Source organism: Mytilus galloprovincialis, chromosome 7 (assembly GCF_965363235.1).
Source record: "Mytilus galloprovincialis chromosome 7, xbMytGall1.hap1.1, whole genome shotgun sequence".
NCBI lineage: Eukaryota > Metazoa > Mollusca > Bivalvia > Mytilida > Mytilidae > Mytilus > Mytilus galloprovincialis.
In genome coordinates, this window is record NC_134844.1 from 61,048,220 (window position 1) to 61,120,308 (window position 72,089).

The 72,089-nt window shown below is 31.8% G+C and overlaps 3 long non-coding RNA genes across 4 annotated transcripts in view; 2 read left to right on the forward strand and 1 right to left on the reverse strand.

Moving 5' to 3' along the window:
* The first annotated feature begins 7,226 nt into the window (after window positions 1–7,226).
* LOC143081845 (uncharacterized) lies at window positions 7,227–15,429 on the forward strand. The gene is made up of 2 exons (XR_012980118.1): window positions 7,227–7,499; window positions 14,930–15,429. It is a non-coding gene; the product is annotated as an uncharacterized LOC143081845 (long non-coding RNA).
* On the reverse strand, window positions 9,563–13,358 carry LOC143083412 (uncharacterized). The gene is made up of 3 exons (XR_012980689.1): window positions 11,695–13,358; window positions 10,879–10,947; window positions 9,563–10,115 (listed from the first exon to the last, which is right to left on the reverse strand). It is a non-coding gene; the product is annotated as an uncharacterized LOC143083412 (long non-coding RNA).
* Window positions 15,430–70,892: 55,463 nt separating the features above from the next.
* LOC143083413 (uncharacterized) overlaps window positions 70,893–72,089 on the forward strand; it is a 6,560-nt gene continuing 5,363 nt past the window's right edge. Inside the window, exon 1 of one of the 2 annotated variants that reach the window (XR_012980691.1) lies at window positions 70,893–71,111. This is a non-coding gene — a long non-coding RNA (uncharacterized LOC143083413). The remainder of the gene's footprint in view (window positions 71,112–72,089) is intronic. The other variant, XR_012980690.1, reaches the window with a different exon arrangement.

The following is a 72,089-nucleotide window of genomic DNA, read 5'->3' on the forward strand; positions in this document are numbered from 1 at the left end:
TCCGGCAGTTAATTTGGTTCGATATATAATACAGTCGTTTATTCATTGTAGAAGACTATATGTTGAGTCATAAATGTTTATTTTCCTAACTAGGAGTAGGCTCATTAGCATGTAACGGGTTACAATAGTTTTTGTTTTATTTTTCAATCTTCCTTTGTAGTGTGTTTTTTTTAATATCTAATTGTATACAGAATAATATAATATAAAGATCCCAAGAAAAAGAGACAGATAATGCAAATGAGAAAATTCAATGAATCAGAATAGATTAATAAATATAAATAGATTATACCACAATACAATGTTGTTCGTGATTTTCTACCCCGAAAAAAATCCAGCTTTAAAAATGTGAGCGTGAGTCTTGTACAGCATTTCATAAACAAACATTTATTATCAGAAATGGACGACCAAGATGTGGGTAAATTTCGCTTTAAACTTTAACAGTAATCATTAGCAAATGATAACAGGAAAATAAATGCAACAGTTGGATCAATGTGTGATTTATAATAAAGACCCAATGCAACTGATGAAAGCCAGTGTACATGCACTTACAATAAGAGAAATCTGGTGCTAGTTGGCGATGATTGAAATAATTTAGTTAAAAGCATGCACGATTGTTTCGTTATGTCATGAAGTTGACAGAAATGGAAAAGCAAACAAATTAGATTTTTATTAGTATACAATGTAACATAAATGACTGTAATATAAAAAAAACTCATAATAATTTTGTTACATTTTCATAACATCTTATTTTTAATATATTTTTAATTCCTTGAATTGTTTCAAAATCATACGGCATTTAGTCATTCAGTTTTTGATAAATATGGAAATCGAAAATAAAAATTATGTATTGTTAAACTGCATTTATGCAAACAAAGTTGAAATTTAATAAAACATTTTCAATTTGAAAAACATTACATATATATTGAAAACAAATTACTATGACCGAACAGAAGCTTAAAGCACTAAAATTAGTTAAGTGTATAAATGTCAATTAGATAGAAAAGTCTGGAAAACTGTAAAATTATTGTTATTTCAATACTAATTATCATAGGGTATTCGATATACGGTATCTTTGAACCATCCTAAGTAAGAAAACCTAGCAGTGTTTTGTTATATCTGTACAAGTCATGTGTTTATATATGTTAGTTTTTGTGTCTTTCAAAACACAAACAATAAACAGAACTAATTGCAGGATAAAGACAATAACTGTTTAGTGTCTTTAAATATCAGCTGTATTTGTACTCGGCTCGAAACAGATGTAGTAGCTCGCTAAAAGCTCGCATACACCTTGTTTCCTAGCCTCGTACAAATACAGCTGATATTCAAAGACACTAAACAGTTATTGTCTATTTAAATGTTGTTGATGTGCATTTGTTTAAATACAGTTATATTTGTTGGTTTCTTTTCATTGCGGTTGTTGTCTCATTTGCCATGTTAGCATAATATCAACATCTTTGTTTTGATCTTATATCTTCTATTTTCATTTTAAAGTGGCAACTTGTTGAAGTATTATGAATATCATCAATGAAGATTTACCCATACATGTTTCAAGTTGTTTTTATTTACTGATATAATGCAATACGTTTACCAAAACAGTTGTTTCCTTTGTTTAACTAGTCGTTTAGATTTGACAGTGGTATTGACATTTTGTTATATTGATTCCTAAAATTGACATTTAAGGGTATTCGTTTTCGAAATTAATTTAATTTATAATTTTATGACTAAAATATGCCTAGTATATGTCAATGAGAGAGCAGCCCAATGAAATCACCTCTTAAAAAAAGGAAAGCAATACGTGAACATAAGTTCGCTGACTGCTCACCAAAAGACTGTTTCAACTTTCATGAATGTTTGATATATATTTCAAGGCTAGAAGCACACAAGATTCATTTGAACTCCTATATAGAGACTTATGTTGGTCTCATAAAACATCTCAAATTTAAGGATTTCCGGATTTTCTTAAATCAATCTAAATATTCTACAGGGAAACTATGTTTTAAAAATATCTTATTTTCAGAAGTTTTATGAATACATAAACATCCTCTAAAACCCCCCATTTTATATCAAAAGACATGTAGGTATGGAAAGATACCAGGATTAACATGTTGTACACCAGACACGAGTTAAGTCTACAAGGAATCATTAGTGACGTTTAATGAAAATAGTTAATAAAATGCAAATAAAGTACGAAGTTAAGTTATCTATTCCCATGGTAGAAAATCCTTGGCATTTCGAAAATGTCAAAAGTTATAAACGAACAGTTACTTAAAAAAAAAAAAAAAAATGATTGTGCTTGCAAATGACATGTCAAGATTTTACTACCGCGTCCTAAATTTAGATCAGAAAAGCGTAAATTCGCATTCGCGAGTGAAATTAATATTTATGCCTGAACGTGGTATTTTTGCGCAAGAAGTAGTAAATAGAAAGCATATGCACTGATACTCTGGATAAGAATACGCATTTGCGCCATACCACATATTAATCTAATAGTTGAATTCGGATGTCAAACTACATACAAAGTGTTTTAACTCTTGATTCACTGACATTTTATCCAGGTTTTTTTTTTTGTGAACGCAAACTGATAGTGTGTTAAATTTGTTATGCTTTATGGCACCGAAATTCCTCTAAGGTCCACAACACCGCTAAATTCCACAAACTTGTCCATGACGTTGTCAGTTTGTTTTAGATTTATGAGTTTGACTGTCCCTTTGGTATCTTTCGTCCCTCTTTTACGCTAAAGTCCACAAAATGTCCTCCACTAAAGTTCACAAGAAAACGCCGTTAAAGTCCACAATAAGAAGTTCCGCAAATATTTTTCGCTACAGTCAACAACGCCGCTTAAGTCCACAAACTTTACGCTAAAGTCCACAAAATGTCCTCCACCAAAGTCTACAAGAAAACGCCGTTAAAGTCGTTAAAGTCCACAATAAGAAGTTCCGCTAAAGTCCACAAAAAAGCACCGTTAAAGTCCAAAGATTTTTTTTTATTATAAAAAAATCAATTCGCTTTTTATACTCGTACGGTCTAGGTACGAGATCGACCATACACGTGTATTTGGACCACATGGGTTAATTTGTAAAATTTATCAGTAGTTAAAAAATGAAATAACATTTTCAAATGAATACAAAAGTAACGCTACATTGTAACTTTATCAGTTAATCTCCTGTATTAGTCATGTTGAATATGAAATTTGTATTCAAATGCTCACTGGAATTGAAGTTATTGGAAGTACATACATGTATAATGTTGGAAGATACGTATACGTTTTTAGAATATTCAGAACTTTAATAGAAAAAAAAACGTCAAGCCAGTAAACGGTCAGAAAGATGTGTCAACTACATGTACAATTTGTTGTTACATATATGAGCATTGTATCATGCAAATCTACGTTATGTTAAGGGACTATTTCATGCAGGACTTTAATCAAAATTGGTACCAATTGAAGCAGAGTTCTCATTAGTTTATTTGTTTGTTTGGTAATTAATAACACAAGGTGTATAATTTATCTCAAAATTTGATTTGCATCAGGAGAAAAACAAAAATAACCGAAAAAAATTATGACCAAATAAACAAATATCTATTCTGCGTCTTTCAACAAATGGTTAGTGAAAATACAACTGTAAATACCGTCATATGTAGTTTTGAATAATTTTTTTATGATTTTTACATTTTTTCACTGACCGATTTATTTATGCTTTGAGAAATTCAGAACTAATAAAAAATATATTGTTACGGTTCGGGTCTGTAGACCTCAAACTGTTTTATGTTACACTATACATTTTAAGTCAACCTTGGTAGTAGGTTACTTCGCTGGTTTTCAACCATTGGTAGCATGGCTTGTAAAGGCACTGGTTTGTATATATAATAAAACACTTAAAAATAATAACAGAGTCAAAATCAACTCCTAATCAATTTAATACACAGTTAATAGAAATATTTCACACAAATATAATAATCCCCAGAGAATCAAACGATTCAGAGACCCCCAGTGGAACGTCAAGCGTCAATCATAATGTTTCGGTTGTAAATTCCGTAGTAGTAGTGAAACGATCTAGTCAGAAGCCAGTCTATCATTAAATGGGGAAACCAACTCAATATAATCAGGTAGCAATGTTTGAACAGTTGCTGATGGTAATTTCTCAGGTATAATTTACAGTGTATAATATTGAAAGGTCCCTGGTATCGGGTTGCAACGTTAGAACCAGAGCCCATACAAGATGCCCTTTATATACTTAGCGCCCACAACCCACATCCCCATGGTTTTCGTGGGCAATTCTACGGCACTTCATTGGTTGGTTGCCCGAGGGGTTATAGGTCCCGCGGCAAGCACATGCACAATCAAGGTAAATAAATGGCTGCCTCCAGTAAACGTAGGAGAAATATAGAACAATATATGAAAAGGGAACGATGGAAGCTTAGCATTAACAAATGATATGCCCAGTTACAATATATAAACCGTATATAAATATACGATAAAGGTGAGAAAGCGTAACATTGATAACCCGGGGAAAAATAAGGCTGGTAACATTTCGGGACCCCCCTTTGGACAAACAGTGAGACGAACTCTATATCCTATCATTCCCAGTTGATATATCAATAAATACATACATTAATAATATTATTCGGACACGGTACCTGAAATAGAAAAGTGTTCGTACATATAATCTCAGTCACAGAATTATCCAGACTTAAACGGCAGCGACCGCAAACGAAGTAAAACAGAGAAAGTGCAGTCTGGGTAATAATAAAAAAAAATAATCATAGCTTTACATAAAGCTTTACATAAATATACTTATTATACTCAACCGTTATCCCTATTTTGTAACAATATGTATATGAGCATCGGAGGATAAAACCAATAGGAACACCAACAATTGTGGAACTATCATATTATAATCATATAGAGACAGAACTAGCGAAATTGTCTGCAGTCTATTATTATAACCACTGGTAAATAGTAGTAAATAATACCACGTTTCTGAAATGTGAAGCTAGTGTCTGGGCTCGGGCGAAAAATGAAAATGTGTTATCGCCGTAATTGCGTTAATCAATAAAAACAGAAGTATGTACAAAGGGAGATAAATAGAATTAGCCTCGAGCTTTCGTTAATTGACTTTTATTTTTAACAACAAATACGTTCAAGAGAATTTCAACCGATGGATTTTACAGCAGTTACATGTTGCGTGCTCATCAAACAGTTATTATATGAACATTATGACAGACTATTTCTCATTCTTGTCATGTTGCACTTCAATTCGTCCTCTCAGTTCTACATTCTTTTATGTTTTATGATACGCCCAAGAATTTAGTTAAATCACAGAACAAAAGTAATCAAATAACATAATAATGTTATAGTTATAATAATATATCCATTACATTTACAAAGTCGATATATTCAAAACAACCGAATTAACCGTTGACGGAAAAAAAAATTGCCAAATTTTTGACAAAAGCATATGACCCCTACATAGAATAGAAAGATATTTAAAAACAGGTAAAATGTTGATTATAGATGATCACCAAATATACCTTATTATATATTTTCATATTTACCTAATACTATTTAAAAATAACAGTAGTTTACCAATATTTTAACATCGTAAATGTTATCAAAAATAAATCAAACTTAAAAACAAAAAAAGCAATACCAGATGAGCCTATCTGTATGCATGTATCACTAGTCTTGCTAATCATATCAGTAAATTTTGCTGCGTCAATATGTGTTTTAACGTAATAAAATGTCAATGATATTAGAATTTCGAAAGTTTTTTTTTTCAAACCGTGATTCTAGTTCGTAAACCATAATTTAATATTTAACGAATCCATTAATACACCTAACCCTAACCTTAACCTTACCCTTTCCCTATTTATCTAAGAATGCACTCTCTAAATAGCTGCAACATGAAATAAATGAAACATATAGTTTTACAAATTACAAGTACCAATTTGACGATAAATCAGAAACTTGACATTAAAATTAATATTGTATTGATACATAAAGTTCCGTTTACGTGATATACAATAATAATTTGATAAATAATTATGATGTTAGTGTTTTAACCAATATGTTCCTCATTTGTAGTAACATACGTACGTATAGACGTTCTTCGGCTAATACAAGTGATGGCACTACGTTTTTTGACGTTTTATAGTATGTTGTCACCTAGAACACCACTTTGAATGATGATTATGGTAAAAACGAAGTCGATGACTGGATTTGTTTTTCAATATTATTTAAAAGAAGATTAATGTATACCAAACATCATATGTAGAGGAAATAAATATGGATTGTTACATGTTACAGTAGATTTGATCATTTTAAGAAAAAAATTGACTGATTATAAAAGCTGTTTATACAAATATGACAAACGAATACCTGTTCTGAAAGACTTAATTCAGTTGATTTTCAAACTTTTAAAGGGGTTAAAGCCCTATGTTATCGAGGTTCAGTTAAAGTTTAACGAGCCCAAATTGAATACAGAATATATCAACAATATGTGACATAACCCAATTACTGAATCGATTTTGTCCTTACTGAACAGGATACATATATCGTTAACCACTCTATGGTATAAATCAAAACAAAGTGAGATTAGTTATGTTGATTACGTTGTTCAAAGTAATTTACAAAGATTACGGACCTATTCATAAACATGATGATTTTGAAATGTACCGTTTACCGGTATAACATGTTTACTGTGATAAATATAAGAAAGAACATATCAATGAAGCTAGAGACGACAAAACCGTGGTTGATGATATCATTTGATTTTCAAAACGGTATATAAGCTATACATTTAAAGTCTATATTCTCAACTTTTAAAAGAAGCCATGATTTTAATCAGTTATTTTGTTTCGTTCGTTTGTTTTGCAAATGGATTTTTGCTTGAAGGGAAAACGCTCCAACCTCCAACAACAAGCTCTCTGATAACTGACGTTCATTTTGATGTGCTGATGAAGTTGTTGCTAGAACAAAGAGACAATCAGAGGAAACAAAATCAGATCATTGCGCAGTTGCAGAGAGATCTGCTTACCACACAACAGGAAGTCACGAATAAATATTTGGATCTTAACAACTCTTCTCTCAATGGAACAGTAGAAAAACAGTATAACCATCTGCTTAATAGAACAGATACACTGCAAAATCGCGTTTATATCCTCGAACAACAATATACAGCTTTACAGAATGAATATCTTCAACAACAAAAAATGCATACTCATGCATCAAAACGTCTCGAAGTTAGATGTTATTACTAAGGATTTGGGAAATGAATTATCGTCATTAAAACATTAAAAGACTGTTTCTAATTTGCAAAGGGTAAACGATATTCTTAATGAAACAAAACATTTAGAGAATGAAATACAGAAAACCAATGGCAAAGTTAACATTCTTGAAAATAACCTAGAAGCAAGAAAGAATGATGTTCTTGCACTTTTTAACAAGGCCGATCTTACAGAAAGAAAACTAGCAAAACGATTGAATGAATTAGATAATAGAGGTAAGTTAACATATATTTACTATCAACTCATTTGACCAAATTTTTATAAAACTTGATTATTAGTCCAGCAGATAGGTGCAATATATGAAGGAATTTTGCACTTCGTGTTTACAGCACCAAATTTTGCTCAAACATACTTTTATCTATACTCTTTAATTTAAGATATGGAGGCAAGCTGGAAATATAGTTAACTTCCGGTAAAATCCAAAATGGCGGATGCATGTTAAAATTTCAACTTTTCTTAATTCTCTCTTAATTTTTTTAGTTTTAACTACAAGACCTGATGTTTTAATTGATCTGAATCACATTAATTGGTTTTCAGTATTGTTCAAGCAGCAATTAGATGACGTTTGGTCAACTTCCGGTCAATATTTCATGTTAAAATGCAAAAAAAATGTCGACTTTTAATTTGCAAAAAGTGAAAAAAAGGATGTAATAGAATCATGTATTTATTTATTTATTTGGAGACCATTAAAATTCAATTCATATGGTGAACAATATTGCTTCATTATTATATTTGAATGCAGATAGACATACACTTTATAAATCAAGAGTCTAAATAACAATTCAAAAATGAGCTCTCAAAGATTTAAACTTATTGAGACATCAGATGATCAAAGCCCAGGTAACTCTTCCTCAAATGTTGTAGAGGTTGGCTGGACTTTATTTTAAGGTCATTTATATGTTTTGGAGTTTAGTGTGACATCCATTTTCACTGAACTAGTACACAATTTTGTATGGTGACCAGATGAGGACCACCTCCAGGTGCGGGAATTTCTCGCTTCATTGAACAACCATTGGTGCAATCAGCTGTTGTCTGCTCTTTGGTCAGTTTGTTGTCTCTTTGACATCTTACCCATTTCCATTCTCAATGTAAAATGTGTAATTTGTCAAAATATGACAGACCAATAGCTGCAATGCACTACATCCCCAAAGTGTATCAATATTGGTGCCGGATATGTTACTTTGGCGGGAAATCTTGTTAACCGTCTATGACCAATCTGTATACACAATATGATGGCAGTGGTCTTCCATGTACCATGCAAAAAAAAAAAAAAAAAACCAATGCCACATGGCATAAGGCCAGCCATCTGAACACAAAACTAAAATAAGACATCAAAAGGATACAGATGATATGTAAAAAAAAAAACCCAGGCAATTGCAGCTGCAATCCAGCTTATCCTGAACATTAGCAATGAAAGAATGTGTATGTTACTTTTGTTGTTCAGAAAAAAACCGGTGAAAACCTCCACGAAGAAACAACAAGTAATGTTGATATCCCTTTTCGTTGATGTGTACTAAAGCTTCAGTACACAACTTTATTAGAGAAGCTCAGTGCTTGGGACCTTATTGTACAAGAAACGAAATATCATGTTCAATGACTTGCTAATCTTTATCGGCAGGCATCAAAAGTCTCTAGTGAAGATGATACTGAATAAGGAAGAGACATAGGAATAAGCCATGGAATCGCATATGCTGAATTCATCAGCTACATTGAAGATTCCATAACCGAAGAAGATTTAGCACCATTATTCAAGATGCCTAGGCGAATAAGGAATCTAGATATTGACATTGAAGACAGAGTTCATAGTACATTTATGGGTTGTTTGCCTGTGAGAGATCTTTCACATGCTTTCAAAGATGATATAGGACCCTCGTTTCAGAAAGGAGGTGACGATGACTTTGACTCAAACTAAATGCAGATTTATAAAGCAGTAACAATTTTTCGCAGCGACATGTTTATTGTTACATTTAGGTTTGACGGTAGTTAACTCTTGTTAGTTTGTTGTTGTATGGACAAGCTATAACAACCGGGTACTTATTAGCAAGAAACACTAACGATTGCTTAGATGTTAATATTCAACAGCTACAAACGAATCCTGAAGGTTACTCTCCAATGATCCATCATCATGCATATACAGAAACCTCTTCCATATGCACCTAGGAATAATGATTGACTATCAGACAAACAACATGAAATAAACCTGTTGTTAAGTCAGATTGAGGCACTTTTAACAGAAAACCAATAAGCCCTGCGAAGATGGATGATAGCTTGACAAGTAATTGGGTATACATTTACAATTAATTCTCCATAGGCGGTAATGGTAACGTTTTCCTCCGTTGCTCAGTCCATATCGTTTACTTGAACATGTATGATGGCTCATATCGAAGCTGATACATTTATACATGTCTAGTTAAATTTTCGGGGTGGCAAGTGAGATGACTTTTTTCGCAAATTGATGGACCCCGGAAGATGGTGAAAAATGTCACTCTCCTCATGAAATAATCCCAAAATTCTGATCATAAAATTCAATAAAAAAATTGTCCTTTTCTAATAATTTATTTCAGCTCAAATCTACATCTTTCTTTTCTCATCACACCAGCTCTATAAAACAGTTCTTATTGTTCATTTATGTCCATTTTTAAAATCACAGCATCCACAATTGTATGGCGGACTAATATTTTTTTTTAATTACGTCATCTGAGTTCCTCATCTCAAGGTCTATTAGGGATCCTGACCCATATTGAAATTCATACTTCTGATTTTTCCAAATATTTTTATGTGATCTTCATCGGTATAACATTCTGAATAAATCTGTGTATTTTTGTCCATTTCTGAAAAAAAATAAAGTTGTTTTAGCACTATAAGGCAATGACACTTTCCTCGCTATATTCATTTATTTTGAATACAATGTGTTTGTATAATTAATTTCTTCCAGAATACCTTCACTAGTCAAAACAAGGACAAAACTTCTGATTATAACCTTTAATTACAATACACAGACCCTGTTAAAGCATTCTATAAAATTTTCTTGTGCCTTAAAGTGCATTTTGACAGAGAAATTATGCAAAATTGAAGATTTTATAAAAAAACCAACACCAAAATAATTATTCTTACTAGTGGAAATCTGGTATTTAAAACTGTGGAAAGCACTCTTAACTACTGGGAAAGTCATCCTTATCATATTATTAGAGTGCAATATAGTGCAAATTTTCAAAACTTTTCCTTTCACATAATTCTATTTGAGAAAAAAATGTTTTTAACATGTATTTCAGTGAAAACCTTTAATTAGTGAGAAATCCACATGAGGTTTTAAAGGAAACATTGTGACATCACATGTATTATGGCGTCATTAAATAACGACAGATCAAAATAGAGCTAAATATAGTTTGTAGTGTTACTTGAGAAACAGTTGCCGCAAGATTTAACTCGAAATATTGAGTCGAAACGATCTGTAACTAAGCCTTTTCATTTAATACCAAGACCATAGCAACAGTTTTCATATTTGCATATTTTTAACATACCGACTGTAATTTCAATTGCATAAATACCATAAATAAACAATTTAGAGCTTGCCTAATAAAGCAAAATGCTTACCAGTTATTCAGGACTTTTTAAAACCTCTAGTTTGCCATCTCAGGTTAAAAAGTAATGATATGTCTGGAACTGAAATAAGACAAAAAAATTACTCAGGCTGTGTTATCATTTGATTTAAATACATAAGTACTATTGAGAGAGAAAAATCTAATTCTTGAAAGTTTAATCACAAAGAAAGACAAATGCTTCTCCCTTGTGGCTTAGTCACCTTCATTTAAACCTTTTATTTTAGAAGCAATGGGTAGTAGCTAACTAGCTTAATAGTTGAATAGGTGCAGAAATATTGTTTTCAAAAAGGTTTGACCCTCCCCCTTTTTCACTGAGAAATGACAATATCTATTGTTTTGCTCAAGTGCATTAAAAATATTAGTTCATGATTTTCTTAAAACATGTACATGTTTTTTCTGTTTTTTTTTTGCATATGATATCTACTGACCAGGGGTCAAATCATTGGATAAAAGCACATGCGATGATGTATCTCACTTTACTCGTATGGAAGTGTGTTATCTCCCTTGATTATCAGGTATTCCTGTAGACCGAAGTGATAATTACATAACAAAGACTATATTGTGTCATGTTTACTTACAATTTAATAATATTTAAAAGTTGTTTCTTGTCTTTTTCAATATAGGTAACAAATTCCTTTCGGATCTCTCGGAAGTAAACAAAGTTATGATTGTGCCTAAAAAAAGTGTTCAGCCCCGTGCCAGTAATGCATTTTAAAAGCAAAGTTTCATTGAGTTTTTGCTGATCTTTATCAATAATATTTATCTTAAACCATTTGTAATAACTAGGTATAAATAAAAAACTACTAACCATCATTTTCGGTGGTGTACAAGGTGAAATCATCCATAAATCAGCCTGAAAACTTCTGGAATTAAGCTTCTAAATTGGGTATACATTTACAATTAATTCTCCATAGGCGGTAATGGTAACGTTTTCCTCCGTTGCTCAGTCCATATCGTTTACTTGAACATGTATGATGGCTCATATCGAAGCTGATACATTTATACATGTCTGGTTAAATTTTCGGGGTGGCAAGTGAGATTACTTTTTTCGCAAATTGATGGACCCCGGAAGATGGTGAAAAACGTCACTCTCCTCATGAAATAATCCCAAAATTCTGATCATAAAATTCAATAAAAAAATTGCCCTTTTCTAATAATTTATTTCAGGTCAAATCTACATCTTTCTTTTCTCATCACACCAGCTCTATAAAACAGTTCTTATTGTTCATTTATGTCCATTTTTAAAATCACAGCATCCACAATTGTATGGCGGACTAATATTTTTTTTTTAATTACGTCATCTGAGTTCCTCATCTCAAGGTCTATTAGGGATCCTGACCCAATTGCAAGACTTGCTAAAGAGTTTGAGAAGAGGGGCGAAAGATACCAGAGGGACAGTCATATATCGATTTCTTGATGAAGAGGACACAACTGACCATGAACAAAAACTAAGTGCTCAAAACTGTTTATCCATAATGTAGCTTCTGTGATAGAGAAGAGTTAGGAAATCAATTTCTTGAAGACAGCAACGAACTGCTTGTTCTGTATACCAATTAAATATATAGCTCCCTCAGCAGTTGTTGATACTATTCGTCGTTCGTTGAATAGAAATAGATGGACAGTACCAGTATGAAAAGTTTATCTAAGAGGAAACTTAGACGAGTCCTTTAAACAAGAAAATCACACCCATCCACCAGCATTTAGTCTCATTTAGTTTAATACAAAGTCTTTCGAAACATTGACAAGATGTAACTATTGTAGACAATATAACGATTGACGGTACAAAGAGACGTTATCAAAGGCAAACATGCTAATCACAAAACTGATAGAGTTTCTCACGTGTAGATAAAAACAAAACAGAGTTTATTCTATTTCTGTCAAATTATAAACTGATGGATGAACACATTTTCGGGAAGAGAATTATTGCTACAGTTGATACCGATGTAGTAGTACTTGTTGTGTCCTGCTTTCATGTCACAAATGCAGCTGATATTTATGGGTTTAAGGACTGGAAAACACTTTGGATGCATTTCATTTCATGAGCTTGCTAACTTTGTAGGACAAGAAAACGCATATATGCATTGCCTCTTTTCCATGTCTTCACTGAATTCGACACTGGCATCGATCGCTGGTTAAGGAAAAAAAACAGCATGGGATACATGGATATCATTTAATGGTGTCACAAGAGCATTCTTCTTTATAAGAGACCAGGATTGCGTTCAATATCGTAGCAGCTAGCCTACGTAGTGCTACGTACATGTTTGTCCACAGAACTAGTAGTGTGCTAGCTGCTATCAATATCTATGTAGCAGCTAGGATAGCTTCACGTTCAATAGTCATAATCTACGTAGCCCTATGTAGCCACTACGATATTAATCACAGCCCTGGCGAGTACTCTGAATGTCGAAACCACTATTACACAATTAATCGAACGATTCGTTATTCTGATGTATGATCGAACAATATCAGAGAAGGTCAATGATATTAAACCTTTTTTTTTTGACAACATTGCTTATTTTTATTAATAAATAAAATAAAATTGAGAATGGAAATGGGGAATGTGTCAAAGAGACAAAAACCCGACCATAGAACAGACAACAGCAGAAGGTCACCAACAGGTCTTATTAAACATGTATTTCGTCTCTAAATTACGTTTTCGTGTGATATTTTTTACCGGAAGTGACAAAATTCTGAATAAAACACCCTGAGGGTTTCAAAGAAATGATACAATATTTCAAACCATGAATACACAATAATATTATAGTCTACACAGCAAACTTTGAGTACCAGTTGTGAGAATTAAATAACCATTAATCAGTTATCAAATGCATGACCGCCATTTTGATGATAAAACCGGAAGTGAACAAAATCAAGCTTGCCTCCATATCTAATTTTTTTTAGAACGGTTCAAACTATGTTTCTACCAAATTTTATGCTTTTAACACAAAGTGCACAATTATTTACCTATCTGCTGGACTATATGGGCCTTTCAGTTAAATCATGACTGTGATTGAACAATCCACTAGGTAAGAAATTTTGACGTTTGTTTGAAACCTGTTTTAACACATAAGAGATAATTTTCCAAAAATGCATGCATCTAAAACCTATTTATAGCCTGAAGGCTTTGTAATTCATAATAGACATTAAGGATGTGATGGATGTTGGTCATTATTTGATTTGGGTTGGTGTTTTTTCCCCGACATTATCACACCAATATAAATACTTTCAAATCATATACATTTACAATATTGACACAACACATAAATTACAGGGACCTCGTTGATCGAGTGGTCTAGGTATTTAATATGGTAATCACTAGCCAGTAAACACTGAGGTTGTGAGTTCGAACCCCGCTCGTGCAGGTGCACACGACTCCAATCTTAATTCACTAGGAACGTCAGTTTTCCTATCGAAGGTCGTTTTCTGCGGTCAGTCCGACCTCCTCCACCAATAAAAGTTGGCCGCCACGAAGTAGCCTAAATGGGGTGCTTAAAAGTGGCATTAAAACATCAAAAATATAAATCAAATCATAAATTACAATTTAAAATGCTGATCATTATCCATTGTTGATCGTAAAAATTACTTCCATGCTGCTAAAAATGAATACTATATTACATTCACATACACTCCGAAACATTTAATTGTACTTGCATATCCAAAAGCCGGCTATATTGTTAAAACATTTGCAAAGAAGCAACGCGGTGGAAAACGTATTTTCATTCTGTCTATTATTCTGCCCCGATGTCGTTAAATGTGCCTATACTGAAAAATCTCAAATTTATGATAATGCCTTTTACAACTGACATTTTTGTTAGCTAAATATTGTAGGCACAATAAAGATATGCCATAACAGAACAGCTGACTCATTGACAATTATACCACTATTTTTTTTTATATTTGTACAAGCTTTGTTTTACTAATTGTTTTACTACTCCTAAAAGTGATGTTTTGTAACTTCAGTTGAATTATGCATTGATCATTAGATCATCACAATGAGATAACTGAATTTCTGTTTTATCTGTATATCTTTTGTTATATTTCAGTTATCCTGGTGGCAGGGGCAACCAGAGGAAATTATACAAATGGACAAAACATACTTTTTAGTGACATTATCATTGCAAATGGTGTAGGAAATTTTACCTCTTTTAAATCTTCAGGGATTTTTACATGTGAAAGAAGTGGCATTTACCAAATCGCTGCATATATATCATCCAATGCACACCATTGTGCATTTAGTGTTCGCAAAAACAAGACTTTTATTGGCGACGCATTTGGATCAGTCAGCGATTATGTTTATGATTTTGAAACCATGACTTTCGTTTCTGTTGTACAACTTAACGTAAATGATACCCTTGAAATGTATTCCGATAGCACTGACGACCAGCTGATATATGGGAATAGAGAATCTGGGATGTCAATTGTACAGATTTTATAAATTTGATTAAATATGATCTTCCAGAGATAATTCGTATATCATTTATTGAATATTTTAAAATGTTAAATAAGACAAATAGTAAACCAAATTATTTTCATGAATACCTCATTTTGCGTTTAGTCGTTTCTGGCCAACTTCGCGCATATTTAATTTTACGATATCAAACACATCAAACGAATGGATAACAATTGTCATATTACTGTTGGTACAGGCATTTTTTTACGATGAAAATGGTGAATTAAAACTGGTTTTAAAGCATTATTCTCTCACTTGTATGACATTTGCATCCCATTTCATTATATTGACACAAATGTGTGAACAAAACAAAAAGACACAATATATTATAATGTCACAATTAGGGGTACAACTAGTCCAGCAAAATAAGTTTGAACTTCGAATTAATTGCAACAGAAAATGTTTTAGTTCTTATTTAGCCCCAAACATACACAGAAAAAGTCCCATAACATCTAACTTGAGGAACACTCAAATTTTGCATTTTTAAATTCTTATGGAAATTACCATTGTAAAGGGAGATTGCTCCGCAAAAAAATAGTCCTTTTTTGTCAGTTTTTGGTTGATTTTTCTTAAAATTCATGTAAAATATGATACTTTGGTGAGGTTATAAATACTTAAATTTACTACATTATATAATCTTCTGCTCATTTGAAAAAATGATGTGAATATTTGGTATTGTTTATATCATTCTGTAAATTATATTTGTTCAGCATCTACCTTGTTTAAAGAAACTTTAAACCACAGAAAAAAGTTTTATTCAATTTGAGATTCTTTACCTTGACATGCTGAAAAATGTAATAAATGGTCAACTAAGGGACGACATCAAAAGTTCAATGTAGGATAAAAAAACTTAATTCACATAGTTTTTCCACTGATCCCCCCCCCCCACCCCCTCTTAACTTAATTTGGGAAAAATTGATTTACCAATAGGGATATATGTAAAAATCAATTTTAGATATACAAAACTTGCAGAATTTTAACCCACCCCCACCCCCAAACTATTAGATTTAAGTTTTTTATCCTACATAGATCTTTTGATGTCGTCCCTAATGAATTATTAAATCTATGTTGTAGCATGATAAAAGATTTAAAAACACCTTTAGAGTTGTTTGTTATACTTTAAAGACGGCTAAAATATAAAGACTTAATACATGCTGCTGAATAGAAGCGGTAAAGTTATAATTTGGTATAATTTTTTATGGATATTTCTGCCTTTTTATGCAGAGTTATCTCCCATATCAATGCAAATCTCTATAGGAATTTTTGAATAATTATTTTTTAGTTTTCCTCAAGTAAGATTTTACGGGACTTTTTTTCTGTGTATATCTTGTGTATAATGCTAAATATTAATTTTTTAAAATCTTCTGTTGCAATAACTTCAAGGTTAGGGTCAAATTTATGCTTGATTGACTGGACTAAACAGCAACACTAATCCTACGAAGAACCGGGGTCGATCTTGAAGGGCAAGCAGATCCTGCTCTACATCTGGCACCCGTCATGTTACTCGTGCCCTTACAAAGCCGGTAAAAAGTCTAATTTGGTAGGTCACATTCATGAAAAGGGAACGGAAATGTAGTTACGACATAAGGAATAAACCCGATATCATCTGTGAAACGAATATTCCACAACAGTCAACCAACTCGTGAAGGAGTAAAATCTACGAAGCGATGAGTTCAACTTTACTAAGATAACTAATGATAATTGTTATTATTTACTCGGATGAATTTTCTAAATAATGATCAGCCCTATCATAATGGTGAATTAAATATAAACGAAGTTCTAAGAATGGTTCTTCATACACAAGAAGGTATTCAGTGATTCATGTGGTTGCTGGGCTGATATACCAATTATAAAAAATAAGAGAATGCGGTACAATATACAATGGGGCAACTGTTCACCAATATTCAAATGAAGTGGATTATTGGCAACCGTGAGTACTTCAACAGGCTTTACAGACTCCGACTTGAAAAATATAAAACAAAATAACTAAGAAAAATAACGAACTCGCCTATGACAATACAAATTATAAAAAATAATATAACAGACATAGAAAAACGACAAACACTGAACTACAGTCTTCTGATTTGATACTGACAGAAAGAGAATGAGGCGGGGTATTATACATTTTGGCAACCTTGTTGCCTTGTCCGTTTGCTTTCATACAACTAATAGGTCGTATAATGGGAAACTAGATGCATACGATATTCCGAGAGAGAGTAAAATAATATGGCTGTATGTATTTATCATCAATTCAAACATTATATTAATGTTCCTAAGCTGATCTTTTCTCTATTCTATAAAACAAAGCTATATTCAACTCGATAATCAAACCTTCACAAAGAAAAAAAAAAGATAAAAATAATAATGATAATGATAATAAGAAAAAAAGTTAAATACAGAGCTTCTATGATTTAATTCTAGTAATCGATTAAGAATGTTTGCAAGTCAAACCAATGTAAAAATCATTCCTTTCTGCTTATGATTTGCAACAAGTAACTGATTTGTATTTCTATTATAATGAAGACCTGTTGCATCTTGAAGACCATCTCTGGCATAAAGTATTTTCTTATATTCCTGTCCATTAGCGGCTAAAACAATCACATTCTTAAAAGTTTTACCAATTGCATACACGTTACCCTCATTATCTACAGCAATACCACTTGGAATCTTCAGGACGCTTTCATTTTTAAATGACCATTGTACTATACATGTACCTCGTAGATCATAACATGTCACAGAATTTGATTTGTTATTTGTATGGTACATTGTGTACCCAAATATTGCAACGTAACAAAAACGAGGCATTTCCTGTCGAACTAAATAACCTATTGAATTATTGTACGGAAAAAAACAAGCGTATTCCTTTTGGAGATGTTGAACAAACAAATCTAGTGCCTTTTACCGCTTTTCCGTAATAATAAGTATCAACATGAATCTTAATTTCAACGATGCATGTAACATGTGTAACAATAACTACACTAGCGGACCAGCGTCAAATAGTTATCAAAAGTACCAGGATTATAATTTAGTACGCCAGACGCGCGTTTCGTCTACATAAGACTCATCAGTGACGCTCATATCAAAATATTTATAAAGCCAAACAAGTACAAAGTTGAAGAGCATTGAGGATCCAAAATTCCAAAAAGTTTTTCCAAATACATCTAAGGTAATCTATGCCTGGGATATGACAAACTAATTAGATAAAAATATCGTGTTTGTTTAACGTTCAGCAGAAATTATTTGAATATAGATTTTCGATGGTAATAAAAACTACAGATACAAGTTACATTTTTATTTTCTTCTGGGGATTTTTTTAAGAACCCACCGGATGCGTCTTAGTTGATTATTATTACTATTTCTTGATTTTTATTACTTTGTTTTGTTAAGCCCAAGTGAACTGTTCACAAGGTGGCAACTGAGCAACAGATGAACATTTGAAATTACAAAAAATGACTTCCGTAAAATATTCAGTATGCCTTCGGAATATACAAATATTAAGCTTGTAAACAACGACCATATACGAGTCTAGAAATAAATTGTTCTTGTTCATGTTATGTAAAACATGACAACATTCTAATAGTATGTTCGGAAACACACCTGTTGATATTTTATCTTCCTATATTCATCCACGACATGTGGACAGTATTTTTCAGATCACGATTCTTACCTTTCTTAAGGGAAGTTTAAGTTTAATCTTCTATGATGAGCCTCCTCATGGGGTTTTTGATTATTCGATTACTTTGCCATTTTTATAGTTATCATTTTATTACCAGACTAAATATTTTATGATCATTTGATAATCTAGGTCTGTATTTTTGACTATTTGTTTATCTTGTTAAAAAATAACTAATTATAATGTAATTATATTGGCAAAACATTTGTGCTTATTTGATAACTTGGACATCCCCATGTGGGGCCTCTATAATTTATTAATCAAACATCACGCAATCGTGACAGTGAACATTTACTTCTGGCAGTTTTACAATATTCTGTCAGACAGAATGTCTAGAAATAAATATCATAAGGAAGTTAGAATATTTTTCAATAATATAATTTGTTGGGTTTTCAATAAATTGTTGCCTTACTTCATGTTCATATTCATAATTCTTGAAATTTTAGCCTAATATTATTTACATTTTTAGTAATATTACTGGTATTCACAAACATGGTTTTGATAACTTGATAAGCTTACAGATGTAAATTCACTTACACTTTCGGTAAACTAAGATTTACATAATTTGACGTCTATATTGCACGTTAAGACAACAATACTATGTATTTATATTTATGAATAAAATTGACTAGTAGCTACATACAACTGTACTATAAAAATAAGCATTTTCAGTGGTTAAACAATTCACCTTTTTATAACCTAAATGACTACGGGTAATCTCATTGTTCGTACACCAAATGAAAATAACATTAAGTCATTGGGTGAATTTCTATTGTTTATCACTTTTCAAACCAATCACAACGTTTTGGTGTACGCTTATGGAAATAATTTGTTGAATCAAATGTTGTTCTATTCTTGTAGTTATTATTATAATAAGTATTTTACTTCAGCACTACTTAACATATACACACTTATTGAACATTTTGTGGATCACCCTTTTAACAAATTCAAGGGGATTGATGATCAGAGTTTTTAAATTGTTGTCAGACTTTCTGAAATGTCTTTGATGATTGATAAGCATTGGTCACATAGTTGATTAACTTGCTAAATTAAAGGTAGTTTAGATGCATGTTATATATGAGTCTGCAGCAATCCCCCTTCTACAAGCATCTGACTACATGTGTACATTCAATATATTGCCAAACATAAGTTCATGGATCAATTATAATTTCTATAACGACTTTTACAAGATGTTACGTTTTATTGTAGAAAGAATCAAAATACATTTTTAAAGCTTTCAACTTTTTTGTCCATGATAAAACACTTGACCTAAAACATATAAACTAACTGTTTTGAACACAATTAAGATTATTTAAAAAAAAGGTAATGTAATTTTTTTGTATTCTCACTGTTACTTGCATTAATGAAGGTAAAATATTAGTATTCTAATGGTATTTCAAACATCATACATAAGCTTTACGCGTTTTTGAAATATTTAAGGACATACAGTTTGTAACGACATTTTATCATCAAGGTAACACGTAGCACTGCATAGTTGTGATTTACTTTTAAACACTTTGCAGTTCAATATGTCTCAATCTGTCAAAATATGAACAAATTAATGTTCGAAATAATTCCCAAAGCTCTCAAATGAGGCATATGAAAAATTAAGGGCTGACACTTGTAATATACAGTGAATATGTACCAACTTAACATCTTTGAACACTTAAAGAATATTTGTAAGGCAAAGTTTTATGCTAATACAGTCAAAGTGGTCAATTGTAATTTTATAACAGCTACTATGGCGACGACATTATACTGCAAAAACGTAGTTCATCATTGCAAGCTGAAGTGTTGTTTTACCGATGCAGTCCTGAACTGCACAACACACTTTGAGCAGACTCGTTGACCGCTTTCCAAGTTAACTTAAGACATTTAAATGAGTCAAGGTTTTTTTAGGACTGCAGGAGGTCATCTTTGGTTCAGACATGTGAACACGTCTGTTATGAACCAGTCCCGTGGACATGTCTACTTCTAAAAAGACATTTGGACAGGGCTTCTCCAGACCAGACCAGACCTTAAGACAGGTCTGTTCTTGACCAGACCTAAATACAGACACATCTGACGCCATCTTGGATTATCTTGATAGCATGTTTTTCTTACTATATCGGTATACTTAACGGTTTGACAGACTAAATTTACTTAGATTAACAAATGACTGTAATATGGCGCGTAGCAATGGTTTATATCTACTGTGATACATTTTGTACTATGTTAATAAATCGTTTGTTTTGTAATGTCAATTTTAATAAACTGATTTGTTTTATGATTATTTGAAATTAATTGAAATGATTGGAGAATAATCACATGCTAGTAATTTGGCTATTTTAATCTATATTGTTCACTACCTCAATGTGCGGTTCTCTTTAAAATTACATTGACCTATGACTGCAAATCATTCAAAAAATGTATAGTCAGGTCATTCATAAGTATGCAATATATCCAAAGAGTGTTTGCATGATTAGTTTTCATCGATTGAATTATATTGGGTCTTTGACCTGTCATTACATTTTCTTAATACTACTGAAAAGATAATACTGCATTCTATAAAAACATATGAATGAAAATTATTGAGGGAGAATATCTTTTTTTTGCACGTAACATTATATATTTTTAATTTTCATGCTTTTTATTCAAACACCAATTCCTTTCTTGAGTTTAAAACGAGAAGAATACAAGGTGTGACAAATAGAAATTTTTAACGACCTTGACTGGCTATATAGCCCTTGCACAGTCGGTCCCTCAATTAACGATGTGTGTTTAATAATCCAAGATGTGTCGCTCTATTTCAAATGCATGTCTATAATTCCATGGTTTTAAGTATCTTAAAGTTGTCAATCATATGCCATTGTTGATCAAATCTTTCCTTAAATTGCGATAAAATATGTTGAAGTTACGTCATGTTCAAATTAAACTAATAAGCCTTTATTCTTTTCTATATCAATTAACTCAATCCAAAGAATCAATTTAAGAGTTAAGTATGTAGCCTTGACCATGTCCATGAAATATTGATGGGTTTCTGGTCCCGATGAAAATGAAAATATAAACATCAGCAGACTGTAAAATATAATAAAAAAGAACAGTTTTACCTGCTTTTTCATTCTTCACTGCGACGATCCTTGCGCATCATGTATAAGTCATGTTAGATATATGCTAAGTATTAATCATTTCACATTTTATTTTAGAGTAAAAAAAAAATCAGTTTGTATCAGTATGGATTATAAAAAAACACATGTTTACTGAAAAAAGCTTAACCTTGATTAATAAGTACTAAGTAACATAAATGTTACGCAAGTATACTTTTGTCCATCAATATCATACTAAAGGTACCGGCATGAGATATTATGACATGAATTTGGTAACACAAATTTTAACATAAAAAAACTACAGACATTTATAAATAAGCTTTCAATTTTAATGTACGTTTTAAATTAAAAGATTTCAATTGTGTGTTCGCAACGATGGTTAAAGAATTCATATTTGCTAACATCTGAGTCTGCACTCCCGTGTTGATATGAATTTAATTATCATATTTCGGATCATTGATGCTCTTCAACTTAACTTTAATTTGCCTCTTTTGTGTTGATTTGGGCGTCACTAAATTGTTTTATGGACAATACACAGGCCTTGCAAAAACGAATTTCATATCTAGTTTTTTTCTTGCGTTGATTCATAAATATTTTTCAAAGGTGCAAGGATTATAATCTAATACTCCAGGCGCGTAAATCATTGACGCATTAGAAAAAATTGATCAGCGACAGGATAGTTTAAACATATTTATTGATAGTGGATTGGGAAACAAGTTTTGAAACTTATCATTACTCCATTTCCACTTTGTGGGTGCAACTGCTGCCTTGTAGCGGCATTAGCCTGCTCTTTTACGAAATCTACATGGGTGTCTTTAACGTGCAAGAGATATGGCTCTCTCTCAACACGGGTCAGCCATTTATCATTCCTTCCAACGCACTATCATCGTTTCCTCAAGACCATACTCGCAAAGGACAAGAGCCACAGTAAATTAATTTGCTTGAGTTTGAAGTGCAATACCTGATTCTCATATTGAGAAGCTTAATTTTTCCATAACAATAGAACGAGATAAAACGTTCAGCTTTGTGTTTACAGAGTTATCTCCAAGAAATGTTATGAACACCTTAACTCGGTGTTGCTGTTGTATTTTTAATATCTAACTCTAATCTAACACCATGTGTTCCTACCAGATATTGTTCTGTAGGATATATGTCATTGGATGACCAAACGGCTAGTTCTAATTGTTACTTTGACAGTACACAGTAACTCGGAACACTGAAAGTGATAGGCTAGTAAACCATATGCCGTTTGGTTGAAAATTCGTTCGACCTTTTAAACATTTCTTGTAAAAATCAACGTTCGGAGAGACCACAATAGAGTGAGCAGGATGGCTCAACATTACCAGGTAGATATTATGTTTTTTTTTTTAATATATATTTTTCAACTTTTCCCCTTAATTATTGTGCAATGTCGTCATGTTAAGTTTTATTATGTTGCTCAATAAACGTTAAACATATAATGCTTAACGATATCTTATAGCTTATAAGACACTACACAATTTTAACAAATTATTTTGCTTTGTAATTTACAAAACCATCAACACCCGAAAGCCATTCAACTCAGTTTCTTTGTAAATTTATGCTAGTGTTGAAAATCAATGAATTTACATGAGTACAAGTACATACAGGTGCAGATGGTTCGTTTGAATCATCTTGATTATCGAACTGATAAGTTTTTGTCGCAAAAATGTAGCTTGAAATCAGTTCAAACATGTTTTTGATCATCTTCCCATATAATGTCTTTTATAACTATTTCAAATGATTTGCTTGATCTTAATCTTAAATGTATGAGCTATCAATAGCAGATCAATGAATGTGGTAGTTGTTTCAAAGTGTGGTAAGTGTTAGTATGAGAAGCACATTTTCTCTTTCTAAAAAATAAATACCACTAATGTGTAGGAAACCCAGTGATTAGTACCAAACATTTTTCATAAAACTTTCGCTGTAAAAATTATATGGATATCCGATTTAAACGTATCAAAAGCATTTCAATATGATAGTCACCGACAATTGTCAACAAGCGTTCCTTTTTTACACATTTCAAACAAACATAATTGTCAATAAACATAACAAAAAAAGTTTTTTTAGTTACAATTTTCGTTGGGAATAGTTAGATAAGAAAAAATATGTCTGGCTTATATACATTGCATATCATTTAGAATTACTGTATTATTTTACGTACGGTTGTTTTATAGCTATATCTGATAGTTTTGATCGTGCTATTTCTATATATAAGTGCATCTAAAGCACATATCATAGCGGGACAAGACACACCAGAATTTTGTTTTGTCATTGAAGGCCTTGAACATAGAGGTTAGTGAATGCATTAATCAATAACAGGATGTATTTGTCATTGAAGTGTGGAAAAGTTAACAGCAAGTGATAAGTTAAAATGTAATAACATATATGGCTCTAAGTTGAACATTTTTCACTACCTTTTAAATTTTGCATCAAAGTTCGGAAAGAGAGCAATATAGTCAACAAAATGGCTAAACATTACCAACTTTTTCTGATCGTTTTGGTTGTAGTATGCTTTTCTGAGAATGTATGCTATGCATAGTTCACACTAGGACAGGACAAGCAAGATTTGTTGTTATTGAAGGCCTTTGAAATGGAGGTAATTGAATTCTGTATTGGTACTTGATTAAACACAATAAATATCACACATTTGTGTGAATAATTACATTTATTAGTATCAACTTAAATTCTTTGAACAATATGTACGATCGAAGAATGCTTTACACGATTTGCTGTGAGAAATAAAGCATCTTTATTTCATTTTATACATAAAACATGTAAAATGTATAACTACTCGAAATTTCAGCACAATATTTGTATTAGTTTTCTTTTTCCCTTGCCGGGATTCGAAATCATGTAATTGAGATATTGAGACAACTATCCACAAGATAATACATAACATATCTACAGAAACAAACGAGTAGCATTATACTTTTTAATACAGTTCTTTTATAGATATGATCTCCTTTAATGAGTTTTTTATTCAATATATCTATATACTTATAGAATTTTTGAATTAAGAGATAACTTGAATATTGAGAATCTGCCTAAAAACTTGACTGCTATCTTTAACGTATTTAGATACATTCATGAATTGACTAAACGGTTTGGTTAACTTACTTCAGGTAAATAAACTATACATCGCCATCTCGGATAGGAAAATATCAGTTCATAATAGGTATATTTTTCGCCTAAATCTGCAAATTGACAATAAAAAAGAAGAACTATTTGAAATAAAAAAACAATTAAAAATGTAATAAGTAACTGCACTATTCAGGGTGATTTGTCAAATATCAAATAGTTTTGTTTGTTCAAATCAAATTATCAACTTATACATTCAAAGGAAGTTAACTCCAAGTACTTTTTTTTATAACAAAATGATATCAAAAGTTTCAATGTTTGGATAACAAGTTCGGTTACACCATTTATTTCTTTTCGTAAAGGTTATTTAAAACTTGTCTTCTCATACATGTATCTATTTTCAAAATTCTATATCATAGATGTCTTTGATTTCTGCGAAAACTAAGTATATTTTAAAAGACGTCTTGGTTGAGAAAGAGCTAGGTGACCAATACTTTTTACCATATTCCAAAATCAACATTCTTAAGAAAATTACATCCGCAAAAACACCTTATTTATAAGGCAAAAAGAGCAATTGAAGACAAAATGCAAACGAGGCTGTATCTTCATTAAATAAAGAACAACTTACATCAACCAACTGATATGCAAACGGTTTAGATATATACATACAGGAATCAGTTAAAATTGTTTCAAATAAATAAACGAAGAAAAAAAATGTCTGACTTATAAACATGTATATTGCATATAAGACTTAAAATTATTATATTCACTTATAAATTTTGCGGACGTTTAATTATTTACAGCTATTTTTGATTTTTTTAATGGTAGTATTTCTGTATATAAGTGCATATAAAGCACAGTTCATACCGAAACCAGACAAACCAACAGATTTTTTTTCTGTTATTGAAGACCGAGATGATGGAGGGAATTGAATAATGATAATACACATGAATATTACACGTGTGTGGGAATAATTACACATGTTATTATCCACTACATTGTAATAGAATGATGTTTATTCAAGTCGATCATGTATATTACAGAAGTACGACCAATAAATGGCATACACAATTTGCTGTGAGAAATTGAGCAACTTCTATGTTTGTGCATAATTTACATACATATCTTTTTTTTTAAATGTCAACACATTTCATTTTATAAACCCTTGTGTATAATAACCCGAAGTAGCCAGCAGAACAATTCTCCTTGGCCATGGAAAATATATATATGGAAGACTATGTTATTTTTTTATTATTTCAAACACTTTCAAATTATTTATAAACATGTATATTGCATATAAGACTTAAAATAATTTTCTTAACACTTTTGTTCTCCTCAATGCGATAAAAAGTAAAAATATTAAATATATATAATAAAACATTCTTTAAGACAAGACATGTATACTATTTTTGAATTATCCCTGTACACACACCAGAAAACAAGAGCACTAGACAGAGGACAAGCCGATCTTGTATTCTTGTTTCGGCCCAAAGTTAAACTATAAAGCCACTTTGGTTTATCACTGATTATCCAATGCATATGAAAACCACACATGTAAATTCAATTTCTTATTTGCCTTACTACATAAATGTTTCCACTGAAATGAAGTAATTTTCTGAAACAAATTGACATTTATCAATCAATGACAGGATGTATTTTGCACTGAGTTGTAGAAACATTACCAAGAAGTCATCAGTTAATAAAAATGCTGTTTGATAGAAAATTTGTTTGACCTTTTAAAAACTGCATGTACATATCGAATTTCGAAAACAGAGCAAAAGAGTGACCAGGATTGATTAACATTACCAGAATATATTTGTAACGATATTTAAATTTACATAAAAAAAAGATAAAGACGGAACACAATTTCAACAAATGTTTTTTGTTTTTTTGTTTTTAGAGGTAATCGACAGCTGAACTGATACAGGATTAAAAATCTCAAACTGATATTAATGTGAAACTTATGTTTTCATTTACAAGTATCACTTTTTACCAGACAAACAAAAAAAGCATTATGCTGGACTACATGAATGTTGCCCTAAGATGAATTTATTTCTGGAACAACTTGATGTTTATCAATCAATAACAGTATGTATTTTTCACTGAGTTGTAGAAAAATTTTCAGGAAGTGATTGGTTAATAAAGCATATGTCACTTAGTTGAAAAGGTTGTCGACCTTTTAAATGCTGCATATCAACATCAAAGTTTGGAAAGAGAGCAATAGAGTGAGAAGAATATCTCACCATTACCAAGTAAGATATGAAAAGATTATTTAATATATATTTTTTTTTTCTTTATTTAATGTTTGTGCATTTCAATTTTTTTTATCACGCTTGATCAATAAATCGTTTAAATACTAAATATATTTATAACGATATTTTGAATCTTAAACGACATAAGACAATTTTAACAATATGTTTTTATATTTTATTTAATTTTTTCATTTACAAATCCATCAACAGTCAACAACTATTCAACTGAGTTATATTGTACATATATGTAAGGATTAGAAATTAATGACTTTACATGTGTGACGTGTATATACAGGGGCTGATGGTTTTTAGGGATCATTTACATTATAACATTTATAAGTTATTGTTTCTAAAATTGTAACATGAATTTGATTAAAACTTGTTTCTTTTATACTTTTACGAACTTTTTAGCTTAATCGTACCTAACGTTAATCCGAATAGAATGAGATATGAATATGATATAAATGAATGTTGCGCTTGTTTCAATGTTGTATGGTTAAGTGCCTTTTGACAGTGATAAATACAATTCTCTTTCTAAAAATAAATAACACTTTTGTGTAGGAAATCCAATTATCATAATAGTTAACGACCATTATCGACAAGCGTCTGTTTCCATTCATTTGTTATTCACAGCATTTTGACAAACACGTTACAATTTCATTTTTGTTCCTATCTACTTTAAAAAAAACAATATTTTATTAAGTTGAATAATAATGTTATAAATATCTAGGTACGAAATTCTTTTAATCATATATTTGCTGCCTTCGTACAAGAGCTAGAAATAAATAAGAAATAGATTCAAAATTCATTAGCGTGAATTTCCTATTAAGAAAGGGTCGATACTTGCTTGGAAGCTATTGAACCAAGAGTTCCAACTGATAAATATTGAAATAATTTATTTGCAAATGTTATGAACGCCTTGGAAATAGAGTTAATTGAATGCTTAATTGATAAATTAAAGGGTAAAACTTTTTATTGAAATAAACAACAATTACAAATGAGTTACCATGGTTACGGTTTTATTCAGGCTTATTCGTCAAATATCAAACATTTGTGTTTGTTCAACTGAGACATTTAAAAGGAGATCACTCAATTATTATTTTTTTTATTTGATAACAAAATGATAGAGAAAGTTTCAATTTTAACTTGTTGCAAGAAAACAAGGTCGATGGCACCATTTTGTTTTTGTTTAGATTTTTCTAAAACCTATCTTCTCATATTTCATTTCAAAATTATATATCATAGATTTCTTCGAAATCACAAAGACCGTGTTTATTAATGAACAATCTATGCAAATTTAGCCATTTTTGACTTCTTACTTGAAAAATAGCTAGGCGACCACAATATCTCTTCAAATACAAGCAAACATCTACATTCTGATTAAGATTAATCAAATTCTACATGTAAACCGAAAAACTAATAATCCACCAAAATTCAAAGGCAAATAGAGAATTTGCAGAAAAGTCTACCGTACGGTGAATAAAGGAAAATTTACATCATCACACTCATATTTTTACGGTTTGAAGATAAAATTCACGAACCATTTAAAAGTGGTCTTAATGAAAAAAAATATTATTGACCTATTAACATATGACTTAAAATTGTTTTATTTACTTACATATTTTACGGACTTTTATTTTTTTACAGCAATTTCTGATAGTTTTGATCATATATTCCTATATATAAGTGCATATAATGCACAGATCATACAGGGACAAGAAATGGTAGAAGATTTTTTTGTTATTGAAGGCCTTTAAAATGGAGGTTAAAAAATTATCAACCAATAACAGGATGCATCAATCAATAACAGTTTTCATTTTTCTTTTAGTTTTAAAAAAGTTACAAGGAAGTGATTGGTTAATAAAACATTTGCCGCCAAGTTGTGAAATTCGTTCGACTTTTTAACTACATGTGAATATCAAAATTTGGAAAGAGAGCAACAGATTTAGCGGGATGGCTAAACATTACCAGGTAAGATTTGAAAGGATTAGTCAACATATTTGGTAGCTTTTTTCTTGACTATTGATGATATTTGTCGTGTTTTTTTTTTTTGGGGGGGGGGGCTCATTAAATCGTTTTATTTCATATTCAAGTAATCAGGAACTGTTGCTCTAGAGAAGATTTTTTTTTCGAGACAAAAATATATTTATATTCCGCTAGGTGGAAAGTTCATTCGTTCGACCTTTAATTAATGAGAAGATGAAAATTCGGAACGAGAGCAATATAGTTAGAAGGTGAGATCTCCAAAAAAAGATATATGTATACCAATGGTCCACCTTAATTCTAAGACAAAAAAAAAATGAAATTACAGAAAAATTCAGATGAAGATGAAGCTATGTTTTCGGCTACTACAAACCAACCTATATGATCACGGTTTAACAGTATAAATACACGAATCAATTGCAAAACTTTTCAAATAAATGAAAAAGAAAAATAATGTATCTTACTTAACTATGCGTATGACATTTAAAGGTTGTATTACAAATATATGTACGTTTATTTTCTTAAAGTATTTCTGATTGTTTTGATCATGGTATTCATATATCGAAGTACATGCTCAGTACAGTGCACAAAGGAACTAGACACGCCAGATATTTTGCTGTTATTGAAGGCCTTATAAATAGAGGTAATTGAAGCTGATTTTAAATATGATGAAAAACTTTGAGTATTACACATTTGTGTAATAAATAATGAAAAATAAATGAATTTGGTGTATTTACTGTCTTTCTGATTGGTTAAAAGTATTACTTTTATGTTCAATGTTGTCAATTTTGACTCTTCACATTTTTACATAAGCTGCTTCGCGGATTATTCAACGTGAAGAGTCAAAAGTTAATTTAATAGTTCAATAAATTCAAAATAAATAATAGCCATTCATTTAATATTGTTATCCTCCATATTGCAATGCTAGTAGTATAACATGTATGTCATGTTGATTGTTTATCTCCGTCATTAAATAAGGTTACAGTCGTACGATTGAAGACAGCTGTACATAATTTACAGTGATAAAAAGTACAACTAATATTTCTTTTTATGCATCAAATATAAATAAATTTCTTTTAAATAATTATAAATATTTACATATTTGTTTCATAATACATTGGCTAGTTTCACTAAGCTGTTCTAACACCTGTTATAAGATATATCTTAGGACATGACTTATGATCCTTGTATGACTTTTTTATATGTAGCATCAGACCTCGCTTCGAAGCTGTCTTAAGATTATATTAACAAAGATATCCTTAATCTGTTGCAAGTACTTTTAAATATTAACATCGATTTATGTAAGTGTAGTATGACTTTCCCATCAATTGAATGTATTAACTGTTATAATTAGATAATTAGTAAAATTAATATAAACGTACGTGTAATTAATGACTGAGGGAAAAAAATGAAAGCGAGTTTATATATTGAAATTAAATACGTCAAGTTGATATCAAGTGATATTCCATCATCACTCGTTTAAAAACATATAACTTCATATACAACTATCCATTTTTTCCAGAAAAAAAATTCACGCATTTTGCCTCACATGAATGTTGCCCCTGAGATAAAAATATTTCTAGAAACCCATTGACATTCATCAATCAATATCAGGCTGTATTTTTCACTGAGTTGTAGAAAAAATCACAACAAGCTTGGTTACTAAACATATGTCAAATGGATAGAGATTTAAAACAAGAAACATTCAATTAAAATGACAGCATTAACGTTTATATAAAGCACTTTTTGAATAAAATGTTTTGTAAAAGATCATACTTCACTTTTCTTCCTATTCATGAAATATTTCGTGAAATGACAAAATAACGACAACCTAAACAGTTGTGGTTATTTGGTATACTATAGTCTGTGATCTTTGTTCAAAACAACAACCTTCACATGTGTAAAACACTAGGTTCTAATGATACAACAAGGATACACAGACTTTAGTTCGATTAATTGGATTCTTTCGCAATGTCAGTGGCAAATTTATAAGACATATTCGGAACAAAGTTCATATTTTTTAGGAATAATGAAGAATGTTTAATACATAGATTCTTATGTGAAATTAAAAAAAAAAAATACGCGTTTTCGACTTTATAACATAACTTGGAAATCATTTCTATTAGTAAGCAACATATAAGAATAAACCCGAATACTATCAATAATTCTAATACAGATTTTTAATACATAATGTTTAAACCTATACTGAGAATACCCGAATAAAATCTTTCACGGTGTTAATATTCTGACCATCTCTTGTGAAGAAGCGGTAAATGTTATGCTTTTTAATTTAGCAGCCACACTCCCCTTTAAATTTACAACTGTTCTTTATATAGTTTCCGACCATTGAAAAGCTATTTCTTCTATTTCAGTTAATGTTGAAATATCTCAATTATTCATTCAGAAAAAGATGAAAGTTCTTACGTTATGTATTCCTTTGCGTTGTTTGAGCTCTAACTCCAAGTTTATTCTAGGTCTAATAAGTACCAAACTTGCATTGTATAAAAAAATTATTGATTACGTAAATAATTTGAAAAATGATTCCAAGGTCCAAATGTTCCATTGTTCGAAAGTTCACAAATTGTCACACGGACACGTTATGGTATAATGGTCTTTCCGATCTTGACAAGTATGGATTAATTTGATAAATGTGTTCCTTCTCCTACTAACAAAACTATCTTTCTTACTTTTAATGTTCTTTTTCATCTTCCTGGTGATGATGATTGGGTTTTTAGGGTCAGTCTATCCTTTTATATATAGCTGACTATCGTACATATCAAAGCAGAGCTGGACCTGCTTAAATTGTCCCTTTTCATTTTGCACCGATTGTGTTTTTATTTCTGGTACGGAGTGTTTAGCCTTGATGATAGTTTTGCAGCATCTTAAGTCTCTCTCTTGAATTTGGTTCGAGGTCAACATATGCGGTGGTTTGGTTAGTAGGTCAAAGTCGTCAATGTAAAACCCAAAAGTCAATCCTAGTAATTAGGCGCTGATATGCCTTTTTGGGGATTTTACTAACGAGTGAAAATCTCCTTGTCGGTGACAGCTTCGACTGGTTCCTGACTGTACCTAGTTAGTGTGAGTTGTGTTCCTGGTTTCTGTATGACTACTATAGTTTACTCTAGCCTTTAATTTTTGTTGTTGGGTGGAAGTTTGTGTCACCTGTAAGATGGTTGCTTGTTTACTTTTGCAGGGACGACTCAGTTGTCCTGGAGGACGTATCAGATTATTTAGCCTTGTTCCTAGTGAGCTGTATTGCAACTGGGTAAGAACTAGCCAAAATATCCCTTTGTGTCATTTTCCATCATATTTCGTGGTAACAAGTAAATTCATTTGGTAGATCCATAACGATTGTCCACAAAAATGATCGATTCAAGGATAAAATCACGAATTTTCCATCTTCCTTGTCTGTACAAGTTAGTTTATATGCTTCGGGATACATGTTTTAGCGAAACTGTGGTCACAGGTGTACTAATGTCAAATATGATTATATATCAAAACATAACATTTAATTGACAAGTTAGATTTGCCTTGTGAAAATGTTAACATCCGGTCAGCGTGCGGGTCTAGTACAATACAGGGTTAATATTCATTAAATATCTACATGTTCTTGTCTTGAATATAAATATAATTTACAGCTTGACGTAGATCAGCAATCCATAACCTTCATTCATTTTATCGTTACTATATGAATAGTATTTTTTTTCGTTTTTCTACTTTTTTTTAATACACCTTATTTGACTTCCATCGATCGGATTATACAAAGGGAAGGGGATATGTATAAATAGCACACAATTTGCTTGTGCCTTCACCATGTTCTTGGTATCTGATATTAAAATAAATGTGCCTGTTGAGATATACTAATTTACAGATTTAACTCTGTGAATCGAGGCATTGTTATATTGAAATATGTAAAACTTTTGTTTGGCTGAAAGTAAGAAATGTCGGAAGTCGGAAGCTGGTATTTGAAATTTAAGACAAAATAAAATGTCTTTTCAAGTTTTTTTATTTTTACTGTGTTAAATATTTCAAATCTGTGTTCATTTCTCAGATATGTGACCTAATTAGTATTTCTACAAATACTATTACAAATTTAGACTTTACATTGACCTACATGTATGTGTGGACGTTGTAATTCTCTAAACGTCTTTATTTTTTTAGTTTTGTTGTCAAATACATCACTAAAACTATACTGTTTCAATTAATTTGACATCAGTTAAGACAATTGATAAGTTAATCTGTATTGAACTATGAAGGCATAGGACTTAAACAGGGATCAAGGGTACGGATTTGAGACCAGTATTATATTTGACTCTACAAAAAAAATTTCATCAACATTGTGTAACAGTACCGCTAATATATGATGGTTTATTTATATGATTATCTGAAATTATTTTTCAGCATTCTATATAAGTATAGCGTATGAATAAAAATGTAGAACCTAGAATGTATATTTTTAATATAAGGCCTTCCAATACCACCCTATTTGTATTCCTTTCGAAATGATGGAAAATGTGTTGTTGCAGACAACCATATGCAATGCCAGGAAGCATTACACATTAAACCATTGCAATTTTATCTTGAATATGTATATTTTTACAAGGAATAATTTTTAAACAAAGATGAAGGTTGAACATATATACATTTATTTTTAATATCTACAAAACGTTGACAAACTTATATCACTAAAACATGATCAAAACATTGTCACAACAGGACAACGATCCTGAGATTTCTTGAGGTTGAAAGCGTCATGTGTTCCGGAAACTTGCACAAAGGGATATACGCTACTACAAAACCAAGCAACTAGTACTAATTGTTAATTCGATAATGGTCCTGGTCTTGCTTATAATAGAATTAAGAATCAGACTCAATTAAGTATGTGAATAAATCACAATTTATAAACACGAGTCTGTAACCTAAATAGGAATAACAAACTGTAATATACAGTAAATTAATCTGTAAGCAAAATATATGATAACAAAAATATTCGGGCAATAGAACAATGAGCTGATCTTCATACCTCGGGAAATATGTTTTGATCTATTGCATAGTTACATATAACTAACTGTAAACTGACACCTGCAGACAAATGAGCACATGTAAGACAGGTTAACAATGCTCTTCAATACTGTACTTGTTTGGCTTTATAAATATTTTGATATGAGCGTCACTGATGAGTCTTATGTAGACGAAACGCGCGTCTGCCGTACTAAATCATAATCCTGGTACCTTTGATAACTAATTAATCACGACTCCTGATTTTATAATTTTAAGGTATACACACATGTGTACTTATTGGTTTTTGAGGTAAATTCATAATAAAGGAATACAATAAGTTATTTGAATATAGATTTATGATGGGAGTACAAATTACAGATACAAGTAACATTTTTATTTTCTTCTGAGGTTTATTTTAAGAAACCACTCGGACGCGTCATAGTTGATTATCTATAACTATTTGTTGATTTGTTAAGCCCGAGTCAACTATTCAAAAGGTAGAAACTGAGCAACCGATGGACATCTGAAATTACCAAAAATAAATGACATCCGTAAAATATTCAATATGCCTTCGGAATATACAAATATTAATCTTGTAAACAACTACAGGATAGTTATACACTGTTCTTGTTCATGTAATGTAATGACCTTGATTACAATCTAACAGTTTGTTCGGAAAATTACCTTTCTCTTCCTTAATTCAACCACGACATGACGACAGTATTTATCAGATCACGATTCTTACCTTTCTTAAGGGATGTTTAAAATTCAGTCTTTTATGATGAGCCTCCTCATGGGGTGTTTGATTATTCGATTACTTTGCCATTTTTATAGTTATCATTTTTATTAAAAGACCAAATATTGTATGATTATTTGATATATATAATCTAGGACTGTATTTTAGACTGTTTGATTATCTTGTACAAAAAATAATTAATGATAATGTAATTATATTGGCAAATCATTTGTGATTATGTGATAACTTGGACATCCCCATGAGGGGCCTCTATAATTAATTAATTAATCAAACATCATGCAATCGTGACAGTGAACATTAACTTCTGGAAGTTTTACAATCTTCTGTCAGACAGAATGTTTGAACAATATATATCACAATGAAGTTAGAATATTTTTCATTAATCTATTTTGTTGGGTTTTATATAAATTGCTGACTTACTTCATGTTGATATGTTTCTTTATGAAATTTTAACCTAATAAATATATTTTGAGTAATATTTCTGTTATTCACAAACATGTTTTTGATGACTTGATAAGCTTACAGATGTAAATTGACGAAGACTTTTGGTAAACTATGATTTACATGATTTGGTGTCTATTTTTCACTGTTAGACAACAGTATCATGCATTTGTATTTATAAATAAAATTGACTAGTATTTACATACCTATACCATCAAAATAAGCATTTTCGGTGGTTAAACAATTCGCCTTTTCAAAACCTAGAGGACTATAGGTTATCTCATTGTTCGGACAACAAAATGAAAATAACGTTACGTCATTGGATAAATTTCTACTGTTTATCACGTATCAAACCAATCACAACGTTTTGGTGTATGCTTATGGAATTGTTACCCACAATGCATTCTGAAACGGCGAATGGAACAGTCCGTTTAAATACGTTTAAGTCTCATTTATTCATATCTTGACGTCTGGTATCGTTAATGTTATCCGACAATGTTTACTATATTTTGACTTCAACATGTTATGTTTAATCAAATGTTTTTCTATTCTTAAAGTTATTATCATAATAAGTTCCTTGACTTCATCCCACTTATAATATACACATTTGGTGAATCACAAATTTAAACATATGCAAAGGTATCGATGATCAGAGTTTAAAAATTGTTTCTGAAATGTTCTTGAAGATTGATAAGCATTGTTTACGGAGTTGATGAACCTGCTAATAAAAGGAAGTACAGATGTATGTTATATATGAGTCTCAAGCAAAACACCCCCTAAAAAGCATTTGACTAAATTCAATATGTAGTCAAACATAAGTTCATGGATCAATCTGTAATAGTTCTATTTCATAATAGTCAAACAATTACATGTAGTCAAACATTAAAAAATAGCTTTAATAAGAAAATACCATTTAAAATAGAGGCTTTTTGAACAACATCTTGTTAAATCACCCGTTGAGCATTAAAAAAACGTTAATCACGACGTGTAATAACAATTAATATATTTTAATGATTTTAGTCCATTGCAGGTAACATTTACTTAACTGTATACGAAGGAATACACCAAACGTAATACAGTTAGAGTATTATAATTTCTATAACGACTTTTACAAGAGGTTACGTTTTATTGTAGAAAGAATCAAAATACATTTTTAAAGCTTTCAACTTTTTTGTCCATGATAGAACACTTGGCCTAAAACATATAAACTAACTGTTTTGAACACAATTAAGATTATTTAAAACCAAAAAAAAAAATGTAGTTTTTATTTTATCATTTTAGTAGTGAATAAGTGAACAATGAATCGTTTAGATTATAACTGTATGTATGTCTTAACTGAACATCAGGATTATTACTACAAGGACATTCGATCTACGGAATAATAACCATGCCAAAATGTACCAAATATTTGTTTGTTCCATTGTTAATACTTGAACGTTCAAATTCAATCTGTCACTGTTTAAAGACTTGCGTTAATGAGGGTAAAATGTTGATTTTATTATGGTATTTCAAAACACATACATAATGTTTACGTGTTATTGAAACACTTAAGGACATACAGTTTGTAATTACAGTACATCATGCAGCTAACACGTAGCACCGAATTGTTGTAATTTACTTTTAATCATTTTGCAGTTCAATGTGTCCCAATCTTTCAAAATTTAAATAAATTAATGTTCAAAATCATTTCTAAAGGTCTCAAACATATTTGTTGAAGCCTATGAAAAATGAAGGGCTGACACTTGTCTACATACAATGTAGTTGTACCCACTTAACATCTTTGAACATTGAAAAAATATTTGTAAGGCAACGTTTTATGCTAGTGAAGTCAAAGTGGTAAATTGTAATTTTATAACTATTACAGCTAATATGGCGACGACATTACACGACAAAACATGTGTACTTGTACCCACATAAAATCTTAGAACATAGAAAGAATATATGTAAGGCAACGTTTTATGCTAATAAAGTCAAAGTGGTAAATTGTAAATTTATAACAGCTAATACGGAGACGACATTACAATGCAAAACATGTGTATTTGTACCAACTTAAATCTTTGAATCTTGAAAGAATATTTGTAAGGCAACGTTTTATGCTTATAAAGTCAAAGCGGTAAATTGTAAATTAATAACAGCTACAGCTAAAATGGCGACGACATTACACTGCAAAACATTTAGTTCAAAAATTGCAAGGTAAAATTGTGTTTTGCCGATGCAGTCCAGAAACTTTAAGAAGATTCGTTGCCCGCTTACCAAGGTAATTCAAGACATTTAAATGAGTCAAGCTTTTTTGGGACTGCATTAGGTCTTCTTCAGTTCAGACATGTAGACAAGTCTGTAATGAACCAGTCCCGTGTACATGTTTAATTGAGAAAAGACATTTGGATAGGGATGCTTCAGACCAGTTGATTAGACGAGGGTGTTCTTGACCAGGCCTACATACAGGTCTGCTTTTGACAGGTTGTCGCATTTTAGACTTTTCTTATCAGACCTGACCATTCATAATATTTTAACAATAATCAATCTATCATATTGTTCTCTTTCCCAATACAAAACAATGCTGTAATCGTTAGCGTTTATAAAGTACACTTTACTATATCAGTCGGGGCACTTAGCGAACTCCATAATATTATGGAATTGGCTAAATTTGACTGCTTTATGAAAATCCATAATATTATGAGATTAAATAATATTTCCAGTTATATTATGCGTATCCATAATTTTGAATATTATTGAATTTCATAATTATGCATGAAAAAATTAAATTTGATGTGTCCGAAAAACAATGTTTTGGGTACTGCTAACAAGTTCCGTAATTTATTAATCCTAAAATGCTATTTTTATGATCATCTATTGATTATATTCATCCGACAATCGTCGCCTTTCTCGCGTCATATTTAAAATGCTTTCGTCTTCACTGTCTTTTATCTAGGACAGTATTTTGTACAAGGGAGACAAATCGTGTCGTCTTATAAGCCATATTTTTCTTAAATGTATTATCGTTCCTTAAACAATGAATAAATCGTGTTTTAGAAAATAAATGTAGAAAATAAGTGTGTCAGTTGACCTCGTTTTCAATACATTAGTTTTATCAAGGGGAAATGTTACAAAAAAATAGTACACATCCTTCAGACGTCTTTATAAATTATAAATGACTATGTACACAATAGGTATAGAAACACATTACTTTCACGTGTTTATATGTCTTGATTTGACGAAATATAATTAATGGTCAGATCCACAAAAACTCATTACATGCAATTGTTATTGTTTCAAATTCAGTTTATGTTGCAGACCGTTTTAATGTTGCTTATGTGTATTTGTGTATATTTGGTAAGGTGTGTACATTAATTCGAATACACATGCATACAACGTATTTTTTCTGTCACCATCAAATTTGAAATGTTTCTTTTCAAATCCTTTAAAATTAAAATTGTGTCTGTAAAAGAAAAGTCTCTTGTGTTGTCTTACATGTAAATAAAAATTACATCTTAGAATAAAAATCGAGACATCAAGACAGAATTTAAAAAAAAATCATAATCTATAAACATAGGCAGGTAGAAATTAGATATTCATTTTGATGTATTACCAATAGATATTTATTTCGACGTCGGTCAATATTTGATGATAGATACACCTGAGTATTTAAAACAGCACTATGACATGTATGATTGTTATTTTCCTACATAACACGTTGCATATCAAAATTCAGTTATTGTCCATTTGACTTCTATATATCTGCAGAAAAAAATTCTTAAAAAATTAAGATAACATATTGGTTCTTGAGAACCACAAACTTAATTTATATACAAGTATAAAAACAGCAGAAGAAATAAATTGTAAATATTAAACTATTTCAAAGCGAAGCAAGGTCATGTAATACAATATTATTTAGTTCAGCAGTATGAATAATTGGTAAGAAACAGATGACATAATTTACGTTTGATATGAAAATTTATACACATTGCAGAATGAACTCATAATATTAATAAACTGTATATTATGTATAATGTTTTAAGCCATTGGTCCATATGGGCGTAAAGTGCTTTTCAATAAAGAATTAATGCCTAGTTGAAATTATATCACAACATACTAATGGGAGTGCAACCTGTCAAAATAATCTTTTGGAAATACATATATAAGTACTGTATGAAATGTGGATGATGACTTATGCATGACGACATTTATAATAGACTTTTATTTTTGTTTGTTAATATATAATATTAAAATCGAAAAAAAAAAAATCTATTTCTATTTATCCAAATTTATTCGTTGACTTCTTTACACATCATACTAGTCAAAACACGAAGTTTGTTAGTCAAAATATAATATAGAATAATATAAATAAATATATTAAATATTTATAATATAGAGATTTGAACACTCCAAACAAATATCAATCACTACGTGTTAATCGCAATTTATTGAATGGTAAATCAGTTGATTCAAACAATAAAATATAATATAAAAGCTACGAGAAATGTTGTATAAAGGTTTAAAAATTGTTCTATTATCTCGGCTAATATTCTAAAACTATAACACCTGTATTCCTTAATTTCCGAATTAAGTAGTCTTTTTTTATTGAGAGTAATGACTTATTGCTCCGGATTCACAATAATATGTCCGAGTAGGACGTCATGTCTAATTACATAAAATTTAGATCGAAATAGGGAAGATATGTAAAAGAGACAACACTCCAGCCAGAGAGCAGACAACAGACTGACACTTTGTGAACTAGCAAGACTTGAATCCTGGTCAACATTTAAGACTAGTAAAAAGCCGGGTTGATATGGTATTATCGTGATTTGTCGTAAGGAAGCTGTTTTTCTCCAATTTAAGTTTAGACGAGTAAATTCATATAAGATATATGACGTCCCATTGAATTGCTTTAAACTAATACAATAATATATTACATATATGAATGTTACTTCCTATTAAGTTTACAAAAATGTCGCGCTTACAAAATACTAAATAGTTATCAAAAGTACCAGGATTATAATTTTATACGCCAGACGCGCGTTTCGTCTACATAAGACTCATCAGTGACGCTCAGATAGAAATAGTTAAAAAGCCAAATAAATACAAAGTTGAAAAGCATTGAGGATCCAAAATTCCAAAAAGTTGTGCCAAATACGGCTAAGGTAATCTACTCCTGGGGTAAGAAAATCCTTAGTTTTTCGAAAAATTCAAAGTTTTGTAAACAGAAAATTTATAAAAATGACCATATAATTGATATTCATGTCAACACCGAAGTGCTGACTACTGGGCTGGTGATACCCTCGGGGACGAAACGTCCACCAGCAGTGGCATCGACCCAGTGGTGTAAAAAGTTATCAAAAGTACCAGGATTATAATTTTATACGCCAGACGCGCGTTTCGTCTACATCATCAGTGACGCTCAGATAGAAATAGTTAAAAAGCCAAATAAATTCAAAGTTGAAGAGCATTGAGGATCCAAAATTCCAAAAAGTTGTGCCAAATACGGCTAAGGTAATCTACTCCTGGGGTAAGAAAATCCTTAGTTTTTCGAAAAATTCAAAGTTTTGTAAACAGAAAATTTATAAAAATGACCATATAATTGATATTCATGTCAACACCGAAGTGCTGACTACTGGGCTGGTGATACCCTCGGGGACGAAACGTCCACCAGCAGTGGCATCGACCCAGTGGTGTAAATAGTTATCAAAAGTACCAGGATTATAATTTTATACGCCAGACGCGCGTTTCGTCTACATAAGACTCATCAGTGACGCTCAGATAGAAATAGTTAAAAAGCCAAATAAATACAAAGTTGAAGAGCATTGAGGATCCAAAATTCCAAAAAGTTGTGCCAAATACGGCTAAGGTAATCTACTCCTGGGGTAAGAAAATCCTTAGTTTTTCGAAAAATTCAAAGTTTTGTAAACAGAAAATTTATAAAAATGACCATATAATTGATATTCATGTCAACACCGAAGTGCTGACTACTGGGCTGGTGATACCCTCGGGGACGAAACGTCCACCAGCAGTGGCATCGACCCAGTGGTGTAAATAGTTATCAAAAGTACCAGGATTATAATTTTATACGCCAGACGCGCGTTTCGTCTACATAAGACTCATCAGTGACGCTCAGATAGAAATAGTTAAAAAGCCAAATAAATACAAAGTTGAAGAGCATTGAGGATCCAAAATTCCAAAAAGTTGTGCCAAATACGGCTAAGGTAATCTACTCCTGGGGTAAGAAAATCCTTAGTTTTTCGAAAAATTCAAAGTTTTGTAAACAGAAAATTTATAAAAATGACCATATAATTGATATTCATGTCAACACCGAAGTGCTGACTACTGGGCTGGTGATACCCTCGGGGACGAAACGTCCATCAGCAGTGGCATCGACCCAGTGGTGTAAATAGTTATCAAAAGTACCAAGATTATAATTTTATACGCCAGACGCGCGTTTCGTCTACATAAGACTCATCAGTGACGCTCAGATAGAAATAGTTAAAAAGCCAAATAAATACAAAATTGAAGAGCATTGAGGATCCAAAATTCCAAAAAGTTGTGCCAAATACGGCTAAGGTAATCTACTCCTGGGGTAAGAAAATCCTTAGTTTTTCGAAAAATTCAAAGTTTTGTAAACAGAAAATTTATAAAAATGACCATATAATTGATATTCATGTCAACACCGAAGTGCTGACTACTGGGCTGGTGATACCCTCGGGGACGAAACGTCCACCAGCAGTGGCATCGACCCAGTGGTGTAAATAGTTATCAAAAGTACCAGGATTATAATTTTATACGCCAGACGCGCGTTTCGTCTACATAAGACTCATCAGTGACGCTCAGATAGAAATAGTTAAAAAGCCAAATAAATACAAAGTTGAAGAGCATTGAGGATCCAAAATTCCAAAAAGTTGTGCCAAATACGGCTAAGGTAATCTACTCCTGGGGTAAGAAAATCCTTAGTTTTTCGAAAAATTCAAAGTTTTGTAAACAGAAAATTTATAACAATGACCATATAATTGATATTCATGTCAACACCGAAGTGCTGACTACTGGGCTGGTGATACCCTCGGGGACGAAACGTCCATCAGCAGTGGCATCGACCCAGTGGTGTAAATAGTTATCAAAAGTACCAAGATTATAATTTTATACGCCAGACGCGCGTTTCGTCTACATAAGACTCATCAGTGACGCTCAGATAGAAATAGTTAAAAAGCCAAATAAATACAAAGTTGAAGAGCATTGAGGATCCAAAATTCCAAAAAGTTGTGCCAAATACGGCTAAGGTAATCTACTCCTGGGGTAAGAAAATCCTTAGTTTTTCGAAAAATTCAAAGTTTTGTAAACAGAAAATTTATAAAAATGACCATATAATTGATATTCATGTCAACACCGAAGTGCTGACTACTGGGCTGGTGATACCCTCGGGGACGAAACGTCCACCAGCAGTGGCATCGACCCAGTGGTGTAAATAGTTATCAAAAGTACCAGGATTATAATTTTATACGCCAGACGCGCGTTTCGTCTACATAAGACTCATCAGTGACGCTCAGATAGAAATAGTTAAAAAGCCAAATAAATACAAAGTTGAAGAGCATTGAGGATCCAAAATTCCAAAAAGTTGTGCCAAATACGGCTAAGGTAATCTACTCCTGGGGTAAGAAAATCCTTAGTTTTTATATATATGAATGTTACTTCCTATTAAGTTTACAAAAATGTCGCGCTTACAAAATACTAAAACAATATAACCACTCGCTGTGAAAGATGGGCGACAGATTCCAGAGGGACAGTCAAACTTATAGATCGAAAATAAACTGACAAGGCTATGGCTAAAAAAGAAAAGACAAACATTCAAATAATAGAACCCAATACACAACACAGAAAGGTAAAAACTGAGCAACACGAACCCCAACGAAAACTGTGGATGATATCAGGTGCTCCGGAAGGGTATGCTGATCCTGATCCACATGTGGCACCCGTCGTGTTGCTCATGTTATTACAAACCCGGTAAATACTTTAATTCGGTATGTCATATACGTGAAAAGGAAAGGGGATTTTAGTTATGAAATAAGGAACATATCCAATATCATCTGTAAAACGGTTAATCCATAACTATCATTTATCATCTACAAAATACCACATTTAATAAACATTCTCTATCGACACCATTCAAACTCTCGTCATCTTTGAAAAACTAAAGCTAATGATTGAAGAGTTTTGAAGAAGGCTTATTTTCTTTGGTAAAGTGCTAGTTACATTACACCATAACGAATATTATGGTACACCATAATTTAAGATATATTATAAAAATCAATAATATTATAAGATAGCATAATGTGTGGATTAATATTATGAAATCAAATAATTTTGGAAATGCTTATAATGCATCAAGATATTAAAAAATCGATCATATCGTGATAACGATTTTATTGGAATATGTTTTTGTTTCGGTAGACATGTCTAACATTTGGTGCTTTCATAAGATAAACACTGGCAATGTTTTGAATTTGACATAGGTAACAATTTATTTAAAAATAAACCATTTATCCGCTATTTCATTTACTTTAAAAAAAAATCATAACTAAAAAACAGGCAAAGGATACCCAGAGGACATAAAAACCCACAAGTCGAAAATAAACTGACTAAGCCATGGCTAAAAAAGAAAACAAAAAAACACTCTGAAAACAGTAAACATTACAGAAGAATAAAAAAACGTAGACAATTTCATCTAACCTTTACAACATACCCAATTTAATAACCATACTCTATCGATGTACTCTTCGATTCTATTATATAAGTGCATTAATTTTAAAGCAATGTACTGATTCGTTCATTCAAATAAAGCAGTCAATATAAAAGTTTCGACACCATTCAAACTCTGGTTCATGGACATTTTTATAAAACTTAAGCTTATGATCGAAGAGATTTGCAGAAGGCTTATTCTCTTTGGTAAAGTGCTACCCAAAGTATTTTTTCGTGAAAGCAGGATACCATCCGTATATACATTGGACATCCGTTCTGTCCGGACATCTTTTTTTTTTCATCCGTTAGGCGTCCGTTCGTGCTATCCGGTAAGGTGTGACCGAAGCACGAACGGACGTCTAACGAATGAAAATAAAAGTTGTCCGTTGACAGAATTGTTATCCGTTGGGAGTCCGTTGATGTACTGACCGAATACAGCGGACGTGTAACAGATGCCTTACGGACACATACCGGATATGCAAAGTACGAGAAACGGAAACGTACCGGACAGAACGGATGTCGAACGTACATCCAACGGAAGAGTACCGCATAAAACGCACACCTAACGGAAGCGTACCGGATAAAACGGATGAACAATATATACGGAAAAATAAAAGGCAACAATAATAATACATGTACATCGCATAAATATTCAAAATGTTAAGGTGTAACTGTTTTTGGTTTATTCTTCAAAATACCGCATAAGGTCAGCGTCTGAAATAAGAGCTGCTTGATTGTGAAGAATCGCCCTTACTTTAAGGTTGATTATGAATAATAAGAATTCATGAACCTTACGAAATCTGACATACCAATAATTGGCATTTCTGACGAAAATTTCAATTGGCATATATCCGTTTCAGATCCGCTGATCATCCGTTTTATCCGTTATACGTCCGGTAGAAGTCCGATCTCATTCGTTCAACATCCGTTTTATCCGTTATACGTCCGGTAGAAGTCCGTTGGTGAGTTTATCATCCAGACCACCAACAGATGTATAACGGACACGTAACGTATACAAAATGGAAACGAAACGGACGAGTACCGTACAAAATGGACGCCTAACGGACGTTCAACGGACATTTTATCTGTTGGACGTCCGTTCAACGTTTTGAATATGCTCAAAATTTTCGACCGGACAGAACGGACGTCGATGGATAAAACGTACGCTTAACGGACATGCAACGGATATGGACGGATGTCTTACGAATAAGAACGGACGTCTAACGGACATGAACGGATGGAAAAAAGGTTTTCCGTTAGGCGTGCGTTCGAGATATCCGGTAAGATGTGACCGAGGCTTTTCTTGCATCCTTATTTGCAACACACTATAAAACACGATTTTACATTTCTAGCGATAGACTTTACATCTACAGCGCTTGAATTTACATCTTCAGTGCTACACTTTATACGGATTTGGCTATACTTTTTGGACCTTTTGTATTATAGCTCTTCATCTTTTTTTTTATAAGCTTTGGATTTCAAATATTTTGGCCACGAGCATCACTGAAGAGATATGTATTGTCGAAATGCGCATCTGGTGCAAGAAAATTGATACCGTTAATTTTATTATATCTTCAGCGCTAGACTTTACATTTTCAGCGCTGGACTTTACATTTCCAGCGCTTGACTTTACATCTCAAGCGCTAGACTTTATATCTCCAGCGCTTGACTTTACATCTAGATCTCCACCGCTTAACTTTACATCTCCAGCGCTTGATTTTACATCTTCAGTGCCAGACTTTACATCTCCAGCGCTTGATTTTACATCTCCAGCGCTTAACTTTACATCTTGAGCGCTAGACTTTGCATATCTCTAGCGCTAGATATTACACATCTCCAGCGCTAGACTTTACATCCCCAACGCTAGACTTTACATCTACAGCGCTTGACTTTACATATCCAGCTCTAGACTTTAGATCTCCAGCGCTGGACTTTACATCTCCAGCGCTGGAGTCTACATTTCCAGCGCTTGACTTTACATCTCCAGCGCTATACTTTATATCTCCAGCGCTATACTTTATATCTCCAGCGCTTGACTTTACATCTAGATCTCCAGCGCTTAACTTTACATCTTCAGCGCTAGACTTTACATCTCCAGCGCTTGGTTTTACATCTGCAGCGCTTGACTTTACATCTCCAGCGGTAGACTTTGCATATCTCCAGCGCTAGATTTTACACATCTCCAGTGCTAGACTTTACATCCCCAGTGCTAGACTTTACATCTTCAGCGCTTGACTTTACATATTCAGCGCTAGACTTTAGATCTCCAGCGCTGGACTTTACATCTTCAGCGCTAGACATTACATCTTCTACGCTGAACTTTACATATCCAGCGCTAGACTTTACATCTCTAGCGCTAGACTCTATATCTCCAGCGCTAGACTTTACACATCATCAGCGCAGGACTTTAAAAGACACTTTATAATCTGTGTGAGACCAACAGGGCTTCGTACTTTAGAGCCTCTAGTTATTTATTATAAAGAAATCGCATGTATAGGCGCACCTGTATTCTGGTTGATATTCGCATGTGTTACGGAGAATATATCTCCCAATTGAAACTATATTCCGCGCTTGTATGACAGTTATGAATATTTTTATATTTTTCTCATAGTATTTGTTATATGATATATTTTATAACAATTGCATTAGGATTTTTTGTAATTTCACATTTAAATTTGCAAAAGTATCATCTCCTCTAAAGCAGTGACATCGAATGTTTTCTTATAACTAATTTTTTTTATCCAATATTTACAACATTTATTATAATTTCACAACATTGTTTTCGCTGTAATAAAAGCGAACTGTTTACGTCTGCAACATTACACAGAAGATTTCACACTAAGTTAACCTGATTCCCAGAGATGATAAAAACAATGTAATTAAATATCCACCAGCTGCATTTGCAGACGACTATTATTTGAACTCTTAATGACTAGACTGACCTACTGAAGGTGTCATAACATTTAGGAATCCCGTAAAGATTAACGTTCAACTTTCTACACTGTAATAAACTGTTTAAAAAATACTGTTATTTTTATTAGAAATTGTAACTTTGTTTCAACATAATTCATATTGTACTGAAAAATAACGATTAGATTAATTTAACTTGCAAAATTATAAGTAAAACTATAAAAACGAGTTCTACTCTACTTAAATTCAATCATACTCCTTAAAACTATTTAAAACTATTAACTATTGTTTTTCAATAATTTAAAACTATTTAAGTTAAGATATCTAATCGGGTCCTACTAAAAAGCGTCGGGAGCGCCCGGATGAAGAAAAAGCGCCCGTGGAAAAAAAATAGCGCCCGGGGAAAATATATAGAGATGAATGTTTCAATTTTAACAATAATATTATGAATACTATTTCGAAAAGCTAATAATGGATCACAGTTTATGCTGAAGATTTATAAATCGTTAAACACCGACAGATACGTTTCTCAAATTTCCCAGATAAATATTAATTTTATAAAATTAAAAGAGTTGCACATTATTTAAGAACGGTAAAAATAATTGAACAAGTGTTCACCATGCAGTTGCGAATATTAGACCTCGGGAACTGAATTTTTTTAAACTAACTAAATATACGTTTTGATCGAGGACAATATCGTTCATGATTCTTCTATATACTTATATTTACCAACTTATATACAATTTTTAAATCTAAAATGTAAAAGTGCAACAACACTATCTAAACACTTTAGATTTAGCATCGTTAATATCCCCATTTATACGGGTGAAACGCGCAATGTTTTTTTTTTTTTATTCAGGAAATCACTTATTCTCCCGGGCCGTTTTTTCTTCCTCGGGCGCTTTTTCTTTTCTCGGGCGCTCTCGGGCGTTCCCAAGCGCTTTTTAGTAGGACAGATCTTATCGTATTATTTATTTATCGTAGGACATGTAGAAAAAAATCCGTCCTTTCGGATAAGTAGTTTTATACATATCACCCCAATGTTATCCTAGTAACGTGTCGAGTAACGAGTAGCAGCATGAAAACAAATAAATGGTGGTGTCAAACTGTCAAATCCAATGTATCTGTGTTTTCCCCCCAAAATGTTTTTATACGGAGCACTCAGGGGAGGACAAGATAACTTCTTTAACACCGAAAAATATATTAGAAAAAAAAATGAATAAATGATATGTTTTAGAAATTGTAATCACAATGACTGACATGCTTGAAATCCTAAATTGGATGCGCAGTTGCTTATTATTTTCTTTTCTTCAATTTTACCCCACCCCCCTTTTTTTTAAGAAATGAATATATTTCATAGATTAGACTACATCCATTTTTTTGGGGTAAAATATGGTTCTTTAACTCCCAACATTGGTAGAGCCTTCAAACACCAAACCCTGGATCAGTGCATTTAGTCTGTTATGATTATGGCAGAAGACATGCAGAGAAATGACTAATGACCAGTGCATTATAGGATTTACATTTTTCCTTTTGGTCAATCATCTTGCAGGGTCCAAACGAGTTCACCTGTATGTGTGACATTTGTTTTCTTAATTTCTTTATCAGCTATTGACTTGGTATCTTCTTATCAAATAATGTGTGTGAAATTTAAATCTCATTTAGATATACATGTTAGTTTTTTACCCTTTTTACTTAAAAAAAGAGCCATTTGCCAATGTAATAAAAAGGGTTCATTCTGACTATTCCTACATTATGAATTTTATAGGTAAAATAGTAAAATTTTATGTAGGAATAGCCAGAATTTTTATTTAAACAATGGGATTATGTAGGAAAATGTTTTAACAACACTAGACTAATTAATCAAGGTAAATCCAGGTAAATCTTGTGGAAAATAAAGAAAAAGAATAGTTTATATTACTATATTTTATTTAATAATTTCATAGCACATATTTTGTAAATAATATTAACAAAACAAAATGAATTCATTGGCATAATGTTATTTGCAAGAAATTACAATTATTTAAGTGCAAACATTAATTTATGCAAGTAAATAATATCAATTGAAACATAAATTAAAATTTAATGATAATTCTTAGAATCACAGCACTAAATTTGATTTATACAATAATTATACATAACAGAGCACCAAATCACACAGTGATGCATTGCACTGTCTTATAAATTGAATATACAAGATACTACAAAGTCGTAATCGATGTACAGGACATAAAAAGCAATATGCATCTCCATATACTCGACTGCAGTAAGCTCACAGTTTTGTAACCTTGTTTCAGTGTTTGCAGTCTGTAATCTGTTGCCTTTTATTTTCTTTTTCTTGGAACACGTTTCCAACCGGCTCTGTACTGGATAAGTTTGAGAACATTGAAGGCTTCTTTTTGTCTCAACAACTTGGTCATGCATGCTGAAGATAATTTTGTGAGGTGCCTCTACTAACTTCTTTAGTTTACTATGTCAGCCGTCTAGATGGTTTGTTGTTCTATGACCTTCTGTTGCGTAGTTGGTTGTTTTCTACCCAGGAGTGGGTTTCAAAGTCTGTAAAAATAATGGTTAGGGTTGGTGTGCTAATATCTGCATCATTGATGTCCCCCAGTGCGTTAAATCAAACATCTTCAACTGTATTGGGTGGTAAAAATGGTAGAACTGCAGCTCTTCGAACAAGTTGGAGAATGTCGCCCTTTTCACTGTATTCAGTCTTTAAACCATGCTTCTGTGCAATCCTCCGGATACACTGAGTGTTGTGGAAAAAGGACCCTTTTCTATTGATTCTTGGAAAGATTGAGGCGACTGTGAAAAAGCTATTTTGTAGTCGAGGAACATCGCGGCTATTTGTAGTAGAATGTTGAAGGAAATTTTAAACCAGTTCAAAGTTAATAGCTTGGCTTAATCTATTAGGCCAATTTGTATTAATAATAATTATGTACTGTTAGCGTTACTTTTGATAGTATATTCATTTTAAAAAATCGTATTTTATTAAAAAAAAAATGGCTTTACTAATTTTTTATTTCTAGAAATTCTTCAGCAATTGAAAAAAAAACCACTTAATTTTAATATTTGATGCATGATTGCAAACAAACAAATTCCATTTTTTACATATACAAATACTTTTTATTTAATTTTCACATTTAAATTTATCTTTGATCCAATTAGACATTAATGACAAAACAATATATCTTTCAATAAAAACATCTATTGTTCTTCCACTAATCCCCCATGTAGGAATAGCCAGCATAGTAAAATACAAAATGTAGGAATAGCCAGAAGACACCAAAAAAAGAATAACGAATCAAAGAATTCAAATAGGCTGCGCGCATTAGCAAATTCATGTGTTGTTCGGTCACTCGTTGAATATTTTTCTTTTTGGATTCTTCGATAATTTATTCTATAAATCTCATTTTAATTTCAATTGTACGTACACGTACTTATGTATATATGTTTGTTAACTGGAAAATATTTCTCGGTCTTAAAATCAATTATACGTCGTATACTTTTCTATGTTAAACTTATATAGTTAGGCACTTTTGTTGTATGTTTATATCATTCGGTTTTTTTAGACATTTATTTCTTCCATTAGTTCACTGTTGTAGCCTACACATATATTCAAAAGGCTAAGTCTAAGAAATCAAGTTGAACCCCATCATGAGTTGAAACATCAATATATATAGTCTTAGGTCTCTACTTTTTATATTTTGTTGTAAGAGATGTATAAATACTCTGTCACGTCCGGTCTATGTTTTAGTTAGATTTTTTCTGTTTGTATCGATCTGATGAGACAAGCCATTTTCAACTGGCTTCTATAGTTTGTTCATATGTTAGAAGGTTGAGCGCTCACAAACATGTTTAAACCCGCCACGTTATGTATACGCCTGTCTTTTGTATAGAACCTGCAATTTAGTGGTTGTAATGGTTCATGTCATTATTTTTTGTTTTTCCCAATTGATTTGTGAATTATGCCGTTATTTTTCTCAATTTATTTGTTTCACTTTTTATTTATGTCTTGGCCTTTCATAATCGACTTTAAGGTATCGGCTTTTGTCATTGTTGAAAGTCGTACCGTTACCTCTTATTGCTAACATCTACTAAATATGAACTTTGGTGGAAAGTTGTCTCATTGGCAATCATACAACATCGCCTTATATTTATAATCTTAGGAAAGGTATAGGAAATAGTAAGGAAATTGGAAATATATATGCAAGCCATTTAATAAAATTCATGCTAGTGCTTTATTACAGAAAATAACATGCAAAACATTAAACGTTTGAAGTTGTAAATTGTGTTAAAGCTTGCGGAAGAATATCTCAAAAACGTTTTACGACACTCCCGATAAGGACCGGTAACTCTGTATTTTTTTGCGGGAAAATATTAATGGCTTCTCATATCTAATCTTTCAGAAAAATCGATTTCTTACAAAAGAGTGTCCACCATGCACTTACACTGCACTATTAAAAGCATAGTAGAATATATTGATATACAAATGGATGAAATATAAAAAAAGAAGATGTGCATGGTATGATTGCCAATGAGACAACTATCCACAAAAGACCAAAATGACACAAACATTAACAACTATAGGTCACCGTAAGGCCTTCAACAATGAGCAAAGCCCATACCGCGTAGTCAGCTATAAAAGGCCCCGATAAGACAATGTAAAACAATTCAAACGAGAAAACTAACGGCCTTATTTATGTTTAAAAAATGAACGAAAAACAAATTTGTAACACTTGAACAAACGACAACCACTGAATTACAGGCTCCTGACTTGGGACGGGCATATACATAAATAATGTGGAAATTATATATACAGCCCTTGGATGGTGTTAACTTTCCAAAAAATTGTATAGTGTACTGGTGTAATGGTGTAATGGTGCTGTGGTGTATGGTGCTGTGGTGTATGGTGTAAGGGGAATGGTGTAATGGTGTTTGAGGAATGGTGTGATTGTGTAACTAGCGATCGGGAATGGTGTGAATGATGGTGTACGACATCTCATTGGTTGAAACGAATTTCTTTTTATTTTATTTTTTCGAGTTGTAAACATACTCAATAATAATAATCTTAATATTTGAAATTTAATTGCATTATGGGTAATTTCGGATCGTGTAGATAGAATGGGGAATGGTGCATGGTGTAATGTGTAAGGTGTGTGGTGTAAAGGTGTAACGTGTATGGTGTAATGGTACAAGGTGTATGGTGTAATGCTGTAAGGTGTATGGTGTAATGGTGTATGGTGTTAGTGGGAAGTTTACACCATCCAAGGACTGTACATGTAACTGTTATATTAATAATAAAATAACAACAAACCAGTACATACTCTGTGACGTTTATTATAATATGAGGCAGGCATTACCTGTAAATGGGGACGAAGTCTGTATGAATTATTATTTTGTAACTTAAATATTTGTTCAAAAAAAAAGAAACGGAAATACCGTAACGTTTCCGATTTTGGTTCTGTTGTTAGGGATTTTAGTTATGACGTTATTTAAATTATGACGTCATATACAATGTAAACAAAGAAACCCTATCATCAGGTGACGTTTTTTCATATCAAGGAATTATGTAAAATGAAATTGGTATTGCGCGTTCCTTCCTATTTTTATACTAGACTGATAAATATATATTTTACTCAAAGATTCACGCAAACGAGACCGGAAAAAGGACGTACATAGTACATTTCTGCGCAGGTCCGGGATTTCAAAACACGACAAAAAAAAATTTGAACGATTTTGAGTTCATTAGTACAATGAAAAATTCGGGAAATTTCCCGTATTTTTTTTTTATTGAATTTTCTACTGTTATTGGGGACTACGTCCCCATATTAGTATAATAGTCCCAAGTAAACTGATTTGTATCTCAACAATATCATAGTTATTACGGTGCGGTTGAATTTCCTGTCATTTATTCATCATCCACGCAAGAACTTGTCTCAGAAAAAAATATACTCTGTACATTAAACTCAGTTTCAGGTATAGCAAATGTACAGAGGTGTGATCTTTTTCTGTGACATCTGCTTTTGACCATCCACAAAAACTTGAGTCATCCGATGTTTAGTACTTCAGTACTTTGATTAAGTTGGAAGTTTTCAGTTCAAAATCGATTCATGAATTTTTTTGGTGAAAATAAGATTTTTGAAATATCAATTATTGCAACAACAGAAATCGCGTATTTGTCTTCAATAGTTTTAATAAGAACATAACACTAGTATTTGTAAATATAGGACCAATTGGCCTATTATTTTCTTTATTACAGTGTATTCAATTTAATGATATACATTGCCTTGTATTGTTTCTTGTGTTCGTCCGGAACCATTCATGAACTATTTGCCACTGGAGTCCAATCAATTTTTTAACAACTTTACCACTTAATCATAAAAGAATCGCGTCTTGTCATTGCCAGTGGCGATCTATGATAGGGCGTGAGCAAGATGTTCACCCCCTCCTTTCATCGAAATAGACAGAAAATAGTATGGTTCTCACAGTTATATGTATCTAAAGGATAAAGTAGTCCTTCACCTAGCTCCTCTCGCCAGTATGAATTGCCTTTTTGGGATTTACACTCCCTTTTCACATTTCATGGATTCTCCCTGATTGTACTAACTATTGTACAGAAATGAGTTAAATCAGTCTAGAAAATACTTAAGGTGGTATGGGAGTCTAAATAAAAATGATAGAATTTGTTCGTTACTTTGCCAAAACGTAGTATCTATTGATACATGTCGAAAAATATAATAAAAATGATAAGTCAACGCGAATTTTCTCAAGCTACAGGACGGGACAAAATGACACATTTTGTATAGATTATACAGGAAAAAACACCATTTTGTGATTAGAAACTAAACAAATTGATAGAATTATTAAATACTTCAGGAACATATAGATTTCAGACACTGCTTTGAGAATATCAAAAGAAAAGATAGGGTCACCGTACTTTTTTCCGTCTAAAATACAAAATAGGAAAATTCCATGAATCCTTCAGAAAATGCACTGTTTTAAAGATACCTCCCCCTAAAATGCCAATTAAAAAAACCTAAAAACAAGCCAAAATAGTTAACATTTGCAATAATATTAATATTTATAAGTTCTATTCTTATAAATTGGCTCTTATAAATGAAAATTCACATTAAATATCTGCATTCCTGCATCAAATTTTGCTATCTTGATGGAAAATCTAGATCTTTGGTTCTCTGTTTTTTACAATCCAAGATGGAGGAAGACACTAATACCACCTTAAGACTAGATCATCTTTTATTTAAATTTTCTCAACTTGTAATTTTTTTAAGAAAAATATGTATTAGGTTTTCAATCAAATTAGTATTATCACAACTGCATGTGACCATGATGACTTTGTGTACTTTTGAAAATATTACAATTACTGTTACACAGTAGCATATCAGATTCCTAACCATATATATAATTATCTATAGATGAAGGCTATTTATTGGGGAACCGTCGTGTAATGAATTAAATTTTTGCTCGCGTAATTAACATAATTTAAAGAAAGATGTGATATTGTAATCAATGAGTCAATTTTTCACAACAGACCAAGTGACACAAAAATTACCAACTTAAGGTCACCGTACGACCTTCACTAATAAAAAAAAATACCAAACTGCAAAATCAGTTACAAAGACTCGAAATGATAGGTAAAACAATACAAACAAGTTAACAAACAGCCTGACTTATGGTTTAATTGGTGAACGACAAAAAATGAATTATACTTCATATGAAAATGCAATATTTTGATGGCTGATACGAGGGTGTTAATTTACTCTATCACATGGCCGAGAGAGTGACAATTTTTTTTTAATGTTACCTTTTCGTCTAGAAAATCGATAGTTTAAAGGACAATGGGTTGACTATACATCAAGTAAATAAAAACACGGCTAAAGTTCCGCTACGTTTTGACTCAGATTTTATCATTTGACTGTCAATCCCCCCCCCCCCACCCACCCAAAAAAAACAAACAAGACCGTTCCTGTTTGTATATGGTTTAACACTAGTAATTTTTAAGACACTTTATAGCTTGTTGTCCGGTGTTAGCTAAGGCTCCGTGTTGAAGGTCGTACCTTGACCTATAATGGTTTACTTTTATAAATTGATACTTGGATAGAGAGTTGTCTCATTGGCACTAGCACATGCCACATCTTCCTATATATATGTATACTATATAAATAGAAAAACTGATTACCAAAAACAAGATGAATAAAAAATATCAAACAAAAATTACAAATACATCATTTAGTGAAATATTCCATGTGGAACACCTAATAAAATTATTATTTAGCGAAACAATATTGGGAGGAACATATATAAATTTGCATATAGGAAAACACATCAACTTAACATTGAATACAATGTTTCTTTGAGGATTTTATATTAAATGGTCTTCAAGTGAAATATGCCAATTTTCACCATTGAAGTGTTTTGTTAGGGGAACATAGAAATATTACAAGTTAAGAACACATTTACATTGTACAAGTTACAGTTTGGTAAATAATTATCTAGGGAACCCACACACCTTTTAAAAGACACATATTTATGGTAAACACATACATGTATCACTTAAAAATGAAGCGATCCCACATAACCCGTTATTTCCTGAGAGACGGACAGAGATAAAGGAACATGGGAAGGGAAGCGGGGGTTAGCGGGCGGGCAGTTGGGTGAAGGGATTGGGAACTGGATGAAGAGAAGAGGTAAAAGATGTGATATTCTGGTGAAAATGATTTGACGGATTTTCGTATAGGGGTTAAGAAAATTGAAAGAAGGAATCATCCCTCTTTTCTGTAACGCCAAACGTATTTTTTATAAATAATTTAACGACCGAAAATAGCAGATTTTATATAAACATGTACATACATGTATGTTATAAACATAAACATGTTTACCCCCGCCACATTTTTGCGCCTGTCCCAAGTCAGCTGCCTCTGGCCTTTGTTAGTCTTGTATTATTTTTAATTTTAGTTTCTTGTGTACAATTTGGAGTTTAGTATGGTGTTCATTATCACTGAACTAGTATATATTTATTTAATAGGGACCAGGACCAGGACCAGGTGCGGGAATTTCTCGCTACGTTGAAGACATGTTGGTGACCTTCTGCTGTTGTCTTTTCTATGGTCGGGTAGTTGTCTCTTTGACAAATTCCCCATTTCCTTTCTCAATTTTATGACTTCCTCAAGTTTTATAAACAAAATGGAAAACAATTTTCATGCAAGTAACTTTTGTAGATTTGTAAATTAAAATTTTACTACAGTTTGGGGATTCCGGAGTGGAGGTGGGTGAGGTTCTAGGGGTTGAACCCCCCTTTTTTTTCTTAACTATTATTGCATTTGAATTGGGACATATGTTGGACCCCCCTTTTTTTAAATGGCTGGATCCGCCTCTTAAGTATACGTGATGTTAGGTTTCATTGCAAATTTATTGTGTAGCATTTTAAAACAACATATTTTATACAACCTTGAAAATATTTATCAAAGTTCACCAATATTTACCGCAGAAAGAAAAAGGCGCGTTGTTGAAACAATCAAATGTGATTATCAAACAAGATAGGAATGTTAAAGTTAGGCTTGTTGCTAATTAGAATAAACAGGCTGGGAGTTCCGATAATAAATCTCAGACAAACGCTCCAACTAAACTGTCAACAATTGAGATTTCCTGTCGAAATAATTATCCGCTATATAAAGAAGAAATGCATGTGTTGGACGTTATAAAATGCGAGTTTCATTTTAGTATTATAATACTAGTGTAGCCAGGTGTAGGGTGAGGCTGTATAAAGAACTAGCTTTATACATTTTTTCTCTAAAACATTATTATATTACTACATATTACTTTTAACTGATTCGCTGTAATTGATTGTTATTTTCTTTACGTCCAGTCACAAATATTTCGAACATGTTCAAGACAAGAACAGATAAATCATAAGTACAACATGTAGGTCCTTTATGCAACTGTATGGAGTTTAAACATCACGATTTTAATTGTTGTGAAATAATTCTGACTCTGACCATTTAGATATTGACAAATATAATGTCTATCAATATTAGAATAGTATAAAGCATGACATTATTCTCATTGGAAACTTTAGAACTTAAAATTGGGAATGAAAATTGGGAATGTGTCAAAGAGACAGTAACCCGTCCAAAGAGCAGAAAACAGCACAGGGCCACCAATTGTTCGACACAGTGAGGAAATCCCACAAGTGAGGTTTTGCTTGCATCTAAACAGTATGTTTGTATCCAAGTTCAGCAAATATGAAATTTAATAAAAAAAAAAATCTCCGAAACATATAAAGGAACCAAAATAAGTAGTAAAAAAACCCATACTAAACTAACATAGGCCAGAGAATCCCGACTTAGAATAGCCGCACAAATGCGGCATGTATATATATAATGGCAGTCAGCAGGGTTAAAGAACATCAGTTGTTCGACCTGTTAGTCAAATGCGTTTTGTTTAAATATACTTTTTCACTATTTTGGTCTTATGGAAAATGTTGTTTGTGCTGTTTTTAGACCCTTCTACAACGAAATTTGGTTTACATGCACGAGTATAATAATTGCGGGTTTTATCCAACGCAATCATAGGTTTGAACGTAGTTTTCAATTTAGACTCGTATAAATATATATAATTATATATATAAAACTCGTCTTAACATCAACCCAACAATGTTAGATCTGTAAACTTGCTTTCGCAAATTTTTTGTTCTTCCCTCGCCGGGACACCCAATCGCCTGCACTTTTGCCGTCCTGCTAGACCTCAATTTATATATAACTTGTTTAATGAAATCTTACCCCCCCCCCCCCATGTATACATCTATCCTATGTGGAATCAACAAACACACAGCAATATGCAAAGTAAAAAGAAGTCCGGAACCGATCTTAGAATAGGTAACACAAGAATATTTTAAGACACGTTCGAAAGGCGGCTATTGTGATTGTGTCAGCTCGACAGGGACACATTCAAATGTCTGAATGTTGCAAAACTGCACGAAAAACGTATCGCATGTAACACACCCACGAAGAGGCTGCCCAACGGAAATAAACCCTAGTACTGAAATGTTGCAAAACTACAAAAAGACAAAGAGTACACAAAACAACATTAAATACTGAGTAACAAAACACCTACAAAACAAACAACAGAAAAGTAAACAGATGAATGCATCTCTCACAAAAAATTAATTGTTTAGCTCTACCATGATTTATTCTGAAAGTTATAGATTTTTTTGGGGGAAAAAGATCGTGGATTAAGACTTGTGCCTGATCAAACATATAAATTTAAAATCAGTATTTGTTGCTTGACAGGTGTAAAAGAAAATCTTGTCTGCCAGGAGTCAGAATAATGTATTCGAGTAGAAACTCTGCAATTTCGAACTTTATTCGATCGTCACTGATGAGCCTTTTGTAGACGAAACGCGCGTCTGGCTCAAATACAAAATTTAAATCCTTGTATCTACGATGAGTTTATTAGGCTTACTGTGAGTACTCTCATATTTGTACTTAGTGTCTATTTGGTTTTGTTTGGGATGTACAAGTACCCGGACACGTCCATGTGTAATTTCATGTAGTATTTGTATCTTTAATCATCTGTCGAGTTAAGACTTTCAACTGATTTTTATAGATCGTTCTTATGTTGTACTATTACACCACTGTTTCATGTAAGGGAGTGGGTTGCGATCACGCAAACATGTTTGACCCCGCCACATCCAGTATGTATGTGTCTCCCTCAAATCTGGAGCCTGTAATTCAGTGGCTGTCGTTTGTTTCTGTTACATATTTGTTTTTCGTTCATTTTTTGGTACATAAATTAGGCCGTTATTTTTCTCGTTTAAATTGTTTTATATTATCATTTTGGGGTCTTTTATAGCTGACTTTGCGGTATGTTGACCTATAGTTATTAATTTCTGTGCCATTTTTGGTCGTTTGTGAAGAGTTGATGCATTGGCAATCATACCATTTCTTCTTTTTTCTATATTTGCCTTGTGAACTAGCACGCTTAATAAACTGACCCAGTGCGTCATTGTAGTACAAAGTTTTGAAAATTTTCAAACCTCATATATCAATTGCCGTCATAAGACGGCATGCTGGACTCAGTCGTATCTTGGACTGTTCGCATTCGGGATGCAATCTGGACTCAATCGGCAAAAAAACAGCAATGGTAAATCTTTCTAGATCATGCCCGTTCCACATGACACTGTCCAGAAAATAGTTATCAAAGACACAAGGATTATAGTTTTTTAAGGCAGACGCGCTTTTCGTCTACATAAGACTGATCAGTGACGTTAAGTTCCAAAATAGTTATTAAGCCAAACAAGTACAAAGAAGAAGAGCATTGAGGACCAACAATTCCAAAAAGTTGTGCCAAATACGGCTAAGGTGATCAATTCCTGGGATAATGAAATTCTTAGTCACAGATCAATGTTACGATTTTGATCATCGCGATACTAGAGAATTTGTCACGACATAATAACGATTGTAATTCGACTAGACAAAATTGATTGAGACTTCCCGAATGTTAAGGGACGCACCTTACTGTCGGGGTGCTTGTCCAAACTCTCCGATCCGTAGGAGTCCGAGTGTTACGAACGTATACTACAGCGTTCAGGCAATAACAGGACATTCCATATCATTGAGGATAGTAATCCGACTTTTTAACTTTTCGAGTCTAAGCGCAGTCTGGTCTCAAACGGGAGCAATAATCGCCCTGTGTAAACCCCGCTTTAAAGATCATAGAACGATTCTAGCACGCTCATGCCGTCCTAATCACGCACGTCTTACGACCTTACTACGTTCATATTACGACCATTTGTACTTATAGCCATGCTCGGGCTCATTCTCATTGTCAAATAAAGCATGTAAAAGCTCTCCAGGTTTTATTCGTCTGTATATAATTTGGACCTAATGTCGCTAGTCTCCAACAGCTCAGCCATGCTTGACACATTTGTATCATCCCACTATTAATTGTTCAATAAAATATCTTCATTTGATCTTGATAGATCAGCAATATACGTTGTGATAGGTTAATCCGACATCTCATCTGGATCAGGATTCGTATCAGAGGCCCCACTGACTCTACCTCTATCCATATCATGCACAAATACAAAATATTGTAGATTTTGGTGGCCTGTCTGTGTTGTTATCGAGAATTTTACGTATAAATGAAAATAAGGAGGAATGGAACAGTATTGATATTGACTCCGACAACATGATATTGACGTTATTATATTACCGAGAGCGTAGTAAAATCGCCATATGAACATGGTAAGATCGTAGAATGATCGTGATAAAATCGTTCTTTAATCGCAGAAGAAACGTGCTAAGATCGTTTTTTAATCGGATAAAGTGTGATATAATCGTAGTAAGAACGTGATGAGCGTAGCAAGATCGTGATTATCGTAGTGAGGTCGCAGAACAAGCGTGGTGAAAACGGGGTATACTCTTGGCGGAATCGTTGTAGAAAAGTAATGAGGTCGTAGTAGCATCGTGAACTCATCCAAAATTTACATTTTCATGCCGCCCATACCGCGACCTCAACACGATCTGAATACTTTTTAGATCGTGCTGAGCGTGGTGCGATCGTGGTCTAGTGTGACTTGTTCATAAAATAACAGCGGGCAAGCTGAAGAGATGCCGTGCATTTACATTGATACATGTATACATTGTATATTTAGTATTAACCATTTACTGAAATAACTATCTATTCTGTCTTTTTGGAACATTACCATTGAACTTTCATTGTAATTCTTTTGCACTATTGAGGAAGTTATATAATATAAAACATCGTAAAGCTTAACTTATAGCTGTTTTGATTTTAGCCAGTGGCTTTATCTCCGAAATCTAAAAATAACAGGAAAGACGAAAACACCTGTTATATTTACCTGAATGTGTGATCTTGGATTGGGTTTTAAATAAAAAGACACTTTTCTATTATTACTGTTACTATTACAAAATAGAAAAGAAATGAATTTCATCTTCAAATTGGTTGCAGTTAATCTTTCTTCTATATATATTGGCATTCTACATTTCTAAGATATCTTCCTTTTTCTATTAATAAATTATGATCTCTTATTCTAGTTTTGTTATTAGTTTTCTAAATTAAAATTTTGAGTAAGTTAAATATTTTTCATTTGTATTATTTAGTCTTACAAGATTATAAATAGTGAGTTTGCTGTTATCCTTCATATCTTATCATTTACTCTCTTTTCATAAAAATCCTTCAATTTTAATTTTATTTGTTCTCTAATAGTTTTATTTATCTTACATGTATGAGAGGAATATTTCTTGAAAGTGTCTAAATCCATACCAGTTTCTTCTGATACATGTTTTACAAATGAGAACCAACTGAAGAATAAATTCGCACAGAGTCTAAGCTTTGAGACAAAAAAATGATTCCTTTACAAGAGGATAAATGGCATGAGAATATAAACGTATACCATACAATATAGATTGAAATTTAATATGTAGTTCCAGGGGAAGTCTCTCAAGACCAGCTCTTAGATATAGGAAGATGTGGTGTGCAGTGCCAATGAGACAACTCTCCATCCAAATAACAATTTAAAAAAAAAGTAAACCATTATAGGTCAATGTACGGCCTTCAACACGGAGCCTTGGCTCACACCGATCAACAAGCTATAAAGGGCTCCAAAATTACTAGTGTAAAACCATTCAAACGGGAAAACCAACGGTATAAATTTGATGAAACTATGCTTAAGCCACGTGTATATTTACAAAATTGTAAGTGTGACTTTTTAAAAGGTGGTTTGACATGAAGTGAATCAAATTATCAAAGGGTATCAAATAGTTGCAGGGGCGGATCCAGCCATTTTAAAAAAGGGGGAGGGGGTCCTAACCCAGGACAAAGGGGGGGGTCCAATTACATGTCCCCATTCAAATGCATTGTTCGTCCAACAAACCCCCGGACCCCCTCCCCCCTCTGGATCTGCACCTGAGTTGCCACTGACACATTGAGTCTTTTTAGTTTCATGCTCTCTTAATCAACTCAAGATCCAGAAAACTAGTAAATGGTACATATAAGACTGTACTTTGACCTTCAATGGTTTATCTTTAAAAATTATGACTTTAATGGAGTGTTGTCTCATTGGCAATCATATGTTATCTCCTTATATCTATAAAGGTCATGATACGACTTTCAACTATGAGTAAAATTCGTGCAGCATAGTCTGCTATATGAAAGGCCCCGAAATTACAAATGATAAAACAATTCAAACGAGATGCATTATGATTAGTTTGGTTTTTTTTTTTTTCAATCTAGGAAAATATGTATAACTGTGTATATAAAATTTACAAATTGCCAATATCTCCTTTTAAGCTCACCAGGCCAAAAGTGACAAAGTGCGATTATTAAGAAAAGAGTTCTAGTATTTCACAAGCTTTTAGCATTGATTATGAATTTAATTTAAATTCCAGCAACCTTTCACGTTGAAGTCCGTGAAAGTTAGAACATACGAAAAAAAAAATCAAACGAATTTAACATTCAAACAAACTCATAAATTTGTTGCGAGTGTTTTTCTATTATATAGACTTTTTCAAATGATTAATTTAGTTTTATTTTATTTTGTGTCGTCGATTAGTTTGTTTTCCTTCAGAAGCATATTAACAATTAAAGTTAAAACAAAAATAATAATTTATAACTAATATCTACGCTTGTGTATTATGATGCGTTGTCTGTTTTCAAAGTTGGCGATTATAAATCTCTAAACTTTTATCACAAAATATTATATATTAAAGTGGCAAGTGCAATTTGAGGGATCAGCGTACCAATGTGACCTCTAGCTTAAGAGAAATGTCTAATCGTTGAACTATCATTAGTTATAATGAGGTTTCCTGATGCACTTGAGCCATTAAAAATCAAATACCTTGTTACTGTAGCTTACAGTACACAGATGTATTAGTATCGTATTTCACTTCATTGATAAAACACAATATTTTATAGCTTAGACGATTTATAATTACACAGTTTATATATCTCTGCAGATTATAATGTATTTTTAGCACACATATGGAAACAGATACGCATACGTCAATGTGATTGCATCAACAATTTGTCAATAGTTGTATTTATGTCCTGCAATTATACTATCTAATATTTTTCGATAATTAAAATACGAATCGAATATTTCCGCTTAGCTCTCATTTAAAATTCTCCCAAACAGAGGTATGCCATGAACAAGATCAGTTTTCAAAATCTTACACTTTAAGCTAATCTAAGTCATTCCCTCTCCATTTATACCGTCAGAGCATATATTTTCATCAGCAGGACTGTTAGTTACAAATAAAGTTGAGAATTAGCCTCATCCCAGGCACAGTTGTCAAGATACTACTTTTAGATCAGACAAATTCAATACACCTTATGTCGATCCTCAGAAAATTATTAAAGTCATCAGTGATCATCAGTTAGTTCAAACATCACCCCTTTGTTGATTATTTTAAAAATGTGTTTTTTACGGTCCCTTAATACTGTTGTTTGAGTAATAATTTTTCTATAGATATCACTTTATTACTGGATTAGATAATTGTCAGTTTACATAATAAAATAAGAACATGTATGTCATGTATTAAATAAGCTTTTAATTATGATTTATATGGTATATAATTCATATTATCTAGTCCATTGTTATAATGTTGAGGGTTTTACGTTTATAAGTCCTTAAATTCTTTATTGAAAAGCACTTTACGCCCATATGAGCCCTCAGTATGAGCCAATGGCTTAAAACATTATACATAATATACAGTTTACATATATATAAAACAATGAAAAGACAACGACCCACAACATGCACAATACATAAAATGGATATAATTTTGTGTTTCCATTTTGTAAATGTTTTACCGAGCGAGTACTCTTCACCGAGGTAACATCCCTTCATGTTATTATATATTTTTTTCCATTGTAGTTAAGAAAACAATAAATAGATTTCATTTGTCTCCCTTGTTTTTTTTTTAGAGAATCAGTTTCAAAATATAGTTATCTCCCATCCTTAATTTAGCCTGTTAGTCAAAGGGAGACAACTTTAATTTTCCACAAAAATTACGGAATTCCATAATATTATGGAGTTCGCTAAGTGCCCCGACTGTATATACTCTTTAAAAAAAAACATCAGACAATTCCGGTTTTCTTTCCATGTTTTTAAATGACGATAGTTATATGTATTTATTTACATTTTATCAATTAAAATTAGACAATTATCATTTTTTATACACTAAATATTTCAACTGGCCAATATTGACAGAATTTTCTATGAAGGTAAAAATCTATCCCAATCACATATTGGATCTCTTTTTGAAAGTGTTAGCTTTGTCTCTGAGATTGCGTTAAATATCCGTAGCATCAATTATAGCCACCACATATCATATGAACAAAATTAATACTGGGCTATATGCTACGAGGCTTAACTAGTAAAAATTGCGTACTCGGCAATGACATATATTATGCCATTTCAAATTGTCTTGATAACATGCTTTTTTCTTACTATCTCGATATACTTAACGGTTTGGCTGACTTAATGTACGTACATTTTTTGTAAATATAACAGCTGTAATATTGAGCGAAGTAATGGTTTATATCTACTGTGATACTATGTTAATAAATCGTTGATTTGTAATATCAATTTCATTAAACTGATTTGTTTCATGATCATTTGAAATTAATTGAAATGATTCGAGAATAATCACATGCTAGTTATTTTGGAATTTAATCTATATTTTTCACTGCCTCAATGTGCGGTTCTCTTTAAAATTACATTGACCTATGACTGCAAATCATTCAAAAAATGTATAGTCAGGTCATTCATAAGTATGCAATATATCCAAAGAGTGTTTGAATGGTTAGTTTTCATCGATTGAATTACATTGGGTCTTTGACCTGTCCATACATTTTCTTAATACTACTGAAAAGATGTTACTGCAATCTACAAATACATAGGAATGAAAATTATTGAGAGAGAATATTTCTTTTTTGCACGTTACATTATATATTTTTAATTTTCATGCTTTTTATTCAAACACCAATTCCTTTCTTGAGTTTAAAACGAGAAGAATACAAGGTGTGACAAATGTAATTTTTTAACGACCTTGACTGGCTATATAGCCCTTGCACAGTCAGTCCCTCAATTAACGATGTGTGTTTAATAATCCAAGATAATGCGCTCTATTTCAAATGCATGTCTATAATTCCATGGTATTAAGTATCTTAAAGTTGTCAATCATATGCCATTGTTGATCATATCTTTCCTTAAATTGCGATATACTATTTTGAAGTTACTTCATATTTTATAGACATAATCAAGGGTTAAATTTTGATATGTTCCAATTTAACTAATAAGCCTTTATTCTTTTCTATATCAATTATCTCAATCCAAAGAATCAATTTAAGAGTTAAGTATGTAGCCTTGACCATGTCCATGAAATATTGATGGGTTTCTGGTCCCGATGAAAATGAAAATATAAACATCAGCAGACTGTAAAATATAATAAAAAAGAACAGTTTTACCTGCTTTTTCATTCTTCACTGCGACGATCCTTGCGCATCATGTATAAGTCATGTTAGATATATGCTAAGTATTAATCATTTCACAATTTATTTCAGAGTAAAAAAAAATCAGTTTGTATCAGTTTGGATTATAAAAAAAACACGGGTTTACTGAAAAAAGCTTAACCTTGATTAATAAGTACTAAGTAACATAAATGTTACGCAAGTATACTTTTGTCCATCAATATCATACTAAAGGTACCGGCATGAGATATTATGACATGAATTTGGTAACACAAATTTTAACATAAAAAAACTACAGACATTTATAAATAAGCTTTCAATTTTAATGTACGTTTTAAATTAAAAGATTTCAATTGTGTGTTCGCAACGATGGTTAAAGAATTCATATTTGCTAACATCTGAGTCTGCACTCCCGTGTTGATATGAACTTAATTATCATATTTCGGATCATTGATGCTCTTCAACTTAACTTTAATTTGCCTCTTTTGTGTTGATTTGGGCGTCACTAAATTGTTTTATGGACAATACACAGGCCTTGCAAAAACGAATTTCATATCTAGTTTTTTTCTTGCGTTGATTCATAAATATTTTTCAAAGGTGCAAGGATTATAATCTAATACTCCAGGCGCGTAAATCATTGACGCATTAGAAAAAATTGATCAGCGACAGGATAGTTTAAACATATTTATTGATAGTGGATTGGGAAACAAGTTTTGAAACTGATCATTACTCCATTTCCACTTTGTGGGTGCAACTGCTGCCTTGTAGCGGCATTAGCCTGCTCTTTTACGAAATCTACATGGGTGTCTTTAACGTGCAAGAGATATGGCTCTCTCTCAACACGGGTCAGCCATTTATCATTTCTTCCGACGCACTATCATCGTTTCCTCAAGACCATACTTGCAAAGGACAAGAGCCACAGTAAATTAATTTGCTTGAGTTTGAAGTGCAATACCTGATTCTCATATTGAGAAGCTTAATTTTTCCATAACAATAGAACGAGATAAAACGTTCAGCTTTGTGTTTACAGAGTTATCTCCAAGAAATGTTATGAACACCTTAACTCGGTGTTGCTGTTGTATTTTTAATATCTAACTCTAATCTAACACCATGTGTTCCTACCAGATATTGTTCTGTAGGATATATGTCATTGGATGACCAAACGGCTAGTTCTAATTGTTACTTTGACAGTACACAGTACGTCGGAACACTGAAAGTGATAGGCTAGTAAACCATATGCCGTTTGGTTGAAAATTCGTTCGACCTTTTAAACATTTCTTGTAAAAATCAACGTTCGGAGAGACCACAATAGAGTGAGCAGGATGGCTCAACATTACCAGGTATATATTATGTTTTTTTTTTTAATATATATTTTTCAACTTTTCCCCTTAATTATTGTGCAATGTCGTCATGTTAAGTTTTATTATGTTGCTCAATAAACGTTAAACATATAATGCTTAACGATATCTTATAGCTTATAAGACACTACACAATTTTAACAAATTATTTTGCTTTGTAATTTACAAAACCATCAACACCCGAAAGCCATTCAACTCAGTTTCTTTGTAAATTTATGCTAGTGTTGAAAATCAATGAATTTACATGAGTACAAGTACATACAGGTGCAGATGGTTCGTTTGAATCATCTTGATTATCGAACTGATAAGTTTTTGTCGCAAAAATGTAGCTTGAAATCAGTTCAAACATGTTTTTGATCATCTTCCCATATAATGTCTTTTATAACTATTTCAAATGATTTGCTTGATCTTAATCTTACATGTATGAGCTATCAATAGCAGATCAATGAATGTGGTAGTTGTTTCAAAGTGTGGTAAGTGTTAGTATGAGAAGCACATTTTCTCTTTCTAAAAAATAAATACCACTAATGTGTAGGAAACCCAGTGATTAGTACCAAACATTTTTCATAAAACTTTCGCTGTAAAAATTATATGGATATCCGATTTAAACGTATCAAAAGCATTTCATTATGATAGTCACCGACAATTGTCAACAAGCGTTCCTTTTTTACACATTTCAAACAAACATAATTGTCAATAAACATAACAAAAAAAGTTTTTTTAGTTACAATTTTCGTTGGGAATAGTTAGATAAAAAAAAATATGTCTGGCTTATATACATTGCATATCATTTAGAATTACTGTATTATTTTACGTACGGTTGTTTTATAGCTATATCTGATAGTTTTGATCGTGCTATTTCTATATATAAGTGCATCTAAAGCACATATCATAGCGGGACAAGACACACCAGAATTTTGTTTTGTTATTGAAGGCCTTGAACATAGAGGTTCGTGAATGCATTAATCAATAACAGGATGTATTTGTCATTGAAGTGTGGAAAAGTTAACAGCAAGTGATAAGTTAATAACATATATGGCTCTAAGTTGAACATTTTTCACTACCTTTTAAATTTTGCATCAAAGTTCGGAAAGAGAGCAATATAGTCAACAAAATGGCTAAACATTACCAACTTTTTCTGATCGTTTTGGTTGTAGTATGCTTTTCTGAGAATGTATGCTATGCATAGTTCACACTAGGACAGGACAAGCAAGATTTGTTGTTATTGAAGGCCTTTGAAAGGGAGGTAATTGAATTCTGTATTGGTACTTGATTAAACACAATAAATATCACACATTTGTGTGAATAATTACATTTATTAGTATCAACTTAAATTCTTTGAACAATATGTACGATCGAAGAATGCTTTACACGATTTGCTGTGAGAAATAAAGCATCTTTATTTCATTTTATACATAAAACATGTAAAATGTATAACTACTCGAAATTTCAGCACAATATTTGTATTAGTTTTCTTTTTCCCTTGCCGGGATTCGAAATCATGTAATTGAGATATTGAGACAACTATCCACAAGATAATACATAACGTATCTACAGAAACAAACGAGTAGCATTATACTTTTTAATACAGTTCTTTTATAGATATGATCTCCTTTAATGAGTTTTTTATTCAATATATCTATATACTTATAGAATTTTTGAAATAAGAGATAACTTGAATATTGAGAATCTGCCTAAAAACTTGACTGCTATCTTTAACGTATTTAGATACATTCATGAATTGACTAAACGGTTTGGTTAACTTACTTCAGGTAAATAAACTATACATCGCCATATCGGATAGGAAAATATCAGTTCATAATAGGTATATTTTTCGCCTAAATCTGCAAATTGACAATAAAAAAGAAGAACTATTTGAAATAAAAAAACAATTAAAAATGTAATAAGTAACTGCACTATTCAGGGTGATTTGTCAAATATCAAATAGTTTTGTTTGTTCAAATCAAATTATCAACTTATACATTCAAAGGAAGTTAACTCCAAGTACTTTTTTTTTATAACAAAATGATATCAAAAGTTTCAATGTTTGGATAGCAAGTTCGGTTACACCATTTATTTCTTTTCGTAAAGGTTATTTAAAACTTGTCTTATCATACATGTATCTATTTTCAAAATTCTATATCATAGATGTCTTTGATTTCTGCGAAAACTAAGTATATTTTAAAAGACGTCTTGGTTGAGAAAGAGCTAGGTGACCAATACTTTTTACCATATTCCAAAATCAACATTCTTAAGAAAATTACATCCGCAAAAACACCTTATTTATAAGGCAAAAAGAGCAATTGAAGACAAAATGCAAACGAGGCTGTATCTTCATTAAACAAAGAACAACTTACATCAACCAACTGATATGCAAACGGTTTAGATATATACATACAGGAATCAGTTAAAATTGTTTCAAATAAATAAACGAAGAAAAAAAATGTCTGACTTATAAGCATGTATATTGCATATAAGACTTAAAATTATTATATTCACTTATAAATTTTGCGGACGTTTAATTATTTACAGCTATTTTTGATTTTTTTAATGGTAGTATTTCTGTATATAAGTGCATATAAAGAACAGTTCATACCGAAACCAGACAAACCAACAATTTTTTTTTCTGTTATTGAAGACCGAGATGATGGAGGGAATTGAATAATGATAATACACATGAATATTACACGTGTGTGGGAATAATTACACATGTTATTATCCACTACATTGTAATAGAATGATGTTTATTCAAGTCGATCATGTATATTACAGAAGTACGACCAATAAATGGCATACACAATTTGCTGTGAGAAATTGAGCAACTTCTATGTTTGTGCATAATTTACATACATATCTTTTTTTTTAAATGTCAACACATTTCATTTTATAAACCCTTGTGTATAATAACCCGAAGTAGCCAGCAGAACAATTCTCCTTGGCCATGGAAAATATATACATGGAAGACTATGTTATTTTTTTATTATTTCAAACACTTTCAAATTATTTATAAACATGTATATTGCATATAAGACTTAAAATAATTTTCTTAACACTTTTGTTCTCCTCAATGCGATAAAAAGTAAAAATATTAAATATATATAATAATACATTCTTTAAGACAAGACATGTATACTATTTTTGAATTATCCCTGTACACACAACAGAAAACAAGAGCACTAGACAGAGGACAAGCCGATCTTGTATTCTTGTTTCGGCCCAAAGTTAAACTATAAAGCCACTTTGGTTTATCACTGATTATCCAATGCATATGAAAACCACACATTTAAATTCAATTTCTTATTTGCCTTACTACATAAATGTTTCCACTGAAATGAAGTAATTTTCTGAAACAAATTGACATTTATCAATCAATGACAGGATGTATTTTGCACTGAGTTGTAGAAACATTAACAAGAAGTCATCAGTTAATAAAAATGCTGTTTGATAGAAAATTTGTTTGACCTTTTAAAAACTGCATGTACATATCGAATTTCGAAAACAGAGCAAAAGAGTGACCAGGATTGATTAACATTACCAGAATATATTTGTAACGATATTTAAATTTACATAAAAAAAAGATAAAGACGGAACACAATTTCAACAAATGTTTTTTTTGTTTTTAGAGGTAATCGACAGCTGAACTGATACAGGATTAAAAATCTCAAACTGATATTAATGTGAAACTTATGTTTTCATTTACAAGTATCACTTTTTACCAGACAAACAAAAAAAGCATTATGCTGGACTACATGAATGTTGCCCTAAGATGAAATTATTTCTGGAACAACTTGATGTTTATCAATCAATAACAGTATGTATTTTTCACTGAGTTGTAGAAAAATTTTCAGGAAGTGATTGGTTAATAAAACATATGTCACTTATTTGAAAAGTTTGTCGACCTTTTAAATGCTGCATATCAACATCAAAGTTTGGAAAGAGAGCAATAGAGTGAGAAGAATATCTCACCATTACCAAGTAAGATATGAAAAGATTATTTAAAATATATTTTTTTTTTCTTTATTTAATGTTTGTGCATTTCAATTTTTTTTATCACGCTTGATCAATAAATCGTTTAAATACTACATATATTTATAACGATATTTTAAATCTTAAACGACATAAGACAATTTTAACAATATGTTTTTATATTTTATTTAATTTTTTTATTTACAAATTCATCAACAGTCAACAACTATTCAACTGAGTTATATTGTACATATATGTAAGGATTAGAAATTAATGACTTTACATGTGTGACGTGTACATACAGGGGCTGATGGTTTTTAGGGTTCATTTAAATTATAACATTTATAAGTTATTGTTTCTAAAATTGTAACATGAATTTGATTAAAACTTGTTTCTTTTATACTTTTACGAACTTTTTAGCTTAATCGTACCTAACGTTAATCCGAATAGAATGAGATATGAATATGATATAAATGAATGTTGCGCTTGTTTCAATGTTGTATGGTTAAGTGCCTTTTGACAGTGATAAATACAATTCTCTTTCTAAAAATAAATAACACTTTTGTGTAGGAAATCCAATTATCATAATAGTTAACGACCATTATCGACAAGCGTCTGTTTCCATTCATTTGTTATTCACAGCATTTTGACAAACACGTTACAATTTCATTTTTGTTCCTATCTACTTTAAAAAAAACAATATTTTATTAAGTTGAATAATAATGTTATAAATATCTAGGTACGAAATTCTTTTAATCATATATTTGCTGCCTTCGTACAAGAGCTAGAAATAAATAAGAAATAGATTCAAAATTCATTAGCGTGAATTTCCTATTAAGAAAGGGTCGATACTTGCTTGGAAGCTATTGAACCAAGAGTTCCAACTGATAAATATTGAAATAATTTATTTGCAAATGTTATGAACGCCTTGGAAATAGAGTTAATTGAATACTTAATTGATAAATTAAAGGGTAAAACTTTTTATTG